Genomic DNA, 68,827 nt, shown 5'->3' on the forward strand with positions numbered 1-68,827 from the left:
GCCTGGAAAGCTGTTGCTCAGCCTCATCTGCCCACGGCACTGCTCGCACAGAGGCACAGAGACTGGGGCTCCTTGCTTGTCTTGCCCCCTCAAACTTTAAACGTAGCTTAGGTGGTCCGTGCCGGGTGCTTGCGGCAGCACTGCTCCGAAAATGCGAACGTCTCCAGACAGCTCGCAGGCAGAAAGAGCTAGCCTGGAAAGCTGTTGCTCAGCCTCATCTGCCCATGGCACTGCTCGCACAGAGGCACAGAGACTGGGGCTGCTTGCTTGTCTTGCCCCCTCAAACTTCAAACGTATCTTAGGTGGTCCGTGCCTGGATCCTCCGGCAGCCCTGCTCTGAAAATGCGAACGTCTGCAGATAGCTCGCAGGTAGAAAGAGCTAGCCTGGAAAGGTGTTGCTCAGCCTCATCTGCCCATGGCACTGCTCGCACAGAGGCACAGAGACTGGGGCTACTTGCTTGTCTTGCCCCCTCAAACTTCAAACGTATCTTTTGGCTGTTTGTGCCGGGTGCTTGCGGCAGCGCTGCTCCGAAAATGCGAACGTCTGCAGATAGCTCGCAGGCAGAAAGAGCTAGCCTGGAAAGCTGTTGCTCAGCCTCATCTGCCCATGGCACTGCTCGCACAGAGGCACAGAGACTGGGGCTGCTTGCTTGTCTTGCCCCCTCAAACTTCAAACGTAGCTTAGGTGGTCCGTGCCGGGCGCCTCCGGCAGCGCTGCTCCGAAAATGCAAATGTCGGCAGAGAGCTCGCAGGCAGAAAGAGCTAGCCTGGAAAGCTGTTGCTCAGTCTCATCTGAGCATGGCACTGCTCGCACAGAGGCACAGAGACTGGGGCTGCTTGCTTGTCTTGCCCCCTCAAACTTCAAACGTAGCTTAGGTGGTCCGTGCCTGGATCCTCCGGCAGCCCTGCTCTGAAAATGCGAACGTCTGCAGATAGCTCGCAGGTAGAAAGAGCTAGCCTGGAAAGCTGTTGCTCAGCCTCATCTGAGCATGGCACTGCTCGCACAGAGGCACAGAGACTGGGGCTACTTGCTTGTCTTGCCCCCTCAAACTTCAAACCTATCTTTTGGCTGTGTGTGCCGGGTGCTTGCGGCAGCGCTGCTCCGAAAATGCGAACGTCTGCAGATAGCTCGCAGGCAGAAAGAGCTAGCCTGGAAAGCTGTTGCTCAGCCTCATCTGCCCATGGCACTGCTCGCACAGAGGCACAGAGACTGGGGCTGCTTGCTTGTCTTGTTCCCTCAAACATCAAACGTAGCTTAGGTGGTCCGTGCCGGGTGCTTGCGGAAGCCCTGCTCTGAAAATGCGAACGTCTGCAGATAGCTCGCAGGTAGAAAGAGCTAGCCTGGAAAGCTGTTGCTCAGCCTCATCTGCCCATGGCACTGCTTGCACAGAGGCACAGAGACTGGGGCTGCTTGCTTGTCTTGCCCTTTCAAACTTCAAACGTAGGTTAGGTGGTCCGTGCCGGGCGCTTCCAGCAGCCCTGCTCCGAAAATGCGAACGTCAGCAGATAGCTCGCAGGCAGAAAGAGCTAGCCTGGAAAGCTGTTGCTCAGTCTCATCTGAGCATGGCACTGCTCGCACAGAGGCACAGAGACTGGGGCTGCTTGCTTGTCTTGCCCCCTCAAACTTCAAACGTAGCTTAGGTGGTCCGTGCCTGGATCCTCCGGCAGCCCTGCTCTGAAAATGCGAACGTCTGCAGATAGCTCGCAGGTAGAAAGAGCTAGCCTGGAAAGCTCTTCCTCAGCCTCATCTGCCCATGGCACTGCTCGCACAGAGGCACAGAGACTGGGGCTACTTGCTTGTCTTGCCCCCTCAAACTTCAAACGTATCTTTTGGCTGTTTGTGCCGGGTGCTTGCGGCAGCGCTGCTCCGAAAATGCGAACGTCTGCAGATAGCTCGCAGGCAGAAAGAGCTAGCCTGGAAAGCTGTTGCTCAGCCTCATCTGCCCATGGCACTGCTCGCACAGAGGCACAGAGACTGGGGCTGCTTGCTTGTCTTGCCCCCTCAAACTTCAAACGTAGCTTAGGTGGTCCGTGCCGGGCGCCTCCGGCAGCGCTGCTCCGAAAATGCAAAAGTCGGCAGATAGCTCGCAGGCAGAAAGAGCTAGCCTGGAAAGCTGTTGCTCAGTCTCATCTGAGCATGGCACTGCTCGCACAGAGGCACAGAGACTGGGGCTACTTGCTTGTCTTGCCCCCTCAAACTTCAAAAGTATCTTTTGGCTGTTTGTGCCGGGTGCTTACGGCAGCGCTGCTCCGAAAATGCGAACGTCTGCAGATAGCTCGCAGGCAGAAAGAGCTAGCCTGGAAAGCTGTTGCTCAGCCTCATCTGCCCATGGCACTGCTCGCACAGAGGCACAGAGACTGGGGCTGCTTGCTTGTCTTGCCCCCTCAAACTTCAAACGTAGCTTAGGTGGTCCGTGCCTGGATCCTCCGGCAGCGCTGCTCTGAAAATGCGAACGTCTGCAGATAGCTCGCAGGTAGAAAGAGCTAGCCTGGAAAGCTGTTGCTCAGCCTCATCTGCCCATGGCACTGCTCGCACAGAGGCACAGAGACTGGGGCTACTTGCTTGTCTTGCCCCCTCAAACTTCAAACATATCTTTTGGCTGTTTGTGCCGGGTGCTTGCGGCAGCGCTGCTCCGAAAATGCGAACGTCTGCAGATAGCTCGCAGGCAGAAAGAGCTAGCCTGGAAAGCTGTTGCTCAGCCTCATCTGCCCATGGCACTGCTCGCACAGAGGCACAGAGACTGGGGCTGCTTGCTTGTCTTCCCCCCTCAAACTTCAAACGTAGCTTTGGTGGTCCGTGCCGGGTGCTTGCGGCAGCGCTGACCCGAAAATGCGAATGTTTGCAGATAGATCGCAGGCAGAAAGAGCTAGCCTGGAAAGCTGTTGCTCAGCCTCATCTGCCCATGGCACTGCTCGCACAGAGGCACAGAGACTGGGGCTGCTTGCTTGCCTTGCCCCCTCAAACTTCAAACGTATTTTTTGTCTGTTTCTGCCGGGCGCCTGCGGCAGAACTGCTCCAAAAATGCAAAAGTATGCAGATAGCTCGCAGGCAGAAAGAGCTAGCCTGGAAAGCTGTTGCTCAGCCTCATCTGCCCATGGCACTGCTCGCACAGAGGCACAGAGACTGGGGCTGCTTGCTTGTCTTGTCCCCTTGAACTTCAAACGTAGCTTTGGCTGTCCGTGCCGGGTGCTTGCGGCAGCGCTCCTCCGAAAATGCGAATGTTTGCAGATAGCTCGCAGGCAGAAAGAGCTAGCCTGGAAAGCTGTTGCTCAGCCTCATCTGCCCATGGCACTGCTCGCACAGAGGCACAGAGACTGGGGCTGCTTGCTTGTCTTGCCCCCTCAAACTTCAAACGTAGCTTAGGTGGTCCGTCTCGGGAGCCTCCGGCAGCGCTGCTCTGAAAATGCGAACGTCTGCAGATAGCTCGCAGGTAGAAAGAGCTAGCTTGGAAAGCTGTTGCTCAGCCTCATCTGCCCATGGCACTGCTCGCACAGAGGCACAGAGACTGGGGCTGCTTGCTTGTCTTGCCCCCTCAAACTTCAAACGTAACTTAGGTGGTCCGTCTCGGGAGCCTCCGGCAGCTCTGCTCTGAAAATGCGAAGGTTTGCAGATAGCTCGCAGGCAGAAAGAGCTAGCCTGGAAAGCTGTTGCTCAGCCTCATCTGCCCATGGCACTGCTCGCACAGAGGCACAGAGACTGGGGCTGCTTGCTTGTCTTGCTCCCTCAAACTTCAAACGTAGATTAGGTGGTCCGTGCCTGGATCCTCCGGAAGCCCTGCTCTGAAAATGCGAACGTCTGCAGATAGCTCGCAGCCATAAATAGCTAGCCTGGAAAGCTGTTGCTCAGCCTCATCTGCCCATGGCACTGCTCGCACAGAGGCACAGAGACTGGGGCTACTTGCTTGTCTTGCCCCCTCAAACTTCAAACGTAGCTTAGGTGGTCCGTGCCTGCATCCTCCGGCAGCCCTGCTCTGAAAATACGAACGTCTGCAGATAGCTCGCAGGTAGAAAGAGCTAGCCTGGAAAGCTGTTGCTCAGTCTCATCTGAGCATGGCACTGCTCGCACAGAGGCACAGAGACTGGGGCTGCTTGCTTGTCTTGCCCCCTCAAACTTCAAACGTAGCTTAGGTGGTCCGTGCCTGGATCCTCCGGCAGCCCTGCTCTGAAAATGCGAACGTCTGCAGATAGCTCGCAGGTAGAAAGAGCTAGCCTGGAAAGCTGTTGCTCAGCCTCATCTGCCCATGGCACTGCTTGCACAGAGGCACAGAGACTGGGGCTGCTTGCTTGTCTTGCCCCCTCAAACTTCAAACGTATCTTTTGGCTGTTTGTGCCGGGTGCTTGCGGCAGCGCTGCTCCGAAAATGCGAACGTCTGCAGATAGCTCGCAGGCAGAAAGAGCTAGCCTGGAAAGCTGTTGCTCAGCCTCATCTGCCCATGGCACTGCTCGCACAGAGGCACAGAGACTGGGGCTGCTTGCTTGTCTTGTCCCCTTGAACTTCAAACGTATCTTTGGTGGTCCGTGCCGGGTGCTTGCGGCAGCGCTGCTCCGAAAATGCGAATGTTTGGAGATAGATCGCAGGCAGAAAGAGCTAGAATGGAGAGCTCTTGCTCAGCCTCATCTGCTCATGGCACTGCTCGCACAGAGGCACGGAGACTGGGGCTGCTTGCTTGCCTTGCCCCCTCAAACTTCAAACGTATCCTTTGTCTGTTTGTGCCGGGCGCCCCCGGCCGCCCTGCTCCAAAAATGCAAACGTATGCAGATAGCTCGCAGGCAGAAAGAGCTAGCCTGGAAAGCTGTTGCTCAGCCTCATCTGCCCATGGCACTGCTCGCACAGAGGCACAGAGACTGGGGCTGCTTGCTTGTCTTGTCCCCTTGAACTTCAAACGTAGCTTTGGCTGTCCGTGCCGGGTGATTGCGGCAGCGCTGCTCCGAAAATGCGAATGTTTGCAGATAGATCGCAGGCAGAAAGAGCTAGCCTGGAAAGCTGTTGCTCAGCCTCATCTGCCCATGGCACTGCTCGCACAGAGGCACAGAGACTGGGGCTGCTTGCTTGTCTTGTTCCTTCAAACATCAAACGTAGCTTAGGTGGTCCGTGCCTGGATCCTCCGGCAGCCCTGCTCTGAAAATGCGAACGTCTGCAGATAGCTCGCAGGTAGAAAGAGCTAGCCTGGAAAGCTGTTGCTCAGCCTCATCTGCCCATGGCACTGCTCGCACAGAGGCACAGAGACTGGGGCTGCTTGCTTGTCTTGCCCCCTCAAACTTCAAACGTAGCTTAGGTGGTCCGTGCCGGGCACTTCCAGCAGCCCTGCTCTGAAAATGCGAACGTCTGCAGATAGCTCGCAGGCAGAAAGAGCTAGCCTGGAAAGCTGTTGCTCAGCCTCATCTGCCCATGGCACTGCTCGCACAGAGGCACAGAGACTGGGGCTACTTGCTTGTCTTGCCCCCTCAAACTTCAAACGTATCTTTTGGCTGTTTGTGCCGGGTGCTTGCGGCAGCGCTGCTCCGAAAACGCGAACGTCTGCAGATAGCTCGCAGGCAGAAAGAGCTAGCTTGGAAAGCTGTTGCTCAGTCTCATCTGAGCATGGCATTGCTCGCACAGAGGCACAGAGACTGGGGCTGCTTGCTTGTCTTGCCCCCTCAAACTTCAAACGTAGCTTAGGTTGTCCGTGCCTGGATACTCCGGCAGCCCTGCTCTGAAAATGCGAACGTCTGCAGATAGCTCGCAGGCAGAAAGAGCTAGCCTGGAAAGCTGTTGCTCAGCCTCATCTGCCCATGGCACTGCTCGCACAGAGGCACAGAGACTGGGGCTACTTGCTTGTCTTGCCCCCTTAAACTTCAAACGTATCTTTTGGCTGCTTGTGCCGGGTGCTTGCGGCAGCGCTGCTCCGAAAATGCGAACGTCTGCAGATAGCTCGCAGGCAGAAAGAGCTAGCCTGGAAAGCTGTTGCTCAGCCTCATCTGCCCATGGCACTGCTCGCACAGAGGCACAGAGACTGGGGCTACTTGCTTGTCTTGCCCCCTCAAACTTCAAACGTATCTTTTGGCTGTTTGTGCCGGGTGCTTGCGGCAGCTCTGCTCCGAAAATGCGAACGTCTGCAGATAGCTCGCAGGCAGAAAGAGCTAGCCTGGAAAGCTGTTGCTCAGCCTCATCTGCCCATGGCACTGCTCGCACAGAGGCACAGAGACTGGGGCTGCTTGCTTGTCTTGTCCTCTTGAACTTCAAACGTAGCTTAGGTGGTCCGTGCCGGGTGCTTGCGGCAGCGCTGCTCCGAAAATGCGAACGTCTGCAGATAGCTCGCAGGTAGAAAAAGCTAGCTTGGAAAGTTGTTGCTCAGCCTCATCTGCCCATGGCACTGCTCGCACAGAGGCACAGAGACTGGGGCTGCTTGCTTGTCTTGCCCCCTCAAACTTCAAACGTATCTTAGGTGGTCCGTGCCTGGATCCTCCGGCAGCCCTGCTCTGAAAATGCGAACGTCTGCAGATAGCTCGCAGGCAGAAAGAGCTATCCTGGAAAGCTGTTGCTCAGCCTCATCTGCCCATGGCACTGCTCGCACAGAGGCACAGAGACTGGGGCTGCTTGCTTGTCTTGTCCCCTCGAACTTCAAACGTAGCTTTGGTGGTCCGTGCCGGGTGCTTGCATCAGCGCTGCTCCGAAAATGCGAATGTTTACAGATAGCTCGCAGGCAGAAAGAGCTAGCCTGGAAAGCTGTTGCTCAGCCTCATCTGCCCATGGCACTGCTCGCACAGAGGCACAGAGACTGGGGCTGCTTGCTTGTCTTGCTCCCTCAAACTTCAAACGTAGCTTAGGTGGTCCGTCTCGGGAGCCTCCGGCAGCGCTGCTCTGAAAATGCGAACGTCTGCAGATAGCTCGCAGGCAGAAAGAGCTAGCCTGGAAAGCTGTTGCTCAGCCTCATCTGCCCATGGCACTGCTCGCACAGAGGCACAGAGACTGGGGCTGCTTGCTTGTCTTGCCCCCTCAAACTTCAAACGTAGCTTAGGTGGTCCGTGCCGGGTGCTTGCGGCAGCGCTGCTCCGAAAATGCGAACGTCTGCAGATAGCTCGCAGGCAGAAAGAGCTAGCCTGGAAAGCTGTTGCTCAGCCTCATCTGCCCATGGCACTGCTCGCACAGAGGCACAGAGACTGGGGCTGCTTGCTTGTCTTGCCCCCTCAAACTTCAAACGTAGCTTAGGTGGTCCGTGCCGGGTGCTTGCGGCAGCGCTGCTCCGAAAATGCGAACGTCTGCAGATAGCTCGCAGGCAGAAAGAGCTAGCCTGGAAAGCTGTTGCTCAGCCTCATCTGCCCATGGCACTGCTCGCACAGAGGCACAGAGACTGGGGCTACTTGCTTGTCTTGCCCCCTCAAACTTCAAAGGTATCTTTTGGCTGTTTGTGCCGGGTGCTTGCGGCAGCGCTGCTCCGAAAACGCGAACGTCTCCAGATAGCTCGCAGGCAGAAAGAGCTAGCCTGGAAAGCTGTTGCTCAGCCTCATCTGCCCATGGCACTGCTCGCACAGAGGCACAGAGACTGGGGCTGCTTGCTTGTCTTGCCCCCTCAAACTTCAAACGTAGCTTAGGTGGTCCGTGCCTGGATCCTCCGGCAGCCCTGCTCTGAAAACGCGAACGTCTGCAGATAGCTCGCAGGCAGAAAGAGCTAGCCTGGAAAGCTGTTGCTCAGCCTCATCTGCCCATGGCACTGCTCGCACAGAGGCACAGAGACTGGGGCTGCTTGCTTGTCTTGTCCCCTCAAACTTCAAACGTAGCTTAGGTGGTCCGTGCCGGGTGCTTGCGGCAGCGCTGCTCCGAAAATGCGAACTTCTGCAGATAGCTCGCAGGCAGAAAGAGCTAGCCTGGAAAGCTGTTGCTCAGCCTCATCTGCCCATGGCACTGCTCGCACAGAGGCACAGAAACTGGGGTTGCTTGCTTGTCTTGTCCCCTCGAACTTCAAACGTAGCTTTGGTGGTCCGTGCCGGGTGCTTGCATCAGCGCTGCTCCGAAAATGCGAATGTTTACAGATAGCTCGCAGGCAGAAAGAGCTAGCCTGGAAAGCTGTTGCTCAGCCTCATCTGCCCATGGCACTGCTCGCACAGAGGCACAGAGACTGGGGCTGCTTGCTTGTCTTGCTCCCTCAAACTTCAAACGTAGCTTAGGTGGTCCGTCTCGGGAGCCTCCGGCAGCGCTGCTCTGAAAATGCGAACGTCTGCAGATAGCTCGCAGGCAGAAAGAGCTAGCCTGGAAAGCTGTTGCTCAGCCTCATCTGCCCATGGCACTGCTCGCACAGAGGCACAGAGACTGGGGCTGCTTGCTTGTCTTGTCCCCTCAAACTTCAAACGTAGCTTAGGTGGTCCGTGCCGGGTGCTTGCGGCAGCGCTGCTCCGAAAATGCGAACTTCTGCAGATAGCTCGCAGGCAGAAAGAGCTAGCCTGGAAAGCTGTTGCTCAGCCTCATCTGCCCATGGCACTGCTCGCACAGAGGCACAGAGACTGGGGCTGCTTGCTTGTCTTGCCCCCTCAAACTTCAAACGTATCTTAGGTGGTCCGTGCCTGGATCCTCCGGCAGCCCTGCTCTGAAAACGCGAACGTCTGCAGATAGCTCGCAGGCAGAAAGAGCTAGCCTGGAAAGCTGTTGCTCAGCCTCATCTGCCCATGGCACTGCTCGCACAGAGGCACAGAGACTGGGGCTACTTGCTTGTCTTGCCCCCTCAAACTTCAAACGTATCTTTTGGCTGTTTGTGCCGCGTGCTTGCGGCAGCGCTGCTCCGAAAACGCGAACGTCTCCAGATAGCTCGCAGGCAGAAAGAGCTAGCCTGGAAAGCTGTTGCTCAGCCTCATCTGCCCATGGCACTGCTCGCACAGAGGCACAGAGACTGGGGCTGCTTGCTTGTCTTGCCCCCTCAAACTTCAAACGTAGCTTAGGTGGTCCGTGCCGGGTGCTTGCGGCAGCGCTGCTCCGAAAATGCGAACGTCTGCAGATAGCTCGCAGGCAGAAAGAGCTAGCCTGGAAAGCTGTTGCTCAGCCTCATCTGCCCATGGCACTGCTCGCACAGAGGCACAGAGACTGGGGCTGCTTGCTTGTCTTGCCCCCTCAAACTTCAAACGTAGCTTAGGTGGTCCGTGCCGGGTGCTTGCGGCAGCGCTGCTCCGAAAATGCGAACGTCTGCAGATAGCTCGCAGGCAGAAAGAGCTAGCCTGGAAAGCTGTTGCTCAGCCTCATCTGCCCATGGCACTGCTCGCACAGAGGCACAGAGACTGGGGCTACTTGCTTGTCTTGCCCCCTCAAACTTCAAACGTATCTTTTGGCTGTTTGTGCCGGGTGCTTGCGGCAGCGCTGCTCTGAAAACGCGAACGTCTGCAGATAGCTCGCAGGCAGAAAGAGCTAGCCTGGAAAGCTGTTGCTCAGCCTCATCTGCCCATGGCACTGCACGGACAGAGGCACAGAGACTGGGGCTGCTTGCTTGTCTTGCCCCCTCAAACTTCAAACGTATCTTTTAGCTGTTTGTGCCGGGTGCTTGCGGCAGCGCTGCTCCGAAAATGCGAACGTCTGCAGATAGCTCGCAGGCATAAAGAGCTAGCCTGGAAAGCTGTTGCTCAGCCTCATCTGCCCATGGCACTGCTTGCACAGAGGCACAGAGACTGGGGCTGCTTGCTTGTCTTGCCCCCTCAAACTTCAAACGTAGCTTAGGTGGTCCGTGCCGGGCGCTTCTGGCAGCCCTGCTCCGAAAATGCGAACGTCTGCAGATAGCTCGCAGGCAGAAAGAGCTAGCCTGGAAAGCTGTTGCTCAGCCTCATCTGCCCATGGCACTGCTCGCACAGAGGCACAGAGACTGGGGCTGCTTGCTTGCCTTGCCCCCTGAAACTTCAAATGTATCTTTTGTCTGTTTGTGCCGGGCGCCCCCGGCAGCCCTGCTCCGAAAATGCAAACGTCCGCAGATAGCTCGCAAGCAGAAAGAGCTAGCCTGGAAAGCTGTTGCTCAGCCTCATCTGCCCACGGCACTGCTCGCACAGAGGCACAGAGACTGGGGCTGCTTGCTTGTCTTGCCCCCTCAAACTTCAAACGTAGCTTAGGTGGTCCGTGCCGGGTGCTTGCGGCAGCGCTGCTCCGAAAATGCGAACGTCTGCAGATAGCTCGCAGGCAGAAAGAGCTAGCCTGGAAAGCTGTTGCTCAGCCTCATCTGCCCATGGCACTGCTCGCACAGAGGCACAGAGACTGGGGCTGCTTGCTTGTCTTGTCCCTTCAAACTTCAAACCTAGCTTAGGTGGTCCGTGCCGGGTGCTTGCGGCAGCGCTGCTCCGAAAATGCGAACGTCTGCAGATAGCTCGCAGGCAGAAAGAGCTAGCCTGGAAAGCTGTTGCTCAGCCTCATCTGCCCATGGCACTGCTCGCACAGAGGCACAGAGACTGGGGCTGCTTGCTTGCCTCGCCCCCTCAAACTTCAAACGTATCCTTTGTCTGTTTGTGCCGAGCGACCCCGGCAGCCCTGCTCCAAAAATGCAAACGTATGCAGATAGCTCGCAGGCAGAAAGAGCTAGCCTGGAAAGCTGTTGCTCAGCCTCATCTGCCCATGGCACTGCTCGCACAGAGGCACAGAGACTGGGGCTGCTTGCTTGTCTTGCCCCCTCAATCTTCAAACGTAGCTTAGGTGGTCCGTGCCGGGTGCTTCCGGCAGCGCTGCTCCGAAAATGCAAAAGTCGGCAGATAGCTCGCAGGCAGAAAGAGCTAGCTTGGAAAGCTGTTGCTCAGTCTCATCTGAGCATGGCACTGCTCGCACAGAGGCACAGAGACTGGGGCTGCTTGCTTGTCTTGCCCCCTCAAACTTCAAACGTATCTTAGGTGGTCCGTGCCTGGATCCTCCGGCAGCCCTGCTCTGAAAATGCGAACGTCTGCAGATAGCTCGCAGGCAGAAAGAGCTAGCCTGGAAAGCTGTTGCTCAGCCTCATCTGCCCATGGCACTGCTCGCACAGAGGCACAGAGACTGGGGCTGCTTGCTTGTCTTGTCCCCTCAAACTTCAAACGTAGCTTAGGTGGTCCGTGCCGGGTGCTTGCGGCAGCGCTGCTCCGAAAATGCGAACTTCTGCAGATAGCTCGCAGGCAGAAAGAGCTAGCCTGGAAAGCTGTTGCTCAGCCTCATCTGCCCATGGCACTGCTCGCACAGAGGCACAGAAACTGGGGTTGCTTGCTTGTCTTGTCCCCTCGAACTTCAAACGTAGCTTTGGTGGTCCGTGCCGGGTGCTTGCATCAGCGCTGCTCCGAAAATGAGAATGTTTACAGATAGCTCGCAGGCAGAAAGAGCTAGCCTGGAAAGCTGTTGCTCAGCCTCATCTGCCCATGGCACTGCTCGCACAGAGGCACAGAGACTGGGGCTGCTTGCTTGTCTTGCCCCCTCAAACTTCAAACGTAGCTTAGGTGGTCCGTGCCGGGTGCTTGCGGCAGCGCTGCTCCGAAAATGCGAACGTCTGCAGATAGCTCGCAGGCAGAAAGAGCTAGCCTGGAAAGCTGTTGCTCAGCCTCATCTGCCCATGGCACTGCTCGCACAGAGGCACAGAGACTGGGGCTGCTTGCTTGTCTTGCCCCCTCAAACTTCAAACGTAGCTTAGGTGGTCCGTGCCGGGTGCTTGCGGCAGCGCTGCTCTGAAAATGCGAACGTCTGCAGATAGCTCGCAGGCAGAAAGAGCTAGCCTGGAAAGCTGTTGCTCAGCCTCATCTGCCCATGGCACTGCTCGCACAGAGGCACAGAGACTGGGGCTGCTTGCTTGTCTTGCCCCCTCAAACTTCAAACGTAGCTTAGGTGGTCCGTGCCGGGTGCTTGCGGCAGCGCTGCTCCGAAAATGCGAACGTCTGCAGATAGCTCGCAGGCAGAAAGAGCTAGCCTGGAAAGCTGTTGCTCAGCCTCATCTGCCCATGGCACTGCTCGCACAGAGGCACAGAGACTGGGGCTACTTGCTTGTCTTGCCCCCTCAAACTTCAAACGTATCTTTTGGCTGTTTGTGCCGGGTGCTTGCGGCAGCGCTGCTCCGAAAACGCGAACGTCTCCAGATAGCTCGCAGGCAGAAAGAGCTAGCCTGGAAAGCTGTTGCTCAGCCTCATCTGCCCATGGCACTGCTCGCACAGAGGCACAGAGACTGGGGCTGCTTGCTTGTCTTGCCCCCTCAAACTTCACACGTAGCTTAGGTGGTCCGTGCCTGGATCCTCCGGCAGCCCTGCTCCGAAAATGCGAACGTCTGCAGATAGCTCGCAGGTAGAAAGAGCTAGCCTGGAAAGCTGTTGCTCAGCCTCATCTGCCCATGGCCCTGCTCGCACAGAGGCACAGAGACTGGGGCTACTTGCTTGTCTTGCCCCCTCAAACTTCAAACGTATCTTTTGGCTGTTTGTGCTGGGTGCTTGCGGCAGCGCTGCTCCGAAAATGCGAACGTCTGCAGATAGCTCGCAGGCAGAAAGAGCTAGCCTGGAAAGCTGTTGCTCAGCCTCATCTGCCCATGGCACTGCTCGCACAGAGGCACAGAGACTGGGGCTGCTTGCTTGTCTTCCCCCCTTAAACTTCAAACGTAGCTTTGGTGGTCCGTGCCGGGTGCTTGCATCAGCTCTGCTCCGAAAATGCGAATGTTTACAGATAGATCACAGGCAGAAAGAGCTAGCCTGGAAAGCTGTTGCTCAGCCTCATCTGCCCATGGCACTGCTCGCACAGAGGCACAGAGACTGGGGCTGCTTGCTTGTCTTGCTCCCTCAAACTTCAAACGTAGCTTAGGTGGTCCGTCTCGGGAGCCTCCGGCAGCGCTGCTCTGAAAATGCGAACGTCTGCAGATAGCTCGCAGGCAGAAAGAGCTAGCCTGGAAAGCTGTTGCTCAGCCCCATCTGCCCATGGCACTGCTCGCACAGAGGCACAGAGACTGGGGCTGCTTGCTTGTCTTGCCCCCTCAAACTTCAAACGTATCTTTTGGCTGTTTGTGCCGGGTGCTTGCGGCAGCGCTGCTCCGAAAATGCGAACGTCTGCAGATAGCTCGCAAGCAGAAAGAGCTAGCCTGGAAAGCTGTTGCTCAGCCTCATCTGCCCACGGCACTGCTCGCACAGAGGCACAGAGACTGGGGCTGCTTGCTTGTCTTGCCCCCTCAAACTTCAAACGTAGCTTAGGTGGTCCGTGCCGGGTGCGTGCGGCAGCACAGCTCCGAAAATGCGAACGTCTCCAGACAGCTTGCAGGCAGAAAGAGCTAGCCTGGAAAGCTGTTGCTCAGCCTCATCTGCCCATGGCACTGCTCGCACAGAGGCACAGAGACTGGGGCTGCTTGCTTGTCTTGTCCCCTTGAACTTCAAACGTAGATTAGGTGGTCCATGCCGGGTGCTTGAGGCAGCGCTGCTCCGAAAATGCGAATGTTTGCAGATAGCTCGCAGGCAGAAAGAGCTAGCCTGGAAAGCTGTTGCTCAGCCTCATCTGCCCATGGCACTGCTCGCACAGAGGCACAGAGACTGGGGCTGCTTGCTTGTCTTGCCCCCTCAAACTTCAAACGTAGCTTAGGTGGTCCGTCTCGGGAGCCTCCGGCAGCGCTGCTCTGAAAATGCGAACGTCTGCAGATAGCTCGCAGGCAGAAAGAGCTAGCCTGGAAAGCTGTTGCTCAGCCTCATCTGCCCATGGCACTGCTTGCACAGAGGCACAGAGACTGGGGCTACTTGCTTGTCTTGCCCCCTCAAACTTCAAAGGTATCTTTTGGCTGTTTGTGCCGGGTGCTTGCGGCAGCGCTGCTCCGAAAATGCGAACGTCTGCAGATAGCTCGCAGGCAGAAAGAGCTAGCCTGGAAAGCTGTTGCTCAGCCTCATCTGCCCATGGCACTGCTCGCACAGAGGCACAGAGACTGGGGCTGCTTGCTTGTCTTGCCCCCTCAAACTTCAAACGTAGCTTAGGTGGTCCGTGCCGGGCGCCTCCAGCAGCGCTGCTCCGAAAATGCAAAAGTCGGCAGATAGCTCGCAGGCAGAAAGAGCTAGCCTGGAAAGCTGTTCCTCAGCCTCATCTGAGCATGGCACTGCTCGCACAGAGGCACAGAGACTGGGGCTGCTTGCTTGTCTTGCCCCCTCAAACTTCAAACGTAGCTTAGGTGGTCCGTGCCTGGATCCTCCGGCAGCCCTGCTCCGAAAATGCGAACGTCTGCAGATAGCTCGCAGGTAGAAAGAGCTAGCCTGGAAAGCTGTTGCTCAGCCTCATCTGCCCATGGCACTGCTCGCACAGAGGCACAGAGACTGGGGCTGCTTGCTTGTCTTCCCCCCTTAAACTTCAAACGTAGCTTTGGTGGTCCGTACCGTGTGCTTGCGGCAGCGCTGCTCCGAAAATGCGAATGTTTGCAGATAGATCGCAGGCAGAAAGAGCTAGCCTGGAAAGCTGTTGCTCAGCCTCATCTGCCCATGGCACTGCTTGCACAGAGGCACAGAGACTGGGGCTGCTTGCTTGTCTTGCCCCCTCAAACTTCAAACGTAGCTTAGGTGGTCCGTCTCGGGAGCCTCCGGCAGCCCTGCTCTGAAAATGCGAACGTCTGCAGATAGCTCGCAGGCAGAAAGAGCTAGCCTGGAAAGCTGTTGCTCAGCCCCATCTGCCCATGGCACTGCTCGCACAGAGGCACAGAGACTGGGGCTGCTTGCTTGTCTTGCCCCCTCAAACTTCAAACGTAGCTTAGGTGGTCCGTGCCGGGATCCTCCGGAAGCGCAGCTCCGAAAATGCGAACGTCTGCAGATAGCTCGCAGGTAGAAAGAGCTAGCCTGGAAAGCTGTTGCTCAGCCTCATCTGCCCATGGCACTGCTCGCACAGAGGCACAGAGACTGGGGCTGCTTGCTTGTCTTGTCCCCTCAAACTTCAAACGTAGCTTAGGTGGTCCGTGCCGGGTGCTTGCGGCAGCGCTGCTCCGAAAATGCGAACGTCTGCAGATAGCTCGCAGGCAGAAAGAGCTAGCCTGGAAAGCTGTTGCTCAGCCTCATCTGCCCATGGCACTGCTCGCACAGAGGCACAGAGACTGGGGCTACTTGCTTGTCTTGCCCCCTCAAACTTCAAACGTATCTTTTGGTTGTTTGTGCCGGGTGCTTGCGGCAGCTCTGCTCCGAAAATGCGAACGTCTGCAGATAGCTCGCAGGCAGAAAGAGCTAGCCTGGAAAGCTGTTGCTCAGCCTCATCTGCCCATGGCACTGCTCGCACAGAGGCACAGAGACTGGGGCTGCTTGCTTGTCTTGCCCCCTCAAACTTCAAACGTAGCTTAGGTGGTCCGTGCCGGGTGCTTGCGGCAGCGCTGCTCCGAAAATGCGAACGTCTGCAGATAGCTCGCAGGCAGAAAGAGCTAGCCTGGAAAGCTGTTGCTCAGCCTCATCTGCCCATGGCACTGCTCGCACAGAGGCACAGAGACTGGGGCTACTTGCTTGTCTTGCCCCCTCAAACTTCAAAGGTATCTTTTGGCTGTTTGTGCCGGGTGCTTGCGGCAGCGCTGCTCCGAAAACGCGAACGTCTCCAGATAGCTCGCAGGCAGAAAGAGCTAGCCTGGAAAGCTGTTGCTCAGCCTCATCTGCCCATGGCACTGCTCGCACAGAGGCACAGAGACTGGGGCTGCTTGCTTGTCTTGCCCCCTCAAACTTCAAACGTAGCTTAGGTGGTCCGTGCCTGGATCCTCCGGCAGCCCTGCTCTGAAAACGCGAACGTCTGCAGATAGCTCGCAGGCAGAAAGAGCTAGCCTGGAAAGCTGTTGCTCAGCCTCATCTGCCCATGGCACTGCTCGCACAGAGGCACAGAGACTGGGGCTGCTTGCTTGTCTTGTCCCCTCAAACTTCAAACGTAGCTTAGGTGGTCCGTGCCGGGTGCTTGCGGCAGCGCTGCTCCGAAAATGCGAACTTCTGCAGATAGCTCGCAGGCAGAAAGAGCTAGCCTGGAAAGCTGTTGCTCAGCCTCATCTGCCCATGGCACTGCTCGCACAGAGGCACAGAAACTGGGGTTGCTTGCTTGTCTTGTCCCCTCGAACTTCAAACGTAGCTTTGGTGGTCCGTGCCGGGTGCTTGCATCAGCGCTGCTCCGAAAATGCGAATGTTTACAGATAGCTCGCAGGCAGAAAGAGCTAGCCTGGAAAGCTGTTGCTCAGCCTCATCTGCCCATGGCACTGCTCGCACAGAGGCACAGAGACTGGGGCTGCTTGCTTGTCTTGCTCCCTCAAACTTCAAACGTAGCTTAGGTGGTCCGTCTCGGGAGCCTCCGGCAGCGCTGCTCTGAAAATGCGAACGTCTGCAGATAGCTCGCAGGCAGAAAGAGCTAGCCTGGAAAGCTGTTGCTCAGCCTCATCTGCCCATGGCACTGCTCGCACAGAGGCACAGAGACTGGGGCTGCTTGCTTGTCTTGTCCCCTCAAACTTCAAACGTAGCTTAGGTGGTCCGTGCCGGGTGCTTGCGGCAGCGCTGCTCCGAAAATGCGAACTTCTGCAGATAGCTCGCAGGCAGAAAGAGCTAGCCTGGAAAGCTGTTGCTCAGCCTCATCTGCCCATGGCACTGCTCGCACAGAGGCACAGAGACTGGGGCTGCTTGCTTGTCTTGCCCCCTCAAACTTCAAACGTATCTTAGGTGGTCCGTGCCTGGATCCTCCGGCAGCCCTGCTCTGAAAACGCGAACGTCTGCAGATAGCTCGCAGGCAGAAAGAGCTAGCCTGGAAAGCTGTTGCTCAGCCTCATCTGCCCATGGCACTGCTCGCACAGAGGCACAGAGACTGGGGCTACTTGCTTGTCTTGCCCCCTCAAACTTCAAACGTATCTTTTGGCTGTTTGTGCCGCGTGCTTGCGGCAGCGCTGCTCCGAAAACGCGAACGTCTCCAGATAGCTCGCAGGCAGAAAGAGCTAGCCTGGAAAGCTGTTGCTCAGCCTCATCTGCCCATGGCACTGCTCGCACAGAGGCACAGAGACTGGGGCTGCTTGCTTGTCTTGCCCCCTCAAACTTCAAACGTAGCTTAGGTGGTCCGTGCCGGGTGCTTGCGGCAGCGCTGCTCCGAAAATGCGAACGTCTGCAGATAGCTCGCAGGCAGAAAGAGCTAGCCTGGAAAGCTGTTGCTCAGCCTCATCTGCCCATGGCACTGCTCGCACAGAGGCACAGAGACTGGGGCTGCTTGCTTGTCTTGCCCCCTCAAACTTCAAACGTAGCTTAGGTGGTCCGTGCCGGGTGCTTGCGGCAGCGCTGCTCCGAAAATGCGAACGTCTGCAGATAGCTCGCAGGCAGAAAGAGCTAGCCTGGAAAGCTGTTGCTCAGCCTCATCTGCCCATGGCACTGCTCGCACAGAGGCACAGAGACTGGGGCTACTTGCTTGTCTTGCCCCCTCAAACTTCAAACGTATCTTTTGGCTGTTTGTGCCGGGTGCTTGCGGCAGCGCTGCTCTGAAAACGCGAACGTCTGCAGATAGCTCGCAGGCAGAAAGAGCTAGCCTGGAAAGCTGTTGCTCAGCCTCATCTGCCCATGGCACTGCACGGACAGAGGCACAGAGACTGGGGCTGCTTGCTTGTCTTGCCCCCTCAAACTTCAAACGTATCTTTTAGCTGTTTGTGCCGGGTGCTTGCGGCAGCGCTGCTCCGAAAATGCGAACGTCTGCAGATAGCTCGCAGGCATAAAGAGCTAGCCTGGAAAGCTGTTGCTCAGCCTCATCTGCCCATGGCACTGCTTGCACAGAGGCACAGAGACTGGGGCTGCTTGCTTGTCTTGCCCCCTCAAACTTCAAACGTAGCTTAGGTGGTCCGTGCCGGGCGCTTCTGGCAGCCCTGCTCCGAAAATGCGAACGTCTGCAGATAGCTCGCAGGCAGAAAGAGCTAGCCTGGAAAGCTGTTGCTCAGCCTCATCTGCCCATGGCACTGCTCGCACAGAGGCACAGAGACTGGGGCTGCTTGCTTGCCTTGCCCCCTGAAACTTCAAATGTATCTTTTGTCTGTTTGTGCCGGGCGCCCCCGGCAGCCCTGCTCCGAAAATGCAAACGTCCGCAGATAGCTCGCAAGCAGAAAGAGCTAGCCTGGAAAGCTGTTGCTCAGCCTCATCTGCCCACGGCACTGCTCGCACAGAGGCACAGAGACTGGGGCTGCTTGCTTGTCTTGCCCCCTCAAACTTCAAACGTAGCTTAGGTGGTCCGTGCCGGGTGCTTGCGGCAGCGCTGCTCCGAAAATGCGAACGTCTGCAGATAGCTCGCAGGCAGAAAGAGCTAGCCTGGAAAGCTGTTGCTCAGCCTCATCTGCCCATGGCACTGCTCGCACAGAGGCACAGAGACTGGGGCTGCTTGCTTGTCTTGTCCCTTCAAACTTCAAACCTAGCTTAGGTGGTCCGTGCCGGGTGCTTGCGGCAGCGCTGCTCCGAAAATGCGAACGTCTGCAGATAGCTCGCAGGCAGAAAGAGCTAGCCGGGAAAGCTGTTGCTCAGCCTCATCTGCCCATGGCACTGCTCGCACAGAGGCACAGAGACTGGGGCTGCTTGCTTGCCTCGCCCCCTCAAACTTCAAACGTATCCTTTGTCTGTTTGTGCCGAGCGACCCCGGCAGCCCTGCTCCAAAAATGCAAACGTATGCAGATAGCTCGCAGGCAGAAAGAGCTAGCCTGGAAAGCTGTTGCTCAGCCTCATCTGCCCATGGCACTGCTCGCACAGAGGCACAGAGACTGGGGCTGCTTGCTTGTCTTGCCCCCTCAATCTTCAAACGTATATTAGGTGGTCCGTGCCGGGTGCTTCCGGCAGCGCTGCTCCGAAAATGCAAAAGTCGGCAGATAGCTCGCAGGCAGAAAGAGCTAGCTTCGAAAGCTGTTGCTCAGTCTCATCTGAGCATGGCACTGCTCGCACAGAGGCACAGAGACTGGGGCTGCTTGCTTGTCTTGCCCCCTCAAACTTCAAACGTATCTTAGGTGGTCCGTGCCTGGATCCTCCGGCAGCCCTGCTCTGAAAATGCGAACGTCTGCAGATAGCTCGCAGGCAGAAAGAGCTAGCCTGGAAAGCTGTTGCTCAGCCTCATCTGCCCATGGCACTGCTCGCACAGAGGCACAGAGACTGGGGCTGCTTGCTTGTCTTGTCCCCTCAAACTTCAAACGTAGCTTAGGTGGTCCGTGCCGGGTGCTTGCGGCAGCGCTGCTCCGAAAATGCGAACTTCTGCAGATAGCTCGCAGGCAGAAAGAGCTAGCCTGGAAAGCTGTTGCTCAGCCTCATCTGCCCATGGCACTGCTCGCACAGAGGCACAGAAACTGGGGTTGCTTGCTTGTCTTGTCCCCTCGAACTTCAAACGTAGCTTTGGTGGTCCGTGCCGGGTGCTTGCATCAGCGCTGCTCCGAAAATGAGAATGTTTACAGATAGCTCGCAGGCAGAAAGAGCTAGCCTGGAAAGCTGTTGCTCAGCCTCATCTGCCCATGGCACTGCTCGCACAGAGGCACAGAGACTGGGGCTGCTTGCTTGTCTTGCCCCCTCAAACTTCAAACGTAGCTTAGGTGGTCCGTGCCGGGTGCTTGCGGCAGCGCTGCTCCGAAAATGCGAACGTCTGCAGATAGCTCGCAGGCAGAAAGAGCTAGCCTGGAAAGCTGTTGCTCAGCCTCATCTGCCCATGGCACTGCTCGCACAGAGGCACAGAGACTGGGGCTGCTTGCTTGTCTTGCCCCCTCAAACTTCAAACGTAGCTTAGGTGGTCCGTGCCGGGTGCTTGCGGCAGCGCTGCTCTGAAAATGCGAACGTCTGCAGATAGCTCGCAGGCAGAAAGAGCTAGCCTGGAAAGCTGTTGCTCAGCCTCATCTGCCCATGGCACTGCTCGCACAGAGGCACAGAGACTGGGGCTGCTTGCTTGTCTTGCCCCCTCAAACTTCAAACGTAGCTTAGGTGGTCCGTGCCGGGTGCTTGCGGCAGCGCTGCTCCGAAAATGCGAACGTCTGCAGATAGCTCGCAGGCAGAAAGAGCTAGCCTGGAAAGCTGTTGCTCAGCCTCATCTGCCCATGGCACTGCTCGCACAGAGGCACAGAGACTGGGGCTACTTGCTTGTCTTGCCCCCTCAAACTTCAAACGTATCTTTTGGCTGTTTGTGCCGGGTGCTTGCGGCAGCGCTGCTCCGAAAACGCGAACGTCTCCAGATAGCTCGCAGGCAGAAAGAGCTAGCCTGGAAAGCTGTTGCTCAGCCTCATCTGCCCATGGCACTGCTCGCACAGAGGCACAGAGACTGGGGCTGATTGCTTGTCTTGCCCCCTCAAACTTCAAACGTAGCTTAGGTGGTCCGTGCCGGGCGTCTCCGGCAGCGCTGCTCCGAAAATGCAAAAGTCGGCAGATAGCTCGCAGGCAGAAAGAGCTAGCTTGGAAAGCTGTTGCTCAGTCTCATCTGAGCATGGCACTGCTCGCACAGAGGCACAGAGACTGGGGCTGCTTGCTTGTCTTGCCCCCTCAAACTTCAAACGTATCTTAGGTGGTCCGTGCCTGCATCCTCCGGCAGCCCTGCTCTGAAAATGCGAACGTCTGCAGATAGCTCGCAGGCAGAAAGAGCTAGCCTGGAAAGCTGTTGCTCAGCCTCATCTGCCCATGGCACTGCTCGCACAGAGGCACAGAGACTGGGGCTGCTTGCTTGTCTTGCCCCCTGAAACTTCAAATGTATCTTTTGTCTGTTTGTGCCGGGCGCCCCCGGCAGCCCTGCTCCGAAAATGCAAACGTCTGCAGATAGCTCGCAAGCAGAAAGAGCTAGCCTGGAAAGCTGTTGCTCAGCCTCATCTGCCCACGGCACTGCTCGCACAGAGGCACAGAGACTGGGGCTGCTTGCTTGTCTTGCCCCCTCAAACTTCAAACGTAGCTTAGGTTTTCCGTGCCGGGTGCGTGCGGCAGCACTGCTCCGAAAATGCGAACGTCTCCAGACAGCTTGCAGGCAGAAAGAGCTAGCCTGGAAAGCTGTTGCTCAGCCTCATCTGCCCATGGCACTGCTCGCACAGAGGCACAGAGACTGGGGCTGCTTGCTTGTCTTGTCCCCTTGAACTTCAAACGTTGCTTTGGTGGTCCATGCCGGGTGCTTGAGGCAGCGCTGCTCCGAAAATGCGAATGTTTGCAGATAGCTCGCAGGCAGAAAGAGCTAGCCTGGAAAGCTGTTGCTCAGCCTCATCTGCCCATGGCACTGCTCGCACAGAGGCACAGAGACTGGGGCTGCTTGCTTGTCTTGCCCCCTCAAACTTCACACGTAGCTTAGGTGGTCCGTGCCTGGATCCTCCGGCAGCCCTGCTCCGAAAATGCGAACGTCTGCAGATAGCTCGCAGGTAGAAAGAGCTAGCCTGGAAAGCTGTTGCTCAGCCTCATCTGCCCATGGCCCTGCTCGCACAGAGGCACAGAGACTGGGGCTACTTGCTTGTCTTGCCCCCTCAAACTTCAAACGTATCTTTTGGCTGTTTGTGCTGGGTGCTTGCGGCAGCGCTGCTCCGAAAATGCGAACGTCTGCAGATAGCTCGCAGGCAGAAAGAGCTAGCCTGGAAAGCTGTTGCTCAGCCTCATCTGCCCATGGCACTGCTCGCACAGAGGCACAGAGACTGGGGCTGCTTGCTTGTCTTCCCCCCTTAAACTTCAAACGTAGCTTTGGTGGTCCGTGCCGGGTGCTTGCATCAGCGCTGCTCCGAAAATGCGAATGTTTACAGATAGATCACAGGCAGAAAGAGCTAGCCTGGAAAGCTGTTGCTCAGCCTCATCTGCCCATGGCACTGCTCGCACAGAGGCACAGAGACTGGGGCTGCTTGCTTGTCTTGCTCCCTCAAACTTCAAACGTAGCTTAGGTGGTCCGTCTCGGGAGCCTCCGGCAGCGCTGCTCTGAAAATGCGAACGTCTGCAGATAGCTCGCAGGCAGAAAGAGCTAGCCTGGAAAGCTGTTGCTCAGCCCCATCTGCCCATGGCACTGCTCGCACAGAGGCACAGAGACTGGGGCTGCTTGCTTGTCTTGCCCCCTCAAACTTCAAACGTATCTTTTGGCTGTTTGTGCCGGGTGCTTGCGGCAGCGCTGCTCCGAAAATGCGAACGTCTGCAGATAGCTCGCAAGCAGAAAGAGCTAGCCTGGAAAGCTGTTGCTCAGCCTCATCTGCCCACGGCACTGCTCGCACAGAGGCACAGAGACTGGGGCTGCTTGCTTGTCTTGCCCCCTCAAACTTCAAACGTAGCTTAGGTGGTCCGTGCCGGGTGCGTGCGGCAGCACTGCTCCGAAAATGCGAACGTCTCCAGACAGCTTGCAGGCAGAAAGAGCTAGCCTGGAAAGCTGTTGCTCAGCCTCATCTGCCCATGGCACTGCTCGCACAGAGGCACAGAGACTGGGGCTGCTTGCTTGTCTTGTCCCCTTGAACTTCAAACGTAGATTAGGTGGTCCATGCCGGGTGCTTGAGGCAGCGCTGCTCCGAAAATGCGAATGTTTGCAGATAGCTCGCAGGCAGAAAGAGCTAGCCTGGAAAGCTGTTGCTCAGCCTCATCTGCCCATGGCACTGCTCGCACAGAGGCACAGAGACTGGGGCTGCTTGCTTGTCTTGCCCCCTCAAACTTCAAACGTAGCTTAGGTGGTCCGTCTCGGGAGCCTCCGGCAGCGCTGCTCTGAAAATGCGAACGTCTGCAGATAGCTCGCAGGCAGAAAGAGCTAGCCTGGAAAGCTGTTGCTCAGCCTCATCTGCCCATGGCACTGCTTGCACAGAGGCACAGAGACTGGGGCTACTTGCTTGTCTTGCCCCCTCAAACTTCAAAGGTATCTTTTGGCTGTTTGTGCCGGGTGCTTGCGGCAGCGCTGCTCCGAAAATGCGAACGTCTGCAGATAGCTCGCAGGCAGAAAGAGCTAGCCTGGAAAGCTGTTGCTCAGCCTCATCTGCCCATGGCACTGCTCGCACAGAGGCACAGAGACTGGGGCTGCTTGCTTGTCTTGCCCCCTCAAACTTCAAACGTAGCTTAGGTGGTCCGTGCCGGGCGCCTCCGGCAGCGCTGCTCCGAAAATGCAAAAGTCGGCAGATAGCTCGCAGGCAGAAAGAGCTAGCCTGGAAAGCTGTTCCTCAGCCTCATCTGAGCATGGCACTGCTCGCACAGAGGCACAGAGACTGGGGCTGCTTGCTTGTCTTGCCCCCTCAAACTTCAAACGTAGCTTAGGTGGTCCGTGCCTGGATCCTCCGGCAGCCCTGCTCCGAAAATGCGAACGTCTGCAGATAGCTCGCAGGTAGAAAGAGCTAGCCTGGAAAGCTGTTGCTCAGCCTCATCTGCCCATGGCACTGCTCGCACAGAGGCACAGAGACTGGGGCTGCTTGCTTGTCTTCCCCCCTTAAACTTCAAACGTAGCTTTGGTGGTCCGTACCGGGTGCTTGCGGCAGCGCTGCTCCGAAAATGCGAATGTTTGCAGATAGATCGCAGGCAGAAAGAGCTAGCCTGGAAAGCTGTTGCTCAGCCTCATCTGCCCATGGCACTGCTTGCACAGAGGCACAGAGACTGGGGCTGCTTGCTTGTCTTGCCCCCTCAAACTTCAAACGTAGCTTAGGTGGTCCGTCTCGGGAGCCTCCGGCAGCCCTGCTCTGAAAATGCGAACGTCTGCAGATAGCTCGCAGGCAGAAAGAGCTAGCCTGGAAAGCTGTTGCTCAGCCCCATCTGCCCATGGCACTGCTCGCACAGAGGCACAGAGACTGGGGCTGCTTGCTTGTCTTGCCCCCTCAAACTTCAAACGTAGCTTAGGTGGTCCGTGCCGGGATCCTCCGGAAGCGCAGCTCCGAAAATGCGAACGTGTGCAGATAGCTCGCAGGTAGAAAGAGCTAGCCTGGAAAGCTGTTGCTCAGCCTCATCTGCCCATGGCACTGCTCGCACAGAGGCACAGAGACTGGGGCTGCTTGCTTGTCTTGTCCCCTCAAACTTCAAACGTAGCTTAGGTGGTCCGTGCCGGGTGCTTGCGGCAGCGCTGCTCCGAAAATGCGAACGTCTGCAGATAGCTCGCAGGCAGAAAGAGCTAGCCTGGAAAGCTGTTGCTCAGCCTCATCTGCCCATGGCACTGCTCGCACAGAGGCACAGAGACTGGGGCTACTTGCTTGTCTTGCCCCCTCAAACTTCAAACGTATCTTTTGGTTGTTTGTGCCGGGTGCTTGCGGCAGCTCTGCTCCGAAAATGCGAACGTCTGCAGATAGCTCGCAGGCAGAAAGAGCTAGCCTGGAAAGCTGTTGCTCAGCCTCATCTGCCCATGGCACTGCTCGCACAGAGGCACAGAGACTGGGGCTGCTTGCTTGTCTTGTCCCCTTGAACTTCAAACGTAGCTTTGGTGGTCCGTGCCGGGTGCTTGCGGCAGCGCTGCTCCGAAAATGCGAATGTTTGCAGATAGATCGCAGGCAGAAAGAGCTAGCCTGGAAAGCTGTTGCTCAGCCTCATCTGCCCATGGCACTGCTCGCACAGAGGCACAGAGACTGGGGCTGCTTGCTTGCCTTGCCCCCTCAAACTTCAAACGTATCCTTTGTCTGTTTGTGCCGGGCGCCCCCGGCAGCCCTGCTCCAAAAATGCAAACGTATGCAGATAGCTCGCAGGCAGAAAGAGCTAGCCTGGAAAGCTGTTGCTCAGCCTCATCTGCCCATGGCACTGCTCGCACAGAGGCACAGAGACTGGGGCTGCTTGCTTGTCTTGTCCCCTTGAACTTCAAACGTAGCTTTGTCTGTCCGTGCCGGGTGCTTGCGGCAGCGCTGCTCCGAAAATGCGAACATCTGCAGATAGCTCGCAGGCAGAAAGAGCTAGCCTGGAAAGCTGTTGCTCAGCCTCATCTGCCCATGGCACTGCTCGCACAGAGGCACAGAGACTGGGGCTGCTTGCTTGACTTCCCCCCTCAAACTTCAAACGTAGCTTAGGTGGTCCGTGCCGGGCGCCTCCGGCAGCGCTGCTCCGAAAATGCAAAAGTCGGCAGATAGCTCGCAGGCAGAAAGAGCTAGCCTGGAAAGCTGTTGCTCAGCCTCATCTGCCCATGGCACTGCTCGCACAGAGGCACAGAGACTGGGGCTGCTTGCTTGTCTTGTTCCTTCAAACATCAAACGTAGCTTAGGTCGTCCGTGCCTGGATTCTCCGGCAGCCCTGCTCTGAAAATGCGAACGTCTGCAGATAGCTCGCAGGTAGAAAGAGCTAGCCTGGAAAGCTGTTGCTCAGCCTCATCTGCCCATGGCACTGCTTGCACAGAGGCACAGAGACTGGGGCTGCTTGCTTGTCTTGCCCCCTCAAACTTCAAATGTAGCTTAGGTGGTCCGTGCCGGGCGCTTCCGGCAGCCCTGCTCCGAAAATGCGAACGTCTGCAGATAGATCACAGGCAGAAAGAGCTAGCCTGGAAAGCTGTTGCTCAGCCTCATCTGCGCATGGCACTGCTCGCACAGAGGCACAGAGACTGGGGCTGCTTGCTTGTCTTGTTCCTTCAAACATCAAACGTAGCTTAGGTGGTCCGTGCCTGGATCCTCCGGCAGCCCTGCTCTGAAAATGCGAACGTCTGCAGATAGCTCGCAGGTAGAAAGAGCTAGCCTGGAAAGCTGTTGCTCAGCCTCATCTGCCCATGGCACTGTTCGCACAGAGGCACAGAGACTGGGGCTGCTTGCTTGTCTTGCCCCCTCAAACTTCAAATGTAGCTTAGGTGGTTCTTGCCGGGCGCTTCCGGCAGCCCTGCTCCGAAAATGCGAACGTCTGCAGATAGATCACAGGCAGAAAGAGCTAGCCTGGAAAGCTGTTGCTCAGCCTCATCTGCCCATGGCACTGCTCGCACAGAGGCACAGAGACTGGGGCTGCTTGCTTGTCTTGTCCCCTTGAACTTCAAACGTAGCTTTGGTGGTCCGTGCCGGGTGCTTGTGGCAGCGCTGCTCCGAAAATGCGAATGTTTGCAGATAGATCGCAGGCAGAAAGAGCTAGCCTGGAAAGCTGTTGCTCAGCCTCATCTGCCCATGGCACTGCTCGCACAGAGGCACAGAGACTGGGGCTACTTGCTTGTCTTGCCCCCTTAAACTTCAAACGTATCTTTTGGCTGCTTGTGCCGGGTGCTTGCGGCAGCGCTGCTCCGAAAATGCGAACGTCTGCAGATAGCTCGCAGGCAGAAAGAGCTAGCCTGGAAAGCTGTTGCTCAGCCTCATCTGCCCATGGCACTGCTCGCACAGAGGCACAGAGACTGGGGCTACTTGCTTGTCTTGCCCCCTCAAACTTCAAACGTATCTTTTGGCTGTTTGTGCCGGGTGCTTGCGGCAGCGCTGCTCCGAAAATGCGAACGTCTGCAGATAGCTCGCAGGCAGAAAGAGCTAGCCTGGAAAGCTGTTGCTCAGCCTCATCTGCCCATGGCACTGCTCGCACAGAGGCACAGAGACTGGGGCTGCTTGCTTGTCTTGCCCCCTCAAACTTCAAACGTAGCTTAGGTGGTCCGTGCCGGGCGCTTCTGGCATCCGTGCTCTGAAAATGTGAACGTCTGCAGATAGCTCGCAGGCAGAAAGAGCTAGCCTGGAAAGCTGTTGCTCATCCTCATCTGCCCATGGCACTGCTCGCACAGAGGCACAGAGACTGGGGCTGCTTGCTTGTCTTGCCCCCTCAAACTTCAAACGTATCTTAGGTGGTCCGTGCCTGGATCCTCCGGCAGCCCTGCTCTGAAAATGCGAACGTCTGCAGATAGCTCGCAGGCAGAAAGAGCTAGCCTGGAAAGCTGTTGCTCAGCCTCATCTGCCCATGGCACTGCTCGCACAGAGGCACAGAGACTGGGGCTGCTTGCTTGTCTTGTCCACTCAAACTTCAAACGTAGCTTAGGTGGTCCGTGCCGGGTGCTTGCGGCAGCGCTGCTCCGAAAATGCGAAGTTCTGCAGATAGCTCGCAGGCAGAAAGAGCTAGCCTGGAAAGCTGTTGCTCAGCCTCATCTGCCCATGGCACTGCTCGCACAGAGGCACAGAGACTGGGGCTACTTGCTTGTCTTGTCCCCTCAAACTTCAAACGTAGCTTTGGTAGTCCGTGCCGGGTGCTTGTGGCAGCGCTGCTCCGAAAATGCGAACTTCTGAAGATAGCTCGCAGGCAGAAAGAGCTAGCCTGGAAAGCTGTTGCTCAGCCTCATCTGCCCATGGCACTGCTCGCACAGAGGCACAGAGACTGGGGCTGCTTGCTTGTCTTGCCCCCTCAAACTTCAAACGTAGCTTAGGTGGTCCGTGCCGGGCGCCTCCGGCAGCGCTGCTCCAAAAATGCAAAAGTCGGCAGATAGCTCGCAGGCAGAAAGAGCTAGCCTGGAAAGCTGTTGCTCAGTCTCATCTGAGCATGGCACTGCTCGCACAGAGGCACAGAGACTGGGGCTGCTTGCTTGTCTTGCCCCCTCAAACTTCAAACGTATCTTAGGTGGTCCGTGCCTGGATACTCCGGCAGCCCTGCTCTGAAAATGCGAACGTCTGCAGATAGCTCGCAGGCAGAAAGAGCTAGCCTGGAAAGCTGTTGCTCAGCCTCATCTGCCCATGGCACTGCTCGCACAGAGGCACAGAGACTGGGGCTGCTTGCTTGTCTTGTCCCCTCAAACTTCAAACGTAGCTTAGGTGGTCCGTGCCGGGTGCTTGCGGCAGCGCTGCTCCGAAAATGCGAACTTCTGCAGATAGCTCGCAGGCAGAAAGAGCTAGCCTGGAAAGCTGTTGCTCAGCCTCATCTGCCCATGGCACTGCTCGCACAGAGGCACAGAGACTGGGGCTGCTTGCTTGTCTTGCCCCCTCAAGCTTCAAACGTAGCTTAGGTGGTCCGTCTCGGGAGACTCCGGCAGCGCTGCTCTGAAAATGCGAACGTCTGCAGATAGCTCGCAGGCAGAAAGAGCTAGCCTGGAAAGCTGTTGCTCAGCCTCATCTGCCCATGGCACTGCTCGCACAGAGGCACAGAGACTGGGACTGCTTGCTTGCCTTGCCCCCTCAAACTTCAAACGTATCTTTTGTCTGTTTGTGCCGGGCGCCCCCGGCAGCCCTGCTCCAAAAATGCGAACGTCTGCAGATAGCTCGCAAGCAGAAAGAGCTAGCCTGGAAAGCTGTTGCTCAGCCTCATCTGCCCACGGCACTGCTCGCACAGAGGCACAGAGACTGGGGCTGCTTGCTTGTCTTGCCCCCTCAAACTTTAAACGTAGCTTAGGTGGTCCGTGCCGGGTGCTTGCGGCAGTACTGCTCCGAAAATGCGAACGTCTGCAGATAGCTCGCAGGCAGAAAGAGCTAGCCTGGAAAGCTGTTGCTCAGCCTCATCTGCCCATGGCACTGCTCGCACAGAGGCACAGAGACTGGGGCTGCTTGCTTGTCTTGCCCCCTCAAACTTCAAACGTAGCTTTGGTGGTTCGTGCCGGTTGCTTGTGGCAGCGCTGCTCCGAAAATGCGAATGTTTGCAGATAGCTCGCAGGCAGAAAGATCTAGCCTGGAAAGCTGTTGCTCAGCCTCATCTGCCCATGGCACTGCTCGCACAGAGGCACAGAGACTGGGGCTACTTGCTTGTCTTGCCCCCTCAAACTTCAAACGTATCATTTGGCTGTTTGTGCCGGGTGCTTGCGGCAGCGCTGCTCCGAAAACGCGAACGTCTGCAGATAGCTCGCAGGCAGAAAGAGCTAGCCTGGAAAGCTGTTGCTCAGTCTCATCTGAGCATGGCACTGCTCGCACAGAGGCACAGAGACTGGGGCTGCTTGCTTGTCTTGTCCCCTGAAACTTCAAACGTATATTAGGTGGTCCGTCTCGGGAGCCTCCGGCAGCGCTGCTCTGAAAATGCGAACGTCTGCAGATAGCTCGCAGGCAGAAAGAGCTAGCCTGGAAAGCTGTTGCTCATCCTAATCTGCCCATGGCACTGCTCGCACAGAGGCACAGAGACTGGGGCTGCTTGCTTGTCTTGCCCCCTCAAACTTCAAACGTATCTTAGGTGGTCTGTGCCTGGATCCTCCGGCAGCCCTGCTCTGAAAATGCGAACGTCTGCAGATAGCTCGCAGGCAGAAAGAGCTAGCCTGGAAAGCTGTTGCTCAGCCTCATCTGCCCATGGCACTGTTCGCACAGAGGCACAGAGACTGGGGCTGCTTGCTTGTCTTGCCCCCTCAAACTTCAAATGTAGCTTAGGTGGTTCTTGCCGGGCGCTTCCGGCAGCCCTGCTCCGAAAATGCGAACGTCTGCAGATAGATCACAGGCAGAAAGAGCTAGCCTGGAAAGCTGTTGCTCAGCCTCATCTGCCCATGGCACTGCTCGCACAGAGGCACAGAGACTGGGGCTGCTTGCTTGTCTTGTCCCCTTGAACTTCAAACGTAGCTTTGGTGGTCCGTGCCGGGTGCTTGTGGCAGCGCTGCTCCGAAAATGCGAATGTTTGCAGATAGATCGCAGGCAGAAAGAGCTAGCCTGGAAAGCTGTTGCTCAGCCTCATCTGCCCATGGCACTGCTCGCACAGAGGCACAGAGACTGGGGCTACTTGCTTGTCTTGCCCCCTTAAACTTCAAACGTATCTTTTGGCTGCTTGTGCCGGGTGCTTGCGGCAGCGCTGCTCCGAAAATGCGAACGTCTGCAGATAGCTCGCAGGCAGAAAGAGCTAGCCTGGAAAGCTGTTGCTCAGCCTCATCTGCCCATGGCACTGCTCGCACAGAGGCACAGAGACTGGGGCTACTTGCTTGTCTTGCCCCCTCAAACTTCAAACGTATCTTTTGGCTGTTTGTGCCGGGTGCTTGCGGCAGCGCTGCTCCGAAAATGCGAACGTCTGCAGATAGCTCGCAGGCAGAAAGAGCTAGCCTGGAAAGCTGTTGCTCAGCCTCATCTGCCCATGGCACTGCTCGCACAGAGGCACAGAGACTGGGGCTGCTTGCTTGTCTTGCCCCCTCAAACTTCAAACGTAGCTTAGGTGGTCCGTGCCGGGCGCTTCTGGCATCCGTGCTCTGAAAATGCGAACGTCTGCAGATAGCTCGCAGGCAGAAAGAGCTAGCCTGGAAAGCTGTTGCTCATCCTCATCTGCCCATGGCACTGCTCGCACAGAGGCACAGAGACTGGGGCTGCTTGCTTGTCTTGCCCCCTCAAACTTCAAACGTATCTTAGGTGGTCCGTGCCTGGATCCTCCGGCAGCCCTGCTCTGAAAATGCGAACGTCTGCAGATAGCTCGCAGGCAGAAAGAGCTAGCCTGGAAAGCTGTTGCTCAGCCTCATCTGCCCATGGCACTGCTCGCACAGAGGCACAGAGACTGGGGCTGCTTGCTTGTCTTGTCCACTCAAACTTCAAACGTAGCTTAGGTGGTCCGTGCCGGGTGCTTGCGGCAGCGCTGCTCCGAAAATGCGAAGTTCTGCAGATAGCTCGCAGGCAGAAAGAGCTAGCCTGGAAAGCTGTTGCTCAGCCTCATCTGCCCATGGCACTGCTCGCACAGAGGCACAGAGACTGGGGCTACTTGCTTGTCTTGTCCCCTCAAACTTCAAACGTAGCTTTGGTAGTCCGTGCCGGGTGCTTGTGGCAGCGCTGCTCCGAAAATGCGAACTTCTGAAGATAGCTCGCAGGCAGAAAGAGCTAGCCTGGAAAGCTGTTGCTCAGCCTCATCTGCCCATGGCACTGCTCGCACAGAGGCACAGAGACTGGGGCTGCTTGCTTGTCTTGCCCCCTCAAACTTCAAACGTAGCTTAGGTGGTCCGTGCCGGGCGCCTCCGGCAGCGCTGCTCCAAAAATGCAAAAGTCGGCAGATAGCTCGCAGGCAGAAAGAGCTAGCCTGGAAAGCTGTTGCTCAGTCTCATCTGAGCATGGCACTGCTCGCACAGAGGCACAGAGACTGGGGCTGCTTGCTTGTCTTGCCCCCTCAAACTTCAAACGTATCTTAGGTGGTCCGTGCCTGGATACTCCGGCAGCCCTGCTCTGAAAATGCGAACGTCTGCAGATAGCTCGCAGGCAGAAAGAGCTAGCCTGGAAAGCTGTTGCTCAGCCTCATCTGCCCATGGCACTGCTCGCACAGAGGCACAGAGACTGGGGCTGCTTGCTTGTCTTGTCCCCTCAAACTTCAAACGTAGCTTAGGTGGTCCGTGCCGGGTGCTTGCGGCAGCGCTGCTCCGAAAATGCGAACTTCTGCAGATAGCTCGCAGGCAGAAAGAGCTAGCCTGGAAAGCTGTTGCTCAGCCTCATCTGCCCATGGCACTGCTCGCACAGAGGCACAGAGACTGGGGCTGCTTGCTTGTCTTGCCCCCTCAAGCTTCAAACGTAGCTTAGGTGGTCCGTCTCGGGAGACTCCGGCAGCGCTGCTCTGAAAATGCGAACGTCTGCAGATAGCTCGCAGGCAGAAAGAGCTAGCCTGGAAAGCTGTTGCTCAGCCTCATCTGCCCATGGCACTGCTCGCACAGAGGCACAGAGACTGGGACTGCTTGCTTGCCTTGCCCCCTCAAACTTCAAACGTATCTTTTGTCTGTTTGTGCCGGGCGCCCCCGGCAGCCCTGCTCCAAAAATGCGAACGTCTGCAGATAGCTCGCAAGCAGAAAGAGCTAGCCTGGAAAGCTGTTGCTCAGCCTCATCTGCCCACGGCACTGCTCGCACAGAGGCACAGAGACTGGGGCTGCTTGCTTGTCTTGCCCCCTCAAACTTTAAACGTAGCTTAGGTGGTCCGTGCCGGGTGCTTGCGGCAGTACTGCTCCGAAAATGCGAACGTCTGCAGATAGCTCGCAGGCAGAAAGAGCTAGCCTGGAAAGCTGTTGCTCAGCCTCATCTGCCCATGGCACTGCTCGCACAGAGGCACAGAGACTGGGGCTGCTTGCTTGTCTTGCCCCCTCAAACTTCAAACGTAGCTTTGGTGGTTCGTGCCGGTTGCTTGTGGCAGCGCTGCTCCGAAAATGCGAATGTTTGCAGATAGCTCGCAGGCAGAAAGATCTAGCCTGGAAAGCTGTTGCTCAGCCTCATCTGCCCATGGCACTGCTCGCACAGAGGCACAGAGACTGGGGCTACTTGCTTGTCTTGCCCCCTCAAACTTCAAACGTATCATTTGGCTGTTTGTGCCGGGTGCTTGCGGCAGCGCTGCTCCGAAAACGCGAACGTCTGCAGATAGCTCGCAGGCAGAAAGAGCTAGCCTGGAAAGCTGTTGCTCAGTCTCATCTGAGCATGGCACTGCTCGCACAGAGGCACAGAGACTGGGGCTGCTTGCTTGTCTTGTCCCCTGAAACTTCAAACGTATATTAGGTGGTCCGTCTCGGGAGCCTCCGGCAGCCCTGCTCTGAAAATGCGAACGTCTGCAGATAGCTCGCAGGCAGAAAGAGCTAGCCTGGAAAGCTGTTGCTCATCCTAATCTGCCCATGGCACTGCTCGCACAGAGGCACAGAGACTGGGGCTGCTTGCTTGTCTTGCCCCCTCAAACTTCAAACGTATCTTAGGTGGTCTGTGCCTGGATCCTCCGGCAGCCCTGCTCTGAAAATGCGAACGTCTGCAGATAGCTCGCAGGCAGAAAGAGCTAGCCTGGAAAGCTGTTGCTCAGCCTCATCTGCCCATGGCACTGCTCGCACAGAGGCACAGAGACTGGGGCTGCTTGCTTGTCTTGTCCACTCAAACTTCAAACGTAGCTTAGGTGGTCCGTGCCGGGTGCTTGCGGCAGCGCTGCTCCGAAAATGCGAAGTTCTGCAGATAGCTCGCAGGCAGAAAGAGCTAGCCTTGAAAGCTGTTGCTCAGCCTCATCTGCCCATGGCACTGCTCGCACAGAGGCACAGAGACTGGGGCTACTTGCTTGTCTTGTCCCCTCAAACTTCAAACGTAGCTTTGGTGGTCCGTGCCGGGTGCTTGTGGCAGCGCTGCTCCGAAAATGCGAACTTCTGAAGATAGCTCGCAGGCAGAAAGAGCTAGCCTGGAAAGCTGTTGCTCAGCCTCATCTGCCCATGGCACTGCTCGCACAGAGGCACAGAGACTGGGGCTGCTTGCTTGTCTTGCCCCCTCAAACTTCAAACGTAGCTTAGGTGGTCCGTGCCGGGCGCCTCCGGCAGCGCTGCTCCAAAAATGCAAAAGTCGGCAGATAGCTCGCAGGCAGAAAGAGCTAGCCTGGAAAGCTGTTGCTCAGTCTCATCTGAGCATGGCACTGCTCGCACAGAGGCACAGAGACTGGGGCTGCTTGCTTGTCTTGCCCCCTCAAACTTCAAACGTATCTTAGGTGGTCCGTGCCTGGATACTCCGGCAGCCCTGCTCTGAAAATGCGAACGTCTGCAGATAGCTCGCAGGCAGAAAGAGCTAGCCTGGAAAGCTGTTGCTCAGCCTCATCTGCCCATGGCACTGCTCGCACAGAGGCACAGAGACTGGGGCTGCTTGCTTGTCTTGTCCCCTCAAACTTCAAACGTAGCTTAGGTGGTCCGTGCCGGGTGCTTGTGGCAGCGCTGCTCCGAAAATGCGAACGTGTGCAGATAGCTCGCAGGCAGAAAGAGCTAGCCTGGAAAGCTGTTGCTCAGCCTCATCTGCCCATGGCACTGCTCGCACAGAGGCACAGAGACTGGGGCTGCTTGCTTGTCTTGCCCCCTCAAGCTTCAAACGTAGCTTAGGTGGTCCGTCTCGGGAGACTCCGGCAGCGCTGCTCTGAAAATGCGAACGTCTGCAGATAGCTCGCAGGCAGAAAGAGCTAGCCTGGAAAGCTGTTGCTCAGCCTCATCTGCCCATGGCACTGCTCGCACAGAGGCACAGAGACTGGGGCTGCTTGCTTGCCTTGCCCCCTCAAACTTCAAACGTATCTTTTGTCTGTTTGTGCCGGGCGCCCCCGGCAGCCCTGCTCCAAAAATGCGAACGTCTGCAGATAGCTCGCAAGCAGAAAGAGCTAGCCTGGAAAGCTGTTGCTCAGCCTCATCTGCCCATGGCACTGCTCGCACAGAGGCACAGAGACTGGGGCTGCTTGCTTGCCTTGCCCCCTCAAACTTTAAACGTAGCTTAGGTGGTCCGTGCCGGGTGCTTGCGGCAGTACTGCTCCGAAAATGCGAACGTCTGCAGATAGCTCGCAGGCAGAAAGAGCTAGCCTGGAAAGCTGTTGCTCAGCCTCATCTGCCCATGGCACTGCTCGCACAGAGGCACAGAGACTGGGGCTGCTTGCTTGTCTTGCCCCCTCAAACTTCAAACGTAGCTTTGGTGGTTCGTGCCTTTGGCGTGTGGCAGCGCTGCTCCGAAAATGCGAATGTTTGCAGATAGCTCGCAGGCAGAAAGATCTAGCCTGGAAAGCTGTTGCTCAGCCTCATCTGCCCATGGCACTGCTCGCACAGAGGCACAGAGACTGGGGCTACTTGCTTGTCTTGCCCCCTCAAACTTCAAACGTATCATTTGGCTGTTTGTGCCGGGTGCTTGCGGCAGCGCAGCTCCGAAAATGCGAACGTCTGCAGATAGCTCGCAGGCAGAAAGAGCTAGCCTGGAAAGCTGTTGCTCAGTCTCATCTGAGCATGGCACTGCTCGCACAGAGGCACAGAGACTGGGGCTGCTTGCTTGTCTTGCCCCCTGAAACTTTAAACGTAGCTTAGGTGGTCCGTGCCTGGATCCTCCGGCAGCCCTGGTCTGAAAATGCGAACGTCGGCAGATAGCTCGCAGGTAGAAAGAGCTAGCCTGGAAAGCTGTTGCTCAGCCTCATCTGAGCATGGCACTGCTCGCACAGAGGCACAGAGACTGGGGCTGCTTGCTTGTCTTGTCTTCTCAAACTTCAAACGTAGCTTAGGTGGTCCGTGCCGGGTGCTTGCGGCAGCGCTGCTCCGAAAATGCGAACGTCTGCAGATAGCTCGCAGGTAGAAAGAGCTAGCCTGGAAAGCTGTTGCTCAGCCTCATCTGCACATGGCACTGCTCGCACAGAGGCACAGAGACTGGGGCTGCTTGCTTGTCTTGCCCCCTCAAACTTCAAACGTAGCTTAGGTGGTCCGTGCCGGGTGCTTGCGGCAGCGCTGCTCCGAAAATGCGAACGTCTGCAGATAGCTCGCAGGCAGAAAGAGCTAGCCTGGAAAGCTGTTGCTCAGCCTCATCTGCCCATGGCACTGCTCGCACAGAGGCACAGAGACTGGGGCTGCTTGCTTGTCTTGCCCCCTCAAACTTCACACGTAGCTTAGGTGGTCCGTGCCTGGATCCTCCAGCAGCCCTGCTCTGAAAATGCGAACGTCTGCAGATAGCTCGCAGGCAGAAAGAGCTAGCCTGGAAAGCTGTTGCTCAGCCTCATCTGCCCATGGCACTGCTCGCACAGAGGCACAGAGACTGGGGCTGCTTGCTTGTCTTGCCCCCTCAAACTTCAAACGTAGCTTAGGTGGTCCGTGCCGGGCGCTTCCGGCAGCCGTGCTCCGAAAATGCGAACGTCTGCAGATAGCTCGCAGGCAGAAAGAGCTAGCCTGGAAAGCTGTTGCTCAGTATCATCTGAGCATGGCACTGCTCGCACAGAGGCACAGAGACTGGGGCTGATTGCTTGTCTTGCCCCCTCAAACTTCAAACGTATCTTTTGGCTGTTTGTGCCGGGTGCTTGCGGCAGCCCTGATCCGAAAATGCGAACGTCTCCAGATAGCTCGCAGGCAGAAAGAGCTAGCCTGGAAAGCTGTTGCTCAGCCTCATCTGCCCATGGCACTGCTCGCACAGAGGCACAGAGACTGCGGCTGCTTGCTTGTCTTGCCCCCTCAAACTTCAAACGTATCTTAGGTGGTCCGTGCCGGGCGCTTCCGGCAGCCCTGCTCCGAAAATGCGAACGTCTGCAGATAGCTCGCAGGCAGAAAGAGCTAGCCTGGAAAGCTGTTGCTCAGCCTCATCTGCCCATGGCACTGCTCGCACAGAGGCACAGAGACTGGGGCTGCTTGCTTGCCTTGCCCCCTCAAACTTCAAACGTATCTTTTGTCTGTTTGTGCCGGGCGCCCCCGGCAGCCCTGCTCCAAAAATGCAAATGTCTGCAGATAGCTCGCAAGCAGAAAGAGCTAGCCTGGAAAGCTCTTCCTCAGCCTTATCTGCCCATGGCACTGCTCGCACAGAGGCACAGAGACTGGGGCTGCTTGCTTGTCTTGCCCCCTCAAACTTTAAACGTATCTTAGGTGGTCCGTGCCGGGTGCTTGCGGCAGCACTGCTCCGAAAATGCGAACGTCTCCAGACAGCTCGCAGGCAGAAAGAGCTAGCCTGGAAAGCTGTTGCTCAGCCTCATCTGCCCATGGCACTGCTCGCACAGAGGCACAGAGACTGGGGCTACTTGCTTGTCTTGCCCCCTCAAACTTCAAACGTATCATTTGGCTGTTTGTGCCGGGTGCTTGCGGCAGCGCTGCTCCGAAAATGCAAAAGTCGGCAGATAGCTCGCAGGCAGAAAGAGCTAGCCTGGAAAGCTGTTTCTCAGTATCATCTGAGCATGGCACTGCTCGCACAGAGGCACAGAGACTGGGGCTGCTTGCTTGTCTTGCCCCCTCAAACTTCAAACGTATCTTAGGTGGTCCGTGCCTGGATCCTCCGGCAGCCCTGCTCTGAAAATGCGAACGTCTGCAGATAGCTCGCAGGCAGAAAGAGCTAGCCTGGAAAGCTGTTGCTCAGCCTCATCTGCCCATGGCACTGCTCGCACAGAGGCACAGAGACTGGGGCTGCTTGCTTGTCTTGTCCACTCAAACTTCAAACGTAGCTTAGGTGGTCCGTGCCGGGTGCTTGCGGCAGCGCTGCTCCGAAAATGCGAAGTTCTGCAGATAGCTCGCAGGCAGAAAGAGCTAGCCTGGAAAGCTGTTGCTCAGCCTCATCTGCCCATGGCACTGCTCGCACAGAGGCACAGAGACTGGGGCTACTTGCTTGTCTTGCCCCCTCAAACTTCAAACGTAGCTTAGGTGGTCCGTGCCGGGTGCTTGTGGCAGCGCTGCTCCGAAAATGCGAACTTCTGAAGATAGCTCGCAGGCAGAAAGAGCTAGCCTGGAAAGCTGTTGCTCAGCCTCATCTGCCCATGGCACTGCTCGCACAGAGGCACAGAGACTGGGGCTGCTTGCTTGTCTTGCCCCCTCAAACTTCAAACGTAGCTTAGGTGGTCCGTGCCGGGCGCCTCCGGCAGCGCTGCTCCAAAAATGCAAAAGTCGGCAGATAGCTCGCAGGCAGAAAGAGCTAGCCTGGAAAGCTGTTGCTCAGTCTCATCTGAGCATGGCACTGCTCGCACAGAGGCACAGAGACTGGGGCTGCTTGCTTGTCTTGCCCCCTCAAACTTCAAACGTATCTTAGGTGGTCCGTGCCTGGATCCTCCGGCAGCCCTGCTCTGAAAATGCGAACGTCTGCAGATAGCTCGCAGGCAGAAAGAGCTAGCCTGGAAAGCTGTTGCTCAGCCTCATCTGCCCATGGCACTGCTCGCACAGAGGCACAGAGACTGGGGCTGCTTGCTTGTCTTGTCCCCTCAAACTTCAAACGTAGCTTAGGTGGTCCGTGCCGGGTGCTTGCGGCAGCGCTGCTCCGAAAATGCGAACGTCTGCAGATAGCTCGCAGGCAGAAAGAGCTAGCCTGGAAAGCTGTTGCTCAGCCTCATCTGCCCATGGCACTGCTCGCACAGAGGCACAGAGACTGGGGCTGCTTGCTTGTCTTGTCCCCTCAAACTTCAAACGTAGCTTAGGTGGTCCGTGCCGGGTGCTTGCGGCAGCGCTGCTCCGAAAATGCGAACTTCTGAAAATAGCTCGCAGGCAGAAAGAGCTAGCCTGGAAAGCTGTTGCTCAGCCTCATCTGCCCATGGCACTGCTCGCACAGAGGCACAGAGACTGGGGCTGCTTGCTTGTCTTGTCCCCTCAAGCTTCAAACGTAGCTTAGGTGGTCCGTCTCGGGAGACTCCGGCAGCGCTGCTCTGAAAATGCGAACGTCTGCAGATAGCTCGCAGGCAGAAAGAGCTAGCCTGGAAAGCTGTTGCTCAGCCTCATCTGCCCATGGCACTGCTTGCACAGAGGCACAGAGACTGGGGCTGCTTGCTTGCCTTGCCCCCTCAAACTTCAAACGTATCTTTTGTCTGTTTGTGCCGGGCGCCCCCGGCAGCCCTGCTCCAAAAATGCGAACGTCTGCAGATAGCACGCAAGCAGAAAGAGCTAGCCTGGAAAGCTGTTGCTCAGCCTCATCTGCCCACGGCACTGCTCGCACAGAGGCACAGAGACTGGGGCTGCTTGCTTGTCTTGCCCCCTCAAACTTTAAACGTAGCTTAGGTGGTCCGTGCCGGGTGCTTGCGGCAGTACTGCTCCGAAAATGCGAACGTCTGCAGATAGCTCGCAGGCAGAAAGAGCTAGCCTGGAAAGCTGTTGCTCAGCCTCATCTGCCCATGGCACTGCTCGCACAGAGGCACAGAGACTGGGGCTGCTTGCTTGTCTTGCCCCCTCAAACTTCAAACGTAGCTTAGGTGGTCCGTGCCGGTTGCTTGTGGCAGCGCTGCTCCGAAAATGCGAATGTTTGCAGATAGCTCGCAGGCAGAAAGAGCTAGCCTGGAAAGCTGTTGCTCAGCCTCATCTGCCCATGGCACTGCTCGCACAGAGGCACAGAGACTGGGGCTGCTTGCTTGTCTTGCCCCCTCAAACTTCAAACATATCTTTTGGCTGTTTGTGCCGGGTGCTTGCGGCAGCGCTGCTCTGAAAATGCGAACGTCTGCAGATAGCTCGCAGGCAGAAAGAGCTAGCCTGGAAAGCTGTTGCTCAGCCTCATCTGCCCATGGCACTGCTCGCACAGAGGCACAGAGACTGGGGCTGCTTGCTTCTCTTGTCCCCTCGAACTTCAAACGTAGCTTAGGTGGTCCGTGCCGGGCGCCTCCGGCAGCCCTGCTCCAAAAATGCAAAAGTCGGCAGATAGCTCGCAGGTAGAAAGAGCTAGCCTGGAAAGCTGTTGCTCAGCCTCATCTGCCCATGGCACTGCTCGCACAGAGGCACAGAGACTGGGGCTGCTTGCTTGTCTTGCTCCCTCAAACTTCAAACGTAGCTTAGGTGGTCCGTCTCGGGAGCCTCCGGCAGCGCTGGTCTGAAAATGCGAACGTCTGCAGATAGCTCGCAGGCAGAAAGAGCTAGCCTGGAAAGCTGTTGCTCAGCCTCATCTGCCCATGGCACTGCTCGCACAGAGGCACAGAGACTGGGGCTGCTTGCTTGTCTTGTCTTCTCAAACTTCAAACGTAGCTTAGGTGGTCCGTGCCGGGTGCTTGCGGCAGCGCTTGTCCGAAAATGCGAACGTTTGCAGATAGCTCGCAGGCAGAAAGAGCTAGCCTGGAAAGCTGTTGCTCAGCCTCATCTGCCCATGGCACTGCTCGCACAGAGGCACAGAGACTGGGGTGCTTGCTTGTTTTGCCCCCTCAAACTTCAAACGTAGCTTAGGTGGTCCGTGCCGGGTGCTTGCGGCAGCGCTGCTCCGAAAATGCGAACGTCTGTAGATAGCTCGCAGGCAGAAAGAGCTAGCCTGGAAAGCTGTTGCTCAGTCTCATCTGAGCATGGCACTGCTCGCACAGAGGCACAGAGACTGGGGCTGCTTGCTTGTCTTGTCCCCTCAAACTTCAAACGTAGCTTAGGTGGTCCGTGCCGGGTGCTTGTGGTAGCGCTGCTCCGAAAATGCGAACGTCTGCAGATAGCTCGCAGGCAGAAAGAGCTAGCCTGGAAAGCTGTTGCTCAGCCTCATCTGCCCATGGCACTGCTCGCACAGAGGCACAGAGACTGGGGCTGCTTGCTTGTCTTGCCCCCTCAAACTTCAAACGTAGATTAGGTGGTCCGTCTCGGGATCCTCCGGCAGTCCTGCTCTGAAAATGCGAACGTCTGCAGATAGCTCGCAGGTAGAAAGAGCTAGCCTGGAAAGCTGTTGCTCAGCCTCATCTGCCCATGGCACTGCTTGCACAGAGGCACAGAGACTGGGGCTGCTTGCTTGCCTTGCCCCCTCAAACTTCAAACGTAGCTTAGGTGGTCCGTGCCGGGTGCTTGTGGCAGCGCTGCTCCGAAAATGCGAACGTCTGCAGATAGCTTGCAGGCAGAAAGAGCTAGCCTGTAAAGCTGTTGCTCAGCCTCATCTGCCCATGGCACTGCTCGCACAGAGGCACAGAGACTGGGGCTGCTTGCTTGTCTTGCCCCCTCAACCTTCAAACGTAGCTTTGGTGGTCCGTGCCGGGTGCTTCCGGCAGCGCTGCTCCGAAAATGCGAACGTTTGCAGATAGCTCGCAGGTAGAAAGAGCTAGCCTGGAAAGCTGTTGCTCAGCCTCATCTGCCTATGGCACTGCTCGCACAGAGGCACAGAGACTGGGGCTGCTTGCTTGTCTTGCCCCCTCAAACTTCAAACGTAGCTTAGGTGGTCCGTGCCGGGCCCCTCCCGCAGCGCTGCTCCGAAAATGCAAAAGTCGGCAGATAGCTCGCAGGTAGAAAGAGCTAGCCTGGAAAGCTGTTGCTCAGTCTCATCTGAGCATGGCACTGCTCGCACAGAGGCACAGAGACTGGGGCTGCTTGCTTGTCTTGCCCCCTCAAACTTCAAACGTAGCTTAGGTGGTCCGTGTCTGGATCCTCCGGCAGCCCTGCTCTGAAAATGCGAACGTCTGCAGATAGCTCGCAGGTAGAAAGAGCTAGCCTGGAAAGCTGTTGCTCAGCCTCATCTGCCCATGGCACTGCTTGCACAGAGGCACAGAGACTGGGGCTGCTTGCTTGTCTTGCCCCCTCAAACTTCAAACGTAGCTTAGGTGGTCCGTGCCGGACGACTCCGGCAGCCCTGCTCCGAAAATGCGAACTTCTGCAGATAGCTCGCAGGCAGAAAGAGCTAGCCTGGAAAGCTGTTGCTCAGCCTCATCTGCCCATGGCACTGCTCGCACAGAGGCACAGAGACTGGGGCTGCTTGCTTGTCTTGCTCCCTCAAACTTCAAACGTAGCTTAGGAGGTCCGTCTCGGGAGCCTCCGGCAGCGCTGCTCTGAAAATGCGAACGTCTGCAGATATCTCGCAGGCAGAAAGAGCTAGCCTGGAAAGCTGTTGCTCAGCCTCATCTGCCCATGGCACTGCTCGCACAGAGGCACAGAGACTGGGGCTACTTAATTGTCTTGTCGCCTCAAACTTCAAACGTAGCTTAGGTGGTCCGTGCCGGGTGCTTGCGGCAGCGCTGCTCCGAAAATGCGAACTTCTGCATATAGCTCGCAGGCATAAAGAGCTAGCCTGGAAAGCTGTTGCTCAGCCTCATCTGCCCATGGCACTGCTCGCACAGAGGCACAGAGACTGGGGCTGCTTGCTTGTCTTGCCCCCTCAAACTTCAAACGTAGCTTACGTGGTCCGTCTCGGGAGCCTCCGGCAGCGCTACTCTGAAAATGCGAACGTCTGCAGATAGCTCGCAGGCAGAAAGAGCTAGCCTGGAAAGCTGTTGCTCAGCCTCATCTGCCCATGGCACTGCTCGCACAGAGGCACAGAGACTGGGGCTGCTTGCTTGTCTTGCCCCCTTAAACTTCAAACGTAGCTTAGGTGGTCCGTGCCGGGCGCTTCCGGCAGCGCTGCTCTGAAAATGCGAACGTCTGCAGATAGCTCGCAGGCAGAAAGAGCTAGCCTGGAAAGCTGTTGCTCAGCCTCATCTGCCCATGGCACTGCTCGCACAGAGGCACAGAGACTGGGGCTGCTTGCTTGTCTTGCCCCCTCAAACTTCAAACGTAGCTTAGGTGGTCCGTCTCGGGAGCCTCCGGCAGCGCTGCTCTGAAAATGCGAACGTCTGCAGATATCTCGCAGGCAGAAAGAGCTAGCCTGGAAAGCTGTTGCTCAGCCTCATCTGCCCATGGCACTGCTCGCACAGAGGCACAGAGACTGGGGCTACTTGCTTGTCTTGTCGCCTCAAACTTCAAACGTAGCTTAGGTGGTCCGTGCCGGGTGCTTGCGGCAGCGCTGCTCCGAAAATGCGAACTTCTGCAGATAGCTCGCAGGTAGAAAGAGCTAGCCTGGAAAGCTGTTGCTCAGCCTCATCTGCCCATGGCACTGCTCGCACAGAGGCACAGAGACTGGGGCTGCTTGCTTGTCTTGCCCCCTTAAAATTCAAACGTATCTTAGGTGGTCCGTCTCGGGAGCCTCCGGCAGCGCTACTCTGAAAATGCGAACGTCTGCAGATAGCTCGCAGGCAGAAAGAGCTAGCCTGGAAAGCTGTTGCTCAGCCTCATCTGAGCATGGCACTGCTCGCACAGAGGCACAGAGACTGGGGCTGCTTGCTTGTCTTGCCCCCTCAAACTTCAAACGTAGCTTAGGTGGTCCGTGCCGGGCGCTTCCGGCAGCGCTGCTCCGAAAATGCGAACGTCTGCAGATAGCTCGCAGGCAGAAAGAGCTAGCCTGGAAAGCTGTTGCTCATCCTCATCTGCCCATGGCACTGCTCGCACAGAGGCACAGAGACTGGGGCTGCTTGCTTGTCTTGCTCCCTCAAACTTCAAAAGTAGCTTAGGTGGTCCGTGCCGGGTGATTGCGGCAGCGCTGCTCCGAAAATGCGAACGTCTGCAGATAGCTCGCAGGCAGAAAGAGCTAGCCTGGAAAGCTGTTGCTCAGCCTCATCTGAGCATGGCACTGCTCGCACAGAGGCACAGAGACTGGGGCTGCTTGCTTGTCTTGCCCCCTCAAACTTCAAACGTAGCTTTGGTGGTCTGTGCCGGGTGCTTGCGGCAGCGCTGCTCCGAAAATGCGAACGTCTGCAGATAACTCGCAGGCAGAAAGAGCTAGCCTGGAAAGCTGTTGCTCAGCCTCATCTGCCCATGGCACTGCTCGCACAGAGGCACAGAGACTGGGGCTACTTGCTTGTCTTGCCCCCTCAAACTTCAAACGTAGCTTAGGTGGTCCGTGCCGGGCGCTTCCGGCAGCCGTGCTCCGAAAATGCGAACGTCTGCAGATAGCTCGCAGGCAGAAAGAGCTAGCCTGGAAAGCTGTTGCTCATCCTCATCTGCCCATGGCACTGCTCGCACAGAGGCACAGAGACTGGGGCTGCTTGCTTGTCTTGCCCCCTCAAACTTCAAACGTAGCTTAGGTGGTCCGTGCCGGGTGCTTGTGGCAGCGCTGCTCCGAAAATGCGAACGTCTGCAGATAGCTCGCAGGCAGAAAGAGCTAGCCTGGAAAGCTGTTGCTCAGCCTCATCTGCCCATGGCACTGCTCGCACAGAGGCACAGAGACTGGGGCTGCTTGCTTGTCTTGCTCCCTCAAACTTCAAACGTAGCTTAGGTGGTCCGTGTCGGGCGCCTCCGGCAGCGATGGTCCAAAAATGCAAAAGTTGGCAGATAGCTCGCAGGCAGAAAGAGCTAGCCTGGAAAGCTGTTGCTCAGTCTCATCTGAGCATGGCACTGCTCGCACAGAGGCACAGAGACTGGGGCTACTTGCTTGTCTTGCCCCCTCAAACTTCAAACGTAGCTTATGTGGTCCGTGACTGGATCCTCCGGCAGCGCTGCTCTGAAAATGCGAACGTCTGCAGATAGCTCGCAGGTAGAAAGAGCTAGCCTGGAAAGCTGTTGCTCAGCCTCATCTGAGCATGGCACTGCTCGCACAGAGGCACAGAGACTGGGGCTGCTTGCTTGTCTTGTCTTCTCAAACTTCAAACGTAGCTTAGGTGGTCCGTGCCGGGTGCTTGCGGCAGCGCTGCTCCGAAAATGCGAACGTCTGCAGATAGCTCGCAGGTAGAAAGAGCTAGCCTGGAAAGCTGTTGCTCAGCCTCATGTGCCCATGGCACTGCTCGCACAGAGGCACAGAGACTGGGGCTGCTTGCTTGTCTTGCTCCCTCAAACTTCAAACGTAGCTTAGGTGGTCCGTCTCGGGAGCCTCCGGCAGCGCTGCTCTGAAAATGCGAACGTGTGCAGATAGCTCGCAGGCAGAAAGAGCTAGCCTGGAAAGCTGTTGCTCAGCCTCATCTGCCCATGGCACTGCTCGCACAGAGGCACAGAGACTGGGGCTGCTTGCTTGTCTTGCTCCCTCAAACTTCAAACGTAGCTTAGGTGGTCCGTCTCGGGAGCCTCCGGCAGACCTGCTCTGAAAATGCGAACGTCTGCAGATAGCTCGCAGGCAGAAAGAGCTAGCCTGGAAAGCTGTTGCTCAGCCTCATCTGCCCATGGCACTGCTCGCACAGAGGCACAGAGACTGGGGCTGCTTGCTTGTCTTGCCCCCTCAAACTTCAAACATAGCTTAGGTGGTCCGTGCCGGGCGCTTCCGGCAGCCGTGCTCCGAATATGCGAACGTCTGCAGATAGCTTGCAGGCAGAAAGAGCTAGCCTGGAAAGCTGTTACTCAGCCTTATCTGCCCATGGCACTGCTCGCACAGAGGCACAGAGACTGGGGCTGCTTGCTTGTCTTGCCCCCTCAAACTTTAAACGTAGCTTAGGTGGCCCGAGTCGGGTGCTTGCGGCAGCAGTGCTCCGAAAATGCGAACGTCTCCAGATAGCTCGCAGACAGAAAGAGCTAGCCTGGAAAGCTGTTGCTCAGCCTCATCTGCCCATGGCACTGCTCGCACAGAGGCACAGAGACTGGGGCTGCTTGCTTGTCTTGCTCCCTCAAACTTCAAACGTAGCTTAGGTGGTCCGTCTCGGGAGCCTCCGGCAGCCCTGCTCTGAAAATGCGAACGTGTGCAGATAGCTCGCAGGCAGAAAGAGCTAGCCTGGAAAGCTGTTGCTCAGCCTCATCTGCCCATGGCACTGCTCGCACAGAGGCACAGAGACTGGGGCTGCTTGCTTGTCTTGCTCCCTCAAACTTCAAACGTAGCTTTGGTGGTCCGTGTCGGGTGCTTGCGGCAGCGCTGCTCCGAAAATGCGAACGTCTGCAGATAGCTCGCAGGCAGAAAGAGCTAGCCTGGAAAGCTGTTGCTCAGCCTCATCTGAGCATGGCACTGCTCGCACAGAGGCACAGAGACTGGGGCTGCTTGCTTGTCTTGCCCCCTCAAACTTCAAACGTAGCTTAGGTGGTCCGTGCCGGGCGGTTCCGGCAGCCGTGCTCTGAAAATGCGAACGTCTGCAGATCGCTCGCAGGCAGAAAGAGCTAGCCTGGAAAGCTGTTGCTCATCCTCATCTGCCCATGGCACTGCTCGCACAGAGGCACAGAGACTGGGGCTGCTTGCTTGTGTTGCCCCCTCAAACTTCAAACGTAAATTAGGTGGTCCGTGCCGGGTGCTTGCGGCAGCGCTGCTCCGAAAATGCGAACGTCTGCAGATAGCTCGCAGGCAGAAAGAGCTAGCCTGGAAAGCTGTTGCTCAGCCTCATCTGCCCATGGCACTGCTCGCACAGAGGCACAGAGACTGGGGCTGCTTGCTTGTCTTGCTCCCTCAAACTTCAAACATAGCTTAGGTGGTCCGTGTCGGGCGCCTCCGGCAGCGATGCTCCAAAAATGCAAAAGTTGGCAGATAGCTCGCAGGCAGAAAGAGCTAGCCTGGAAAGCTGTTGCTCAGTCTCATCTGAGCATGGCACTGCTCGCACAGAGGCACAGAGACTGGGGCTACTTGCTTGTCTTGCCCCCTCAAACTTCAAACGTAGCTTAGGTGGTCCGTGCCTGGATCCTCCGTCAGCGCTGCTCTGAAAATGCGAACGTCTGCAGATAGCTCGCAGGTAGAAAGAGCTAGCCTGGAAAGCTGTTGCTCAGCCTCATCTGAGCATGGCACTGCTCGCACAGAGGCACAGAGACTGGGGCTGCTTGCTTGTCTTGTCTTCTCAAACTTCAAACGTAGCTTAGGTGGTCCGTGCCGGGTGCTTGCGGCAGCGCTGCTCCGAAAATGCGAACGTCTGCAGATAGCTCGCAGGTAGAAAGAGCTAGCCTGGAAAGCTGTTGCTCAGCCTCATCTGCCCATGGCACTGCTCGCACAGAGGCACAGAGACTGGGGCTGCTTGCTTGTCTTGCCCCCTCAAACTTCAAACGTATCTTAGGTGGTCCGTGCCTGGATCCTCCGGCAGCTCTGCTCTGAAAATGCGAACGTCTGCAGATAGCTCGCAGGTAGAAAGAGCTAGCCTGGAAAGCTGTTGCTCAGCCTCATCTGCCCATGGCACTGCTTGCACAGAGGCACAGAGACTGGGGCTGCTTTCTTGTGTTGCCCCCTCAAACTTCAAACGTAGCTTAGGTGGTCCGTGCCGGGCGCTTCCGGCAGCCCTGCTCCGAAAATGCGAACATCTGCAGATAGCTCGCAGGCAGAAAGAGCTAGCCTGGAAAGCTGTTGCTCAGCCTCATCTGCCCATTGCACTGCTCACACAGAGGCACAGAGACTGGGGCTGCTTGCTTGTCTTGCTCCCTCAAACTTCAAACGTAGCTTAGGTGGTCCGTCTCGGGAGCCTCCGGCAGCGCTGCTCTGAAAATGCGAACGTGTGCAGATAGCTCGCAGGCAGAAAGAGCTAGCCTGGAAAGCTGTTGCTCAGCCTCATCTGCCCATGGCACTGCTCGCACAGAGGCACAGAGACTGGGGCTGCTTGCTTGTCTTGCTCCCTCAAACTTCAAACGTAGCTTAGGTGGTCCGTCTCGGGAGCCTCCGGCAGCCCTGCTCTGAAAATGCGAACGTCTGCAGATAGCTCGCAGGCAGAAAGAGCTAGCCTGGAAAGCTGTTACTCAGCCTCATCTGCCCATGGCACTGCTCGCACAGAGGCACAGAGACTGGGGCTGCTTGCTTGTCTTGCCCCCTCAAACTTCAAACATAGCTTAGGTGGTCCGTGCCGGGCGCTTCCGGCAGCCGTGCTCCGAATATGCGAACGTCTGCAGATAGCTTGCAGGCAGAAAGAGCTAGCCTGGAAAGCTGTTGCTCAGCCTCATCTGAGCATGGCACTGCTCGCACAGAGGCACAGAGACTGGGGCTGCTTGCTTGTCTTGTCTTCTCAAACTTCAAACGTAGCTTAGGTGGTCCGTGCCGGGTGCTTGCGGCAGCGCTGCTCCGAAAATGCGAACGTCTGCAGATAGCTCGCAGGTAGAAAGAGCTAGCCTGGAAAGCTGTTGCTCAGCCTCATCTGCCCATGGCACTGCTCGCACAGAGGCACAGAGACTGGGGCTGCTTGCTTGTCTTGCCCCCTCAAACTTCAAACGTATCTTAGGTGGTCCGTGCCTGGATCCTCCGGCAGCTCTGCTCTGAAAATGCGAACGTCTGCAGATAGCTCGCAGGTAGAAAGAGCTAGCCTGGAAAGCTGTTGCTCAGCCTCATCTGCCCATGGCACTGCTTGCACAGAGGCACAGAGACTGGGGCTGCTTTCTTGTGTTGCCCCCTCAACCTTCAAACGTAGCTTAGGTAGTCCGTGCCGGGCGCTTCCGGCAGCCCTGCTCCGAAAATGCGAACATCTGCAGATAGCTCGCAGGCAGAAAGAGCTAGCCTGGAAAGCTGTTGCTCAGCCTCATCTGCCCATTGCACTGCTCACACAGAGGCACAGAGACTGGGGCTGCTTGCTTGTCTTGCTCCCTCAAACTTCAAACGTAGCTTAGGTGGTCCGTCTCGGGAGCCTCCGGCAGCGCTGCTCTGAAAATGCGAACGTGTGCAGATAGCTCGCAGGCAGAAAGAGCTAGCCTGGAAAGCTGTTGCTCAGCCTCATCTGCCCATGGCACTGCTCGCACAGAGGCACAGAGACTGGGGCTGCTTGCTTGTCTTGCTCCCTCAAACTTCAAACGTAGCTTAGGTGGTCCGTCTCGGGAGCCTCCGGCAGACCTGCTCTGAAAATGCGAACGTCTGCAGATAGCTCGCAGGCAGAAAGAGCTAGCCTGGAAAGCTGTTGCTCAGCCTCATCTGCCCATGGCACTGCTCGCACAGAGGCACAGAGACTGGGGCTGCTTGCTTGTCTTGCCCCCTCAAACTTCAAACATAGCTTAGGTGGTCCGTGCCGGGCGCTTCCGGCAGCCGTGCTCCGAATATGCGAACGTCTGCAGATAGCTTGCAGGCAGAAAGAGCTAGCCTGGAAAGCTGTTACTCAGCCTTATCTGCCCATGGCACTGCTCGCACAGAGGCACAGAGACTGGGGCTGCTTGCTTGTCTTGCCCCCTCAAACTTTAAACATAGCTTAGGTGGCCCGAGTCGGGTGCTTGCGGCAGCAGTGCTCCGAAAATGCGAACGTCTCCAGATAGCTCGCAGACAGAAAGAGCTAGCCTGGAAAGCTGTTGCTCAGCCTCATCTGCCCATGGCACTGCTCGCACAGAGGCACAGAGACTGGGGCTGCTTGCTTGTCTTGCTCCCTCAAACTTCAAACGTAGCTTAGGTGGTCCGTCTCGGGAGCCTCCGGCAGCGCTGCTCTGAAAATGCGAACGTCTGCAGATAGCTCGCAGGCAGAAAGAGCTAGCCTGGAAAGCTGTTGCTCAGCCTCATCTGCCCATGGCACTGCTCGCACAGAGGCACAGAGACTGGGGCTGCTTGCTTGTCTTGTCCCCTTGAACTTCAAACGTAGCTTAGGTGGTCCGTGCCGGGTGCTTGCGGCAGCGCTGCTCCGAAAATGCGAACGTCTGCAGATAGCTCGCAGGCAGAAAGAGCTAGCCTGGAAAGCTGTTGCTCAGCCTCATCTGCCCATGGCACTGCTCGCACAGAGGCACAGAGACTGGGGCTGCTTGCTTGTCTTGCCCCCTCAAACTTCAAACGTAGCTTAGGTGGTCCGTGCCGGGTGCTTGCGGCAGCGCTGCTCCGAAAATGCGAACGTCTGCAGATAGCTCGCAGGTAGAAAGAGCTAGCCTGGAAAGCTGTTGCTCAGCCTCATCTGCCCATGGCACTGCTCACACAGAGGCACAGAGACTGGGGTTGCTTGCTTGTCTTGCTCCCTCAAACTTCAAACGTAGCTTAGGTGGTCCGTCTCGGGAGCCTCCAGCAGCGCTGCTCTGAAAATGCGAACGTGTGCAGATAGCTCGCAGGCAGAAAGAGCTAGCCTGGAAAGCTGTTGCTCAGCCTCATCTGCCCATGGCACTGCTCGCACAGAGGCACAGAGACTGGGGCTGCTTGCTTGTCTTGCTCCCTCAAACTTTAAATGTAGCTTTGGTGGTCCGTGTCGGGTGCTTGCGGCAGCGCTGCTCCGAAAATGCGAACGTCTGCAGATAGCTCGCAGGCAGAAAGAGCTAGCCTGGAAAGCTGTTGCTCAGCCTCATCTGAGCATGGCACTGCTCGCACAGAGGCACAGAGACTGGGGCTGCTTGCTTGTCTTGCCCCCTCAAACTTCAAACGTAGCTTAGGTGGTCCGTGCCGGGTGGTTCCGGCAGCCGTGCTCTGAAAATGCGAACGTCTGCAGATCGCTCGCAGGCAGAAAGAGCTAGCCTGGAAAGCTGTTGCTCATCCTCATCTGCCCATGGCACTGCTCGCACAGAGGCACAGAGACTGGGGCTGCTTGCTTGTCTTGCCCCCTCAAACTTCAAACGTAGATTAGGTGGTCCGTGCCGGGTGCTTGCGGCAGCGCTGCTCCGAAAATGCGAAAGTCTGCAGATAGCTCGCAGACAGAAAGAGCTAGCCTGGAAAGCTGTTGCTCAGCCTCATCTGCCCATGGCACTGCTCGCACAGAGGCACAGAGACTGGGGCTGCTTGCTTGTCTTGCTCCCTCAAACTTCAAACATAGCTTAGGTGGTCCGTGTCGGGCGCCTCCGGCAGCGATGCTCCAAAAATGCAAAAGTTGGCAGATAGCTCGCAGGCAGAAAGAGCTAGCCTGGAAAGCTGTTGCTCAGTCTCATCTGAGCATGGCACTGCTCGCACAGAGGCACAGAGACTGGGGCTACTTGCTTGTCTTGCCCCCTCAAACTTCAAACGTAGCTTAGGTGGTCCGTGCCTGGATCCTCCGTCAGCGCTGCTCTGAAAATGCGAACGTCTGCAGATAGCTCGCAGGTAGAAAGAGCTAGCCTGGAAAGCTGTTGCTCAGCCTCATCTGAGCATGGCACTGCTCGCACAGAGGCACAGAGACTGGGGCTGCTTGCTTGTCTTGTCTTCTCAAACTTCAAACGTAGCTTAGGTGGTCCGTGCCGGGTGCTTGCGGCAGCGCTGCTCCGAAAATGCGAACGTCTGCAGATAGCTCGCAGGTAGAAAGAGCTAGCCTGGAAAGCTGTTGCTCAGCCTCATCTGCCCATGGCACTGCTCGCACAGAGGCACAGAGACTGGGGCTGCTTGCTTGTCTTGCCCCCTCAAACTTCAAACGTATCTTAGGTGGTCCGTGCCTGGATCCTCCGGCAGCTCTGCTCTGAAAATGCGAACGTCTGCAGATAGCTCGCAGGTAGAAAGAGCTAGCCTGGAAAGCTGTTGCTCAGCCTCATCTGCCCATGGCACTGCTTGCACAGAGGCACAGAGACTGGGGCTGCTTTCTTGTGTTGCCCCCTCAAACTTCAAACGTAGCTTAGGTGGTCCGTGCCGGGCGCTTCCGGCAGCCCTGCTCCGAAAATGCGAACATCTGCAGATAGCTCGCAGGCAGAAAGAGCTAGCCTGGAAAGCTGTTGCTCAGCCTCATCTGCCCATTGCACTGCTCACACAGAGGCACAGAGACTGGGGCTGCTTGCTTGTCTTGCTCCCTCAAACTTCAAACGTAGCTTAGGTGGTCCGTCTCGGGAGCCTCCGGCAGCGCTGCTCTGAAAATGCGAACGTCTGCAGATAGCTTGCAGGCAGAAAGAGCTAGCCTGGAAAGCTGTTGCTCAGCCTCATCTGCCCATGGCACTGCTCGCACAGAGGCACAGAGACTGGGGCTGCTTGCTTGTCTTGCCCCCTCAAACTTTAAACGTATCTTAGGTGGCCCGAGTCGGGTGCTTGCGGCAGCAGTGCTCCGAAAATGCGAACGTGTGCAGATAGCTCGCAGGCAGAAAGAGCTAGCCTGGAAAGCTGTTGCTCAGCCTCATCTGCCCATGGCACTGCTCGCACAGAGGCACAGAGACTGGGGCTGCTTGCTTGTCTTGCTCCCTCAAACTTCAAACGTAGCTTTGGTGGTCCGTGTCGGGTGCTTGCGGCAGCGCTGCTCCGAAAATGCGAACGTCTGCAGATAGCTCGCAGGCAGAAAGAGCTAGCCTGGAAAGCTGTTGCTCAGCCTCATCTGAGCATGGCACTGCTCGCACAGAGGCACAGAGACTGGGGCTGCTTGCTTGTCTTGCCCCCTCAAACTTTAAACGTAGCTTAGGTGGTCCGTGCCGGGCGGTTCCGGCAGCCGTGCTCTGAAAATGCGAACGTCTGCAGATCGCTCGCAGGCAGAAAGAGCTAGCCTGGAAAGCTGTTGCTCATCCTCATCTGCCCATGGCACTGCTCGCACAGAGGCACAGAGACTGGGGCTGCTTGCTTGTCTTGCCCCCTCAAACTTCAAACGTAGATTAGGTGGTCCGTGCCGGGTGCTTGCGGCAGCGCTGCTCCGAAAATGCGAACGTCTGCAGATAGCTCGCAGGCAGAAAGAGCTAGCCTGGAAAGCTGTTGCTCAGCCTCATCTGCCCATGGCACTGCTCGCACAGAGGCACAGAGACTGGGGCTGCTTGCTTGTCTTGCTCCCTCAAACTTCAAACATAGCTTAGGTGGTCCGTGTCGGGCGCCTCCGGCAGCGATGCTCCAAAAATGCAAAAGTTGGCAGATAGCTCGCAGGCAGAAAGAGCTAGCCTGGAAAGCTGTTGCTCAGTCTCATCTGAGCATGGCACTGCTCGCACAGAGGCACAGAGACTGGGGCTACTTGCTTGTCTTGCCCCCTCAAACTTCAAACGTATCTTAGGTGGTCCGTGCCTGGATCCTCCGGCAGCGCTGCTCTGAAAATGCGAACGTCTGCAGATAGCTCGCAGGTAGAAAGAGCTAGCCTGGAAAGCTGTTGCTCAGCCTCATCTGAGCATGGCACTGCTCGCACAGAGGCACAGAGACTGGGGCTGCTTGCTTGTCTTGTCTTCTCAAACTTCAAACGTAGCTTAGGTGGTCCGTGCCGGGTGCTTGCGGCAGCGCTGCTCCGAAAATGCGAACGTCTGCAGATAGCTCGCAGGTAGAAAGAGCTAGCCTGGAAAGCTGTTGCTCAGCCTCATCTGCCCATGGCACTGCTCGCACAGAGGCACAGAGACTGGGGCTGCTTGCTTGTCTTGCCCCCTCAAACTTCAAACGTATCTTAGGTGGTCCGTGCCTGGATCCTCCGGCAGCTCTGCTCTGAAAATGCGAACGTCTGCAGATAGCTCGCAGGTAGAAAGAGCTAGCCTGGAAAGCTGTTGCTCAGCCTTATCTGCCCATGGCACTGCTCGCACAGAGGCACAGAGACTGGGGCTGCTTGCTTGTCTTGCCCCCTCAAACTTTAAACGTAGCTTAGGTGGCCCGAGTCGGGTGCTTGCGGCAGCAGTGCTCCGAAAATGCGAACGTCTCCAGATAGCTCGCAGACAGAAAGAGCTAGCCTGGAAAGCTGTTGCTCAGCCTCATCTGCCCATGGCACTGCTCGCACAGAGGCACAGAGACTGGGGCTGCTTGCTTGTCTTGCTCCCTCAAACTTCAAACGTAGCTTAGGTGGTCCGTCTCGGGAGCCTCCGGCAGCGCTGCTCTGAAAATGCGAACGTCTGCAGATAGCTCGCAGGCAGAAAGAGCTAGCCTGGAAAGCTGTTGCTCAGCCTCATCTGCCCATGGCACTGCTCGCACAGAGGCACAGAGACTGGGGCTGCTTGCTTGTCTTGCTCCCTCAAACTTCAAACGTAGCTTAGGTGGTCCGTCTCGGGAGCCTCCAGCAGCGCTGCTCTGAAAATGCGAACGTGTGCAGATAGCTCGCAGGCAGAAAGAGCTAGCCTGGAAAGCTGTTGCTCAGCCTCATCTGCCCATGGCACTGCTCGCACAGAGGCACAGAGACTGGGGCTGCTTGCTTGTCTTGCTCCCTCAAACTTCAAACGTAGCTTAGGTGGTCCGTGTCGGGTGCTTGCGGCAGCGCTGCTCCGAAAATGCGAACGTCTGCAGATAGCTCGCAGGCAGAAAGAGCTAGCCTGGAAAGCTGTTGCTCAGCCTCATCTGAGCATGGCACTGCTCGCACAGAGGCACAGAGACTGGGGCTGCTTGCTTGTCTTGCCCCCTCAAACTTCAAACGTAGCTTAGGTGGTCCGTGCCGGGCGGTTCCGGCAGCCGTGCTCTGAAAATGCGAACGTCTGCAGATCGCTCGCAGGCAGAAAGAGCTAGCCTGGAAAGCTGTTGCTCATCCTCATCTGCCCATGGCACTGCTCGCACAGAGGCACAGAGACTGGGGCTGCTTGCTTGTCTTGCCCCCTCAAACTTCAAACGTAGATTAGGTGGTCCGTGCCGGGTGCTTGCGGCAGCGCTGCTCCGAAAATGCGAACGTCTGCAGATAGCTCGCAGGCAGAAAGAGCTAGCCTGGAAAGCTGTTGCTCAGCCTCATCTGCCCATGGCACTGCTCGCACAGAGGCACAGAGACTGGGGCTGCTTGCTTGTCTTGCTCCCTCAAACTTCAAACATAGCTTAGGTGGTCCGTGTCGGGCGCCTCCGGCAGCGATGCTCCAAAAATGCAAAAGTTGGCAGATAGCTCGCAGGCAGAAAGAGCTAGCCTGGAAAGCTGTTGCTCAGTCTCATCTGAGCATGGCACTGCTCGCACAGAGGCACAGAGACTGGGGCTACTTGCTTGTCTTGCCCCCTCAAACTTCAAACGTAGCTTAGGTGGTCCGTGCCTGGATCCTCCGTCAGCGCTGCTCTGAAAATGCGAACGTCTGCAGATAGCTCGCAGGTAGAAAGAGCTAGCCTGGAAAGCTGTTGCTCAGCCTCATCTGAGCATGGCACTGCTCGCACAGAGGCACAGAGACTGGGGCTGCTTGCTTGTCTTGTCTTCTCAAACTTCAAACGTAGCTTAGGTGGTCCGTGCCGGGATCCTCCGGCAGCCCTGCTTTGAAAATGCGAACGTCTCAGACAGCTCGCAGGCAGAAAGAGCTAGCCTGGAAAACTGTTGCTCAGCCTCATCTGCCCATGGCACTGCTCGCACAGAGGCACAGAGACTGGGGCTGCTTGCTCGTCTTGCCCCCTCAAACTTCAAACATATCTTAATTGGTCCGTGCCGGGTGTTTGCGGCAGCGCTGCTCCGAAAATGCGAACGTCTCCAGACAGCTCGCAGGCAGAAAGAGCTAGCCTGGAAAGCTGTTGCTCAGCCTCATCTGCCCATGGCACTGCTCGCACAGAGGCACAGAGACTGGGGCTGCTTGCTCGTCTTGCCCCCTCAAACTTCAAACCTATCTTCGGTGGTCCGTGCCGGGTGCTTGCGGCAGCGCTACTTCGAAAATGCGAACGTCTGCAGATAGCTTGCAGGCAGAAAGAGCTAGCCTGGAAAGCTGTTGCTCAGCCTCATCTGCCCATGGCACTGCTCGCACAGAGGCACAGAGACTGGGGCTGCTTGCTTGTCTTGTCCCCTCAAACTTCAAACGTAGCTTAGGTGGTCCGTGCCGGGTGCTTGCGGCAGGGCTGCTCCGAAAATACGAACGTCTGCAGATAGCTCGCAGACAGAAAGAGCTAGCCTGGAAAGCTGTTGCTCAGCCTCATCTGCCCATGGCACTGCTCGCACAGAGGCACAGAGACTGGGGCTGCTTGCTTGTCTTGCTCCCTCAAACTTCAAACATAGCTTAGGTGGTCCGTGTCGGGCGCCTCCGGCAGCGATGCTCCAAAAATGCAAAAGTTGGCAGATAGCTCGCAGGCAGAAAGAGCTAGCCTGGAAAGCTGTTGCTCAGTCTCATCTGAGCATGGCACTGCTCGCACAGAGGCACAGAGACTGGGGCTACTTGCTTGTCTTGCCCCCTCAAACTTCAAACGTAGCTTAGGTGGTCCGTGCCTGGATCCTCCGTCAGCGCTGCTCTGAAAATGCGAACGTCTGCAGATAGCTCGCAGGTAGAAAGAGCTAGCCTGGAAAGCTGTTGCTCAGCCTCATCTGAGCATGGCACTGCTCGCACAGAGGCACAGAGACTGGGGCTGCTTGCTTGTCTTGTCTTCTCAAACTTCAAACGTAGCTTAGGTGGTCCGTGCCGGGTGCTTGCGGCAGCGCTGCTCCGAAAATGCGAACGTCTGCAGATAGCTCGCAGGTAGAAAGAGCTAGCCTGGAAAGCTGTTGCTCAGCCTCATCTGCCCATGGCACTGCTCGCACAGAGGCACAGAGACTGGGGCTGCTTGCTTGTCTTGCCCCCTCAAACTTCAAACGTATCTTAGGTGGTCCGTGCCTGGATCCTCCGGCAGCTCTGCTCTGAAAATGCGAACGTCTGCAGATAGCTCGCAGGTAGAAAGAGCTAGCCTGGAAAGCTGTTGCTCAGCCTCATCTGCCCATGGCACTGCTTGCACAGAGGCACAGAGACTGGGGCTGCTTTCTTGTGTTGCCCCCTCAAACTTCAAACGTAGCTTAGGTGGTCCGTGCCGGGCGCTTCCGGCAGCCCTGCTCCGAAAATGCGAACATCTGCAGATAGCTCGCAGGCAGAAAGAGCTAGCCTGGAAAGCTGTTGCTCAGCCTCATCTGCCCATTGCACTGCTCACACAGAGGCACAGAGACTGGGGCTGCTTGCTTGTCTTGCTCCCTCAAACTTCAAACGTAGCTTAGGTGGTCCGTCTCGGGAGCCTCCGGCAGCGCTGCTCTGAAAATGCGAACGTCTGCAGATAGCTTGCAGGCAGAAAGAGCTAGCCTGGAAAGCTGTTGCTCAGCCTCATCTGCCCATGGCACTGCTCGCACAGAGGCACAGAGACTGGGGCTGCTTGCTTGTCTTGCCCCCTCAAACTTTAAACGTATCTTAGGTGGCCCGAGTCGGGTGCTTGCGGCAGCAGTGCTCCGAAAATGCGAACGTGTGCAGATAGCTCGCAGGCAGAAAGAGCTAGCCTGGAAAGCTGTTGCTCAGCCTCATCTGCCCATGGCACTGCTCGCACAGAGGCACAGAGACTGGGGCTGCTTGCTTGTCTTGCTCCCTCAAACTTCAAACGTAGCTTTGGTGGTCCGTGTCGGGTGCTTGCGGCAGCGCTGCTCCGAAAATGCGAACGTCTGCAGATAGCTCGCAGGCAGAAAGAGCTAGCCTGGAAAGCTGTTGCTCAGCCTCATCTGAGCATGGCACTGCTCGCACAGAGGCACAGAGACTGGGGCTGCTTGCTTGTCTTGCCCCCTCAAACTTTAAACGTAGCTTAGGTGGTCCGTGCCGGGCGGTTCCGGCAGCCGTGCTCTGAAAATGCGAACGTCTGCAGATCGCTCGCAGGCAGAAAGAGCTAGCCTGGAAAGCTGTTGCTCATCCTCATCTGCCCATGGCACTGCTCGCACAGAGGCACAGAGACTGGGGCTGCTTGCTTGTCTTGCCCCCTCAAACTTCAAACGTAGATTAGGTGGTCCGTGCCGGGTGCTTGCGGCAGCGCTGCTCCGAAAATGCGAACGTCTGCAGATAGCTCGCAGGCAGAAAGAGCTAGCCTGGAAAGCTGTTGCTCAGCCTCATCTGCCCATGGCACTGCTCGCACAGAGGCACAGAGACTGGGGCTGCTTGCTTGTCTTGCTCCCTCAAACTTCAAACATAGCTTAGGTGGTCCGTGTCGGGCGCCTCCGGCAGCGATGCTCCAAAAATGCAAAAGTTGGCAGATAGCTCGCAGGCAGAAAGAGCTAGCCTGGAAAGCTGTTGCTCAGTCTCATCTGAGCATGGCACTGCTCGCACAGAGGCACAGAGACTGGGGCTACTTGCTTGTCTTGCCCCCTCAAACTTCAAACGTATCTTAGGTGGTCCGTGCCTGGATCCTCCGGCAGCGCTGCTCTGAAAATGCGAACGTCTGCAGATAGCTCGCAGGTAGAAAGAGCTAGCCTGGAAAGCTGTTGCTCAGCCTCATCTGAGCATGGCACTGCTCGCACAGAGGCACAGAGACTGGGGCTGCTTGCTTGTCTTGCTCCCTCAAACTTCAAACGTAGCTTTGGTGGTCCGTGTCGGGTGCTTGCGGCAGCGCTGCTCCGAAAATGCGAACGTCTGCAGATAGCTCGCAGGCAGAAAGAGCTAGCCTGGAAAGCTGTTGCTCAGCCTCATCTGAGCATGGCACTGCTCGCACAGAGGCACAGAGACTGGGGCTGCTTGCTTGTCTTGCCCCCTCAAACTTTAAACGTAGCTTAGGTGGTCCGTGCCGGGCGGTTCCGGCAGCCGTGCTCTGAAAATGCGAACGTCTGCAGATCGCTCGCAGGCAGAAAGAGCTAGCCTGGAAAGCTGTTGCTCATCCTCATCTGCCCATGGCACTGCTCGCACAGAGGCACAGAGACTGGGGCTGCTTGCTTGTCTTGCCCCCTCAAACTTCAAACGTAGATTAGGTGGTCCGTGCCGGGTGCTTGCGGCAGCGCTGCTCCGAAAATGCGAACGTCTGCAGATAGCTCGCAGGCAGAAAGAGCTAGCCTGGAAAGCTGTTGCTCAGCCTCATCTGCCCATGGCACTGCTCGCACAGAGGCACAGAGACTGGGGCTGCTTGCTTGTCTTGCTCCCTCAAACTTCAAACATAGCTTAGGTGGTCCGTGTCGGGCGCCTCCGGCAGCGATGCTCCAAAAATGCAAAAGTTGGCAGATAGCTCGCAGGCAGAAAGAGCTAGCCTGGAAAGCTGTTGCTCAGTCTCATCTGAGCATGGCACTGCTCGCACAGAGGCACAGAGACTGGGGCTACTTGCTTGTCTTGCCCCCTCAAACTTCAAACGTATCTTAGGTGGTCCGTGCCTGGATCCTCCGGCAGCGCTGCTCTGAAAATGCGAACGTCTGCAGATAGCTCGCAGGTAGAAAGAGCTAGCCTGGAAAGCTGTTGCTCAGCCTCATCTGAGCATGGCACTGCTCGCACAGAGGCACAGAGACTGGGGCTGCTTGCTTGTCTTGTCTTCTCAAACTTCAAACGTAGCTTAGGTGGTCCGTGCCGGGTGCTTGCGGCAGCGCTGCTCCGAAAATGCGAACGTCTGCAGATAGCTCGCAGGTAGAAAGAGCTAGCCTGGAAAGCTGTTGCTCAGCCTCATCTGCCCATGGCACTGCTCGCACAGAGGCACAGAGACTGGGGCTGCTTGCTTGTCTTGCCCCCTCAAACTTCAAACGTATCTTAGGTGGTCCGTGCCTGGATCCTCCGGCAGCTCTGCTCTGAAAATGCGAACGTCTGCAGATAGCTCGCAGGTAGAAAGAGCTAGCCTGGAAAGCTGTTGCTCAGCCTTATCTGCCCATGGCACTGCTCGCACAGAGGCACAGAGACTGGGGCTGCTTGCTTGTCTTGCCCCCTCAAACTTTAAACGTAGCTTAGGTGGCCCGAGTCGGGTGCTTGCGGCAGCAGTGCTCCGAAAATGCGAACGTCTCCAGATAGCTCGCAGACAGAAAGAGCTAGCCTGGAAAGCTGTTGCTCAGCCTCATCTGCCCATGGCACTGCTCGCACAGAGGCACAGAGACTGGGGCTGCTTGCTTGTCTTGCTCCCTCAAACTTCAAACGTAGCTTAGGTGGTCCGTCTCGGGAGCCTCCGGCAGCGCTGCTCTGAAAATGCGAACGTCTGCAGATAGCTCGCAGGCAGAAAGAGCTAGCCTGGAAAGCTGTTGCTCAGCCTCATCTGCCCATGGCACTGCTCGCACAGAGGCACAGAGACTGGGGCTGCTTGCTTGTCTTGCTCCCTCAAACTTCAAACGTAGCTTAGGTGGTCCGTCTCGGGAGCCTCCAGCAGCGCTGCTCTGAAAATGCGAACGTGTGCAGATAGCTCGCAGGCAGAAAGAGCTAGCCTGGAAAGCTGTTGCTCAGCCTCATCTGCCCATGGCACTGCTCGCACAGAGGCACAGAGACTGGGGCTGCTTGCTTGTCTTGCTCCCTCAAACTTCAAACGTAGCTTAGGTGGTCCGTGTCGGGTGCTTGCGGCAGCGCTGCTCCGAAAATGCGAACGTCTGCAGATAGCTCGCAGGCAGAAAGAGCTAGCCTGGAAAGCTGTTGCTCAGCCTCATCTGAGCATGGCACTGCTCGCACAGAGGCACAGAGACTGGGGCTGCTTGCTTGTTTTGCCCCCTCAAACTTCAAACGTAGCTTAGGTGGTCCGTGCCGGGCGGTTCCGGCAGCCGTGCTCTGAAAATGCGAACGTCTGCAGATCGCTCGCAGGCAGAAAGAGCTAGCCTGGAAAGCTGTTGCTCATCCTCATCTGCCCATGGCACTGCTCGCACAGAGGCACAGAGACTGGGGCTGCTTGCTTGTCTTGCCCCCTCAAACTTCAAACGTAGATTAGGTGGTCCGTGCCGGGTGCTTGCGGCAGCGCTGCTCCGAAAATGCGAACGTCTGCAGATAGCTCGCAGGCAGAAAGAGCTAGCCTGGAAAGCTGTTGCTCAGCCTCATCTGCCCATGGCACTGCTCGCACAGAGGCACAGAGACTGGGGCTGCTTGCTTGTCTTGCTCCCTCAAACTTCAAACATAGCTTAGGTGGTCCGTGTCGGGCGCCTCCGGCAGCGATGCTCCAAAAATGCAAAAGTTGGCAGATAGCTCGCAGGCAGAAAGAGCTAGCCTGGAAAGCTGTTGCTCAGTCTCATCTGAGCATGGCACTGCTCGCACAGAGGCACAGAGACTGGGGCTACTTGCTTGTCTTGCCCCCTCAAACTTCAAACGTAGCTTAGGTGGTCCGTGCCTGGATCCTCCGTCAGCGCTGCTCTGAAAATGCGAACGTCTGCAGATAGCTCGCAGGTAGAAAGAGCTAGCCTGGAAAGCTGTTGCTCAGCCTCATCTGAGCATGGCACTGCTCGCACAGAGGCACAGAGACTGGGGCTGCTTGCTTGTCTTGTCTTCTCAAACTTCAAACGTAGCTTAGGTGGTCCGTGCCGGGATCCTCCGGCAGCCCTGCTTTGAAAATGCGAACGTCTCAGACAGCTCGCAGGCAGAAAGAGCTAGCCTGGAAAACTGTTGCTCAGCCTCATCTGCCCATGGCACTGCTCGCACAGAGGCACAGAGACTGGGGCTGCTTGCTCGTCTTGCCCCCTCAAACTTCAAACATATCTTAATTGGTCCGTGCCGGGTGTTTGCGGCAGCGCTGCTCCGAAAATGCGAACGTCTCCAGACAGCTCGCAGGCAGAAAGAGCTAGCCTGGAAAGCTGTTGCTCAGCCTCATCTGCCCATGGCACTGCTCGCACAGAGGCACAGAGACTGGGGCTGCTTGCTCGTCTTGCCCCCTCAAACTTCAAACCTATCTTCGGTGGTCCGTGCCGGGTGCTTGCAGCAGCGCTACTTCGAAAATGCGAACGTCTGCAGATAGCTTGCAGGCAGAAAGAGCTAGCCTGGAAAGCTGTTGCTCAGCCTCATCTGCCCATGGCACTGCTCGCACAGAGGCACAGAGACTGGGGCTGCTTGCTTGTCTTGTCCCCTCAAACTTCAAACGTAGCTTAGGTGGTCCGTGCCGGGTGCTTGCGGCAGGGCTGCTCCGAAAATACGAACGTCTGCAGATAGCTTGCAGGCATAAAGAGCTAGCCTGGAAAACTGTTGCTAAGCCTCATCTGCCCACGGCACTGCTCGCACAGAGGCACAGAGACTGGGGCTGCTTGCTTGTCTTGCACCCTCAAATTTCAAACCTATCTTAGGTGGTCCGTGCCGGGTGCTTGCAGCAGCCCTGCTCCGAAAATGCGAACGTCTCCAGACAGCTCGCAGGCAGAAAGAGCTAGCCTGGAAAGCTGTTGCTCAGCCTCATCTGCCCATGGCACTGCTCGCACAGAGGCACAGAGACTGGGGCTGCTTGCTTGTCTTGCCCCCTCAAACTTCAAACGTAGCTTAGGTGGTCCGTCTCGGGAGCCTCCGGCAGCCCTGCTCCGAAAATGCGAACGTCTGCAGATAGCTTGCAGGCAGAAAGAGCTAGCCTGGAAAGCTGTTGCTCAGCCTCATCTGCCCATGGCACTGCTCGCACAGAGGCACAGAGACTGGGGCTGCTTGCTTGTCTTGCCCCCTCAAACTTCAAACCTATCTTCGGTGGTCCGTGCCGGGTGCTTGCTGCGGCGCTGCTCCGAAAATGCGAACGTCTGCAGATAGCTCGCAGGCAGAAAGAGCTAGCCTGGAAAGCTGTTGCTCAGCCTCATCTGCCCATGGCACTGCTCGCACAGAGGCACAGAGACTGGGGCTGCTTGCTTGTCTTGCCCCCTCAAACTTCAAACCTATCTTCGGTGGTCCGTGGCGGGTGCTTGCGGCAGCGCTGCTCCGAAAATGCGAACGTCTGCAGATAGCTCGCAGGCAGAAAGAGCTAGCCTGGAAAGCTGTTGCTCAGTCTCATCTGAGCATTGCACTGCTCGCACAGAGGCACAGAGACTGGGGCTGCTTGCTTGTCTTGCCCCCTCAAACTTCAAACGTAGCTTAGGTGGTCCGTGCCTGGATCCTCCGGCAGCCCTGCTCTGAAAATGCGAACGTCTGCAGATAGCTCGCAGGTAGAAAGAGCTAGCCTGGAAAGCTGTTGCTCAGCCTCATCTGCCCATGGCACTGCTCGCACAGAGGCACAGAGACTGGGGCTGCTTGCTTGTCTTGCCCCCTCAAACTTCAAACGTAGCTTAGGTGGTCCGTGCCGGCTGCTTCCGGCAGCCCTGCTTTGAAAATGCGAACGTATCCAGACAGCTCGCAGGCATAAAGAGCTAGCCTGGAAAGCTGTTGCTCAGCCTCATCTGCCCATGGCACTGCTCGCACAGAGGCACAGAGACTGGGGCTGCTTGCTCGTCTTGCCCCCTCAAACTTCAAACATATCTTAGGTGGTCCGTGCCAGGTGTTTGCGGCAGCGCTGCTCAGAAAATGCGAACGTCTGCAGATAGCTCGCAGGCAGAAAGAGCTAGCCTGGAAAGCTGTTGCTCAGCCTCATCTGCCCATGGCACTGCTCGCACAGAGGCACAGAGACTGGGGCTGCTTGCTCGTCTTGCCCCCTCAAACTTCAAACCTATCTTCGGTTGTCCGTGCCGGGTGCTTGCGGCAGAGCTACTTCGAAAATGCGAACGTCTGCAGATCGCTCGCAGGCAGAAAGAGCTAGCGTGGAAAGCTGTTGCTCAGCCTCATCTGCCCATGGCACTGCTCGCACAGAGGCACAGAGACTGGGGCTGCTTGCTTGTCTTGACCCCTCAAACTTCAAACGTAGCTTAGGTGGTCCGTGCCGGGTGCTTGCGGCAGGGCTGCTCCGAAAATACGAACGTCTGCAGATAGCTCGCAGGCAGAAAGAGCTAGCCTGGAAAACTGTTGCTCAGCCTCATCTGCCCACGGCACTGCTCGCACAGAGGCACAGAGACTGGGGCTGCTTGCTTGTCTTGCCCACTCAAATTTCAAAACTATCTTAGGTGGTCCGTGCTGGGTGCTTGCGGCAGCCCTGCTCCGAAAATGCGAACGTCTGCAGATAGCTCGCAGGCAGAAAGAGCTAGCCTGGAAAGCTGTTGCTCAGCCTCATCTGCCCATGGCACTGCTCGCACAGAGGCACAGAGACTGGGGCTGCTTGCTTGTCTTGCCCCCTCAAACTTCAAACGTAGCTTAGGTGGTCCGTGCCGGGATCCTCCGGCAGCCCTGCTTTGAAAATGCGAACGTCTCCAGACAGCTCGCAGGCAGAAAGAGCTAGCCTGGAAAGCTGTTGCTCAGCCTCATCTGCCCATGGCACTGCTCGCACAGAGGCACAGAGACTGGGGCTGCTTGCTTGTCTTGCCCCCTCAAACTTCAAACGTAGCTTAATTGGTCCGTGCCGGGTGTTTGCGGCAGCGCTGCTCCGAAAATGCGAACGTCTCCAGACAGCTCGCAGGCAGAAAGAGCTAGCCTGGAAAGCTGTTGCTCAGCCTCATCTGCCCATGGCACTGCTCGCACAGAGGCACAGAGACTGGGGCTGCTTGCTTGTCTTGCCCCCTCAAACTTCAAACGTAGCTTAGGTGGTCCGTGCCGGGATCCTCCGGAAGCCCTGCTCTGAAAATGCGAACGTCTGCAGATAGCTCGCAGGCAGAAAGAGCTAGCCTGGAAAGCTGTTGCTCAGCCTCATCTGCCCATGGCACTGCTCGCACAGAGGCACAGAGACTGGGGCTTCTTGCTTGTCTTGCCCCCTCAAATTTCAAAACTATCTTAGGTGGTCCGTGCCGGGTGCTTGCGGCAGCCGTGCTCCGAAAATGCGAACGTCTCCAGACAGCTCGCAGGCAGAAAGAGCTAGCCTGGAAAGCTGTTGCTCAGCCTCATCTGCCCATGGCACTGCTCGCACAGAGGCACAGAGACTGGGGCTGCTTGCTTGTCTTGCCCCCTCAAACTTCAAACGTAGCTTAGGTGGTCCGTGCCTGGATCCTCCGGCAGCCCTGCTTTGAAAATGCGAACGTCTCCAGACAGCTCGCAGGCAGAAAGAGCTAGCCTGGAAAGCTGTTGCTCAGCCTCATCTGCCCATGGCACTGCTCGCACAGAGGCACAGAGACTGGGGCTGCTTGCTTGTCTTGCCCCCTCAAACTTCAAACGTAGCTTAGGTGGTCCGTGCCGGGATCCTCCGGCAGCCCTGCTTTGAAAATGCGAACGTCTCAGACAGCTCGCAGGCAGAAAGAGCTAGCCTGGAAAACTGTTGCTCAGCCTCATCTGCCCATGGCACTGCTCGCACAGAGGCACAGAGACTGGGGCTGCTTGCTCGTCTTGCCCCCTCAAACTTCAAACATATCTTAATTGGTCCGTGCCGGGTGTTTGCGGCAGCGCTGCTCCGAAAATGCGAACGTCTCCAGACAGCTCGCAGGCAGAAAGAGCTAGCCTGGAAAGCTGTTGCTCAGCCTCATCTGCCCATGGCACTGCTCGCACAGAGGCACAGAGACTGGGGCTGCTTGCTCGTCTTGCCCCCTCAAACTTCAAACCTATCTTCGGTGGTCCGTGCCGGGTGCTTGCGGCAGCGCTACTTCGAAAATGCGAACGTCTGCAGATAGCTTGCAGGCAGAAAGAGCTAGCCTGGAAAGCTGTTGCTCAGCCTCATCTGCCCATGGCACTGCTCGCACAGAGGCACAGAGACTGGGGCTGCTTGCTTGTCTTGTCCCCTCAAACTTCAAACGTAGCTTAGGTGGTCCGTGCCGGGTGCTTGCGGCAGGGCTGCTCCGAAAATACGAACGTCTGCAGATAGCTTGCAGGCATAAAGAGCTAGCCTGGAAAACTGTTGCTAAGCCTCATCTGCCCACGGCACTGCTCGCACAGAGGCACAGAGACTGGGGCTGCTTGCTTGTCTTGCACCCTCAAATTTCAAACCTATCTTAGGTGGTCCGTGCCGGGTGCTTGCAGCAGCCCTGCTCCGAAAATGCGAACGTCTCCAGACAGCTCGCAGGCAGAAAGAGCTAGCCTGGAAAGCTGTTGCTCAGCCTCATCTGCCCATGGCACTGCTCGCACAGAGGCACAGAGACTGGGGCTGCTTGCTTGTCTTGCCCCCTCAAACTTCAAACGTAGCTTAGGTGGTCCGTCTCGGGAGCCTCCGGCAGCCCTGCTCCGAAAATGCGAACGTCTGCAGATAGCTTGCAGGCAGAAAGAGCTAGCCTGGAAAGCTGTTGCTCAGCCTCATCTGCCCATGGCACTGCTCGCACAGAGGCACAGAGACTGGGGCTGCTTGCTTGTCTTGCCCCCTCAAACTTCAAACCTATCTTCGGTGGTCCGTGCCGGGTGCTTGCTGCGGCGCTGCTCCGAAAATGCGAACGTCTGCAGATAGCTCGCAGGCAGAAAGAGCTAGCCTGGAAAGCTGTTGCTCAGCCTCATCTGCCCATGGCACTGCTCGCACAGAGGCACAGAGACTGGGGCTGCTTGCTTGTCTTGCCCCCTCAAACTTCAAACCTATCTTCGGTGGTCCGTGGCGGGTGCTTGCGGCAGCGCTGCTCCGAAAATGCGAACGTCTGCAGATAGCTCGCAGGCAGAAAGAGCTAGCCTGGAAAGCTGTTGCTCAGTCTCATCTGAGCATGGCACTGCTCGCACAGAGGCACAGAGACTGGGGCTGCTTGCTTGTCTTGCCCCCTCAAACTTCAAACGTAGCTTAGGTGGTCCGTGCCTGGATCCTCCGGCAGCCCTGCTCTGAAAATGCGAACGTCTGCAGATAGCTCGCAGGTAGAAAGAGCTAGCCTGGAAAGCTGTTGCTCAGCCTCATCTGCCCATGGCACTGCTCGCACAGAGGCACAGAGACTGGGGCTGCTTGCTTGTCTTGCCCCCTCAAACTTCAAACGTAGCTTAGGTGGTCCGTGCCGGCTGCTTCCGGCAGCCCTGCTTTGAAAATGCGAACGTATCCAGACAGCTCGCAGGCATAAAGAGCTAGCCTGGAAAGCTGTTGCTCAGCCTCATCTGCCCATGGCACTGCTCGCACAGAGGCACAGAGACTGGGGCTGCTTGCTCGTCTTGCCCCCTCAAACTTCAAACATATCTTAGGTGGTCCGTGCCAGGTGTTTGCGGCAGCGCTGCTCAGAAAATGCGAACGTGTGCAGATAGCTCGCAGGCAGAAAGAGCTAGCCTGGAAAGCTGTTGCTCAGCCTCATCTGCCCATGGCACTGCTCGCACAGAGGCACAGAGACTGGGGCTGCTTGCTCGTCTTGCCCCCTCAAACTTCAAACCTATCTTCGGTGGTCCGTGCCGGGTGCTTGCGGCAGAGCTACTTCGAAAATGCGAACGTCTGCAGATCGCTCGCAGGCAGAAAGAGCTAGCGTGGAAAGCTGTTGCTCAGCCTCATCTGCCCATGGCACTGCTCGCACAGAGGCACAGAGACTGGGGCTGCTTGCTTGTCTTGACCCCTCAAACTTCAAACGTAGCTTAGGTGGTCCGTGCCGGGTGCTTGCGGCAGGGCTGCTCCGAAAATACGAACGTCTGCAGATAGCTCGCAGGCAGAAAGAGCTAGCCTGGAAAACTGTTGCTCAGCCTCATCTGCACACGGCACTGCTCGCACAGAGGCACAGAGACTGGGGCTGCTTGCTTGTCTTGCCCACTCAAATTTCAAAACTATCTTAGGTGGTCCGTGCTGGGTGCTTGCGGCAGCCCTGCTCCGAAAATGCGAACGTCTGCAGACAGCTCGCAGGCAGAAAGAGCTAGCCTGGAAAGCTGTTGCTCAGCCTCATCTGCCCATGGCACTGCTCGCACAGAGGCACAGAGACTGGGGCTGCTTGCTTGTCTTGCCCCCTCAAACTTCAAACGTAGCTTAATTGGTCCGTGCCGGGTGTTTGCGGCAGCGCTGCTCCGAAAATGCGAACGTCTCCAGACAGCTCGCAGGCAGAAAGAGCTAGCCTGGAAAGCTGTTGCTCAGCCTCATCTGCCCATGGCACTGCTCGCACAGAGGCACAGAGACTGGGGCTGCTTGCTTGTCTTGCCCCCTCAAACTTCAAACGTAGCTTAGGTTGTCCGTGCCGGGATCCTCCGGAAGCCCTGCTCTGAAAATGCGAACGTCTGCAGATAGCTCGCAGGCAGAAAGAGCTAGCCTGGAAAGCTGTTGCTCAGCCTCATCTGCCCATGGCACTGCTCGCACAGAGGCACAGAGACTGGTGCTGCTTGCTCGTCTTGCCCCCTCAAACTTCAGAAGTATATTAGGTGGTCCGTGCCAGGTGTTTGCGGCAGCGCTGCTCAGAAAATGCGAACGTCTGCAGATAGCTCGCAGGCAGAAAGAGCTAGCCTGGAAAGCTGTTGCTCAGCCTCATCTGCCCATGGCACTGCTCGCACAGAGGCACAGAGACTGGGGCTGCTTGCTCGTCTTGCCCCCTCAAACTTCAAACCTATCTTCGGTGGTCCGTGCCGGGTGCTTGCGGCAGCGCTACTTCGAAAATGCGAACGTCTGCAGATAGCTTGCAGGCAGAAAGAGCTAGCCTGGAAAGCTGTTGCTCAGCCTCATCTGCCCATGGCACTGCTCGCACAGAGGCACAGAGACTGGGGCTGCTTGCTTGTCTTGCCCCCTCAAACTTCAAACGTAGCTTAGGTGGTCCGTGCCGGGTGCTTGCGGCAGGGCTGCTCCGAAAATACGAACGTCTGCAGATAGCTTGCAGGCATAAAGAGCTAGCCTGGAAAACTGTTGCTAAGCCTCATCTGCCCACGGCACTGCTCGCACAGAGGCACAGAGACTGGGGCTGCTTGCTTGTCTTGCACCCTCAAATTTCAAACCTATCTTAGGTGGTCCATGCCGGGTGCTTGCAGCAGCCCTGCTCCGAAAATGCGAACGTCTCCAGACAGCTCGCAGGCATAAAGAGCTAGCCTGGAAAGCTGTTGCTCAGCCTCATCTGCCCATGGCACTGCTCGCACAGAGGCACAGAGACTGGGGCTGCTTGCTTGTCTTGCCCCCTCAAACTTCAAACGTAGCTTAGGTGGTCCGTGCCGGGTGCTTCCGGCAGCCCTGCTTTGAAAATGCGAACGTATCCAGACAGCTCGCAGGCATAAAGAGCTAGCCTGGAAAGCTGTTGCTCAGCCTCATCTGCCCATGGCACTGCTCGCACAGAGGCACAGAGACTGGGGCTGCTTGCTCATCTTGCCCCCTCAAACTTCAAACATATCTTAGGTGGTCCGTGCCAGGTGTTTGCGGCAGCGCTGCTCAGAAAATGCGAACGTCTGCAGATAGCTCGCAGGCAGAAAGAGCTAGCCTGGAAAGCTGTTGCTCAGCCTCATCTGCCCATGGCACTGCTCGCGCAGAGGCACAGAGACTGGGGCTGCTTGCTCGTCTTGCCCCCTCAAACTTCAAACCTATCTTCGGTGGTCCGTGCCGGGTGCTTGCGGCAGCGCTACTTCGAAAATGCGAACGTCTGCAGATCGCTCGCAGGCAGAAAGAGCTAGCGTGGAAAGCTGTTGCTCAGCCTCATCTGCCCATGGCACTGCTCGCACAGAGGCACAGAGACTGGGGCTGCTTGCTTGTCTTGACCCCTCAAACTTCAAACGTAGCTTAGGTGGTCCGTGCCGGGTGCTTGCGGCAGGGCTGCTCCGAAAATACGAACGTCTGCAGATAGCTCGCAGGCATAAAGAGCTAGCCTGGAAAACTGTTGCTCAGCCTCATCTGCCCATGGCACTGCTCGCACAGAGGCACAGAGACTGGGGCTGCTTGCTCGTCTTGCCCCCTCAAACTTCAAACGTAGCTTAGGTGGTCCGTGCCGGGTGCTTGCGGCAGGGCTGCTCCGAAAATGCGAACGTCTCAGACAGTTCGCAGGCAGAAAGAGCTAGCCTGGAAAACTGTTGCTCAGCCTCATCTGAGCATGGCACTGCTCGCACAGAGGCACAGAGACTGGGGCTGCTTGCTCGTCTTGCCCCCTCAAACTTCAAACCTATCTTAATTGGTCCGTGCTGGGTGTTTGCGGCAGCGCTACTTCGAAAATGCGAACGTCTGCAGATCGCTCGCAGGCAGAAAGAGCTAGCCTGGAAAGCTGTTGCTCAGCCTCATCTGCCCATGGCACTGCTCGCACAGAGGCACAGAGACTGGGGCTGCTTGCTTGTCTTGCCCCCTCAAACTTCAAACGTAGCTTAGGTGGTCCGTGCCGGGATCCTCCGGAAGCCCTGCTCTGAAAATGCGAACGTCTGCAGATAGCTCGCAGGCAGAAAGAGCTAGCCTGGAAAGCTGTTGCTCAGCCTCATCTGCCCATGGCACTGCTCGCACAGAGGCACAGAGACTGGGGCTGCTTCCTCGTCTTGCCCCCTCAAACTTCAAAAGTATATTAGGTGGTCCGTGCCAGGTGTTTGCGGCAGCGCTGCTCCGAAAATGCGAACGTCTGCAGATAGCTCGCAGGCAGAAAGAGCTAGCCTGGAAAGCTGTTGCTCAGCCTCATCTGCCCATGGCACTGCTCGCACAGAGGCACAGAGACTGGGGCTGCTTGCTCGTCTTGCCCCCTCAAACTTCAAACCTATCTTCGGTGGTCCGTGCCGGGTGCTTGCGGCAGCCCTGCTCCGAAAATTCGAACGTCTCCAGACAGCTCGCAGGCAGAAAGAGCTAGCCTGGAAAGCTGTTGCTCAACCTCATCTGCCCATGGCACTGCTCGCACAGAGGCACAGAGACTGGGGCTGCTTGCTTGTCTTGCCCCCTCAAACTTCAAACCTATCTTCGGTGGTCTGTGGCGGGTGCTTGCGGCAGCGCTGCTCCGAAAATGCGAACGTCTGCAGATAGCTCGCAGGCAGAAAGAGCTAGCCTGGAAAGCTGTTGCTCAGCCTCATCTGTCCATGGCACTGCTCGCACAGAGGCACAGAGACTGGGGCTGCTTGCTCGTCTTGTTCCCTCAAACTTCAAACGTAGCTTAGGTGGTCCGTGCCGGGTGCTTGCGGCAGCGCTGCTCCGAAAATGCGAACGTCTGCAGATAGCTCGCAGGCAGAAAGAGCTAGCCTGGAAAGCTGTTGCTCAGC

The sequence above is a fragment of the Opisthocomus hoazin genome, chromosome 28, assembly GCF_030867145.1.
Source record: "Opisthocomus hoazin isolate bOpiHoa1 chromosome 28, bOpiHoa1.hap1, whole genome shotgun sequence".
NCBI lineage: Eukaryota > Metazoa > Chordata > Aves > Opisthocomiformes > Opisthocomidae > Opisthocomus > Opisthocomus hoazin.